General features: G+C 38.7%; 1 protein-coding gene and 1 long non-coding RNA gene across 3 annotated transcripts; both read right to left on the bottom strand.

Annotated features, from left to right (window-relative positions):
- Nucleotides 1–15,005: 15,005 nt before the first annotated feature.
- On the bottom strand, nucleotides 15,006–26,057 carry LOC122548045. Its single transcript, XR_006311156.1, has 3 exons — nucleotides 25,322–26,057; nucleotides 19,773–19,863; nucleotides 15,006–15,293 (listed from the first exon to the last, which is right to left on the bottom strand). It is a non-coding gene; the product is annotated as an uncharacterized LOC122548045 (long non-coding RNA).
- A 639-nt stretch (nucleotides 26,058–26,696) lies between these two features.
- cdkn1bb (cyclin-dependent kinase inhibitor 1Bb) lies at nucleotides 26,697–30,404 on the bottom strand. Of its 2 annotated transcripts, none has more exons than XM_043686610.1 (3): nucleotides 29,507–30,404; nucleotides 28,991–29,122; nucleotides 26,697–27,427 (listed from the first exon to the last, which is right to left on the bottom strand). In XM_043686610.1, exons 1-2 carry the CDS (start codon nucleotides 29,985–29,987, stop codon nucleotides 28,998–29,000), a joined length of 606 nt encoding a protein of 201 aa, XP_043542545.1. In that variant the 5' UTR covers nucleotides 29,988–30,404; the 3' UTR covers nucleotides 26,697–27,427; nucleotides 28,991–28,997. The 2 variants fall into 2 exon arrangements, with proteins under 2 accessions (XP_043542545.1, XP_043542544.1); XM_043686609.1 differs by having other exon boundaries at nucleotides 28,983–29,122; nucleotides 29,507–30,398.
- Nucleotides 30,405–52,688: the final 22,284 nt, after the last annotated feature.

Raw genomic sequence — 52,688 nt, 5'->3', positions numbered from 1 at the left:
GACACCTGAGAAGATCATCAGGGTTTTGCTTCCCTCCATTACAGATATTTTTACTGTATCAGTTGTATATGGTAGAAATAACAAATAAAAGCTACTCTACTCTCTCTACTCTCTAACTGGTTTAACCTGAACATCACCATGCCTCAGATGAGGGATGTAGATTAAGAAAAGTCCTCCATGGATACCCCAGCAGGTTTGGGAAATAAACCTATGCTATTGGCATCACTCTGCATCCAGCCAACTGAGCTAACCAGCCTTCCTCTGCATAATGAGGGGAAGATCAGAAGATTGCATGAAAAGAATTGATCCATGATAAGCCAGACTGGGCAGCATGAATCTCATTCAACAAAATACTAACAGAAAAGTGAATCATCCATCTATACTGATTCTGGGTAATCCAAGATGGAGGACGGGAAAAATTTCTGGCTGTAACAGCTGCTGCTTTTTTGGGGTACTTTAGGTGTTGGAGATGATTTCCTTGAATTCCAGGAGCAGGAGTTACTGTTTTATATGCTGTTGCATTGTTTTGGAACTTTGGAGAAAAAAAAAGTCAAAACAAAAGCACTTTTAAAAGGGAGAAGAACAGTCAAAGTAAGCACATGGTGAGGTCAGTGCAGGGGAGAGAGAGAAAAAGCAAGAAACCCACATTGCTAACTGACAGAGTTAGCAGTTACTGCCTTTGCTATTAAATTCATGTATCGCTGGACATCGGAGTGCATCTGGGAAAATTAAAAACAGTGAAATTCACTACTGATCTTGGAGGAACCTGCTTGGGAGAGGTCACAGCACAGAAACAAGTAAGTGGATTTTAAGCATGGCCTTAAGATAAGTCTGCAGTAGTGAGTAGAGTGGGTTCTTTCTTGATTATATGTTTTATTGACCTATGTCTCTTGATTAAACTTGAAATCTAAGCCCTAAGTATTAATGTAACCTGGAGCAGTGTTTTGTAGAGGAATAAGACAATGCTATTTTCTGCGTCTGAAGAAGCAAAAATGGCTCTAGTAGAGTGATATGCTCTTCTTGTCACACATGACAGTTTAGGGAGAGTTTACGGGTTACCGAGGATTATATCTTAAGGCACGGTGGCACAGTGGTTAGCACTGCTGCCTCGCAGCGCCAGAGACCCGGGTTCAATTCCCGACTCAGGCGACTGACTGTGTGGAGTTTGCACGTTCTCCCCGTGTCTGCGTGGGTTTCCTCCGGGGGCTCCGGTTTCCTCCCACAGTCCAAAGATGTGCAAGTCAGGTGAATTGGCCATGCTAAATTGCCCGTAGTGTTAGGTAAAGGGGTAAATGTAGGGGTATGGGTGGGTTACGCTTCGGCGGGTCGGTGTGGACTTGTTGGGCCGAAGGGCCTGTTTCCATACTGTAAGTAATCTAATCTAAATGCCATTGGTTGCAAATCCTATCAGTTGGAATAGATCGGTTGGAGAGGCAGTTAGAGGCAATGAGGAATTTACAAGAGCAAGGGAATGTGATGGATGGAAAACATAGGAAGGGGGGAAAGTCTCAGATACAGTCACATAGATGGGTTAACTCCAGGAAAGGGAAAAGAGGTAGGCAGGTCGTGCAGGACTTCTGTGGCTATCTCCATTTCAAACAAGTATGCTATTTTGGAAAATGTAGGGGGTGATGGATTCTCAAGGGAACGTAGCATGAGCAGCCAAGTTTCTGGTATTGAGACTGGCTCTATTGTAATGAAAGGTACATCGGGTTCCAAGCGATCGATTGTCTTAGGGAACTCTCTAGTGCAAGGTACAGACAAACATTTCTGTGGCCAGCAGCAAAAAATCAATGGTGTGTTGCTTCCCTGGTGCCAGGATCAAGGGTGTCTCAGAGAGGGTGCAGAATGTTCTAAAGAGAGAGAGGGGCTAGCAGAAGGTAATTGTATACATTGGAACCAATGACATAGGAGGGGAAAAGGATGAGATTCTGAAGGGAGATTACAGAGAGTTAGGCGGGAATTTTAAAAGGAGGTCCTTGAGAGTACTAACATCTGGATTACACCCAGTGCTATGGGCTAGTGAGGGTAGAAATAGGAGGATAGAGCAAATGAATGCATGGCTGAGGAGTTGGTGTATGGGATCCACATTTTTGGATCATTGAAAGCTCTTTTGGGGTAGAAGTGACCTGTACAAGAAGGACGATTGCACCTAAATTGGAAGGGGACTAATATACTGGCAGGGGGATATGCTAGAGCTGTTCGGGAGGATTTAAACTAGTAAGGGGTGGAGGGGGTGGGATCCAGGGAGATAGTAAGGTAAGATTTCAATCTGAGACTGGTACAGTTGAGAACAAAGGCGAGTAAAACAGTCAGGGCAGGCAGAGACAAAGCAGAGAACAAGGTAGGACTGATAAATTAAACTGCATTTATTTCAATCCAAGATGCCTAACAGGAAAGGCAGATGAACTCAGGGCATGAGACTGGGATATTATAGCAATTACAAAAACATGGCTCAGGGATGGACAGGATTGGCAACTTAATGTTCCAGGATACAAATGCCACAGGAAAGATTGAAAGGGAGGCAAGAGAGGAGGGGGAGTGTCGTTTCTGATAAGGGATAGCATTATAGCTGTACTGAGGGCAGACATTCCCGGAAATACATCCAGGGAGTTATTTGGGTGGAACTGAGAAATAAGAAAGGAATGATCACCTTACTAGGATTGTATTATGGACCCCTAATAGTCAGAGGGAAATTGAGAAACAAATTTGTAAGGAGATCTCAGTTATCTGTAAGAATGATAGAGTGGTTATGGTAGGCGGTGTTAACTTTCCAAACATAGACTTGGATTGCCATATTGTTAAGGGTTTAGATGGAGAGGAATTTGTAAGAAATTTGCTGAGAAATAAGAAGGGTGCAGTTGCATTGATGGGGCTGTATTACAGGCTCCCAACAGTAAGCGTGAGGTAGAAGAACAAAAACATAGGCAGATTATGGAAAGATGTAGATGCACAGGGTAGTGGTGATGGGAGATTTTAATTTTCCCAACATTGACTGGGATACACTTAGTGTCAGAGGTCTGGATGGGGCACAATTTGTAAGAAGCGTCCAGGAGAGTTTTCTGGAGCAGTATGTCAATAGTCCGATGAGAAAAGGGGCCATATTGGACTTGGAGTTGGGGAATGAGCCAGGCCAGGTGGTAGAAGTTGCAGTGGGGGATTTCTTTGGGAATAGTGACCACAATTCTGTAAGTATTAGAATATCCGTAGACAAAGATGAGAGTGGTCCTAACCGAAGAGTACTAAACTGGGCCAAGGCCAATTATATCAAAATTAGGCACGAGCTGGGAAATATGGATTGAACACAGTTATTTGAAGGGAAGTAAACATTTGACATGTAGGAGGCTTTCAAAGATAGGTTAAAGATAGTGCAGAATAGACATGTCCCGTTGAAAGCAAAGGGTAGGAAAGGCAAGATTCGTGAACCGTGGATGGCAGGAGAAATCATACAACTAGCCAAGAGGAAGCGTACATAAGGTCCAGGCAGCTAAGGACAAAATGGGCCCTGGAGGAATATTGGAAGAGTAGCACCAGTCTTAAATGAGGAATCAAGTGGGCTAAAAGGGGTCATGAAATAGCTTTAGTGAGCAGAGTTAAGGAGAATCCCAAAGCCTTTTATTCTTATATAAGAAGCAATTGGGTAACTAGAGAAAAGGTTGGTCCACAAAAAGATAAGGAAGGAAGGTTATGTGGCGAACCTGAGAAAATGGGTGAAATTCTGAATGATTACTTTGCATCAGTGTTCACTGAGGAGAGGGACATGATGAATGTTGATTACTCTGGATCACATTGACATAAGTAGGGAAGATGTGTTGGGTAGGCTAGAGGTTATTAAGGTGTACAAATCCCCAGGACCAGATGGGATCTATCCCAGGTTGTTGAGGGAGGTGAGAGAGGAAATTGCTGGGGCCCTGACAGATGTTTTTGTACCATCCTTAAACATAAGTGAGATTTCGGAGGACTGGAGGGTTGCTCATGTTGTTCCTCTGTACAAGAAGGATAGTAGGATAACTACAGACCATTGAGCCTGATGTCAGTGGTGGGAAAGTTGCTGGAGAAGGTACTGAGGAATAAAATCTATTTATATTTGGAAAAGAATGGACTTATCAGTGATAGGCATGGTTTTGTGCAGGGGAGATCATGCCTTACCAACTTAATAGAGTTCTTTGAGGTAGTGACCAGATTGATTGATGAAGGAAGGGCTGTAGATGTCATATACATGGACTTTAGTAAGGTTCCCCATGGTAAACTAACAGAGAAAGTGAAGTCATATGGTATGGAGGGTGTTCCAGCTAGGTGGATAAAGTACTCGTTGAGCAACAGGAGACAGAGATTTGAAGGGAGTATCTTGAAATGGAGAAAGGTGACCAGTGGTTTTCCACAGGGATCAGTACTGGGGCCACTGTTGTTTGCGATATCCATAAATGATCTGGAAGAGGGCACTGTTGGGTATGATCAGCAAGTTTGCAGATGACGCAAAGATTGGTGCAATAGCAGAAAGCATAGGGCACTGTCAAAGAATACAGGCGAATATAGATAGACTGGAGAGTTGGGCGGAAAAGTGGCTGATGGGGTTCAATCCAGGCAAATGTGAGGTGATGCATTTTGGGAAATCTAATTCTAGAGTGAATTATACAGTAAACGGAAGATTGGGAAACGTTGATGAGCAGAGAGATCTGGGAGTTCAGGTCCATTGTCCATGAAGGTTGCTGCAAAGGTGGATAGAGTGATCAAGAAGGCATATGGTATACTTGCCTTCATCGGACAGCGTATTGAGTATAAGAGCTGGCAGGTTATGTTAAAATTGTACACGACATTGGTTCGACCACATTTAGAATACTGTGCACAGTTCTGCTCACCACATTACGAAAAGGATGTGGACGCTTTGGAGAGGGTGCAGAGAAGGTTTACGAGGATGTTGCCTGGTATGGAAGGTGCTAGCTATGAAGAGAGATTGAGTAGGTTAAGTCTGTTTTCATTAGAAAAAAGGAGATTTAGAGGGGATCTGATTGAGGTCTACAAAATCATGAAGGGTATAGACAGAGTAGATAGAGAAAAACTTTTTCCCAGGGTGAAGGATCCAATAACGAGAGGTCACGCTTTCAAGGCTAAACGTTTAAGGGGGATACACGCAGCAAGTACTTTACACAAAGGGTGGTAGGTGCCTGGAACGCGTTGCCAACAGAGGTAGTAGAGGCATGCACGGTAGATTCATTTAAGATGCTTCTGGACAGATGCATGAGTAGGTGGGGAGCAGAGAGATACAGATGCTTAGGAATTGGGTGACAGGTTTAGACAGTGGATTTGGATCAGCTCAGGCTTAGAGGCCGAAGGGCCTGTTCCTGAGCTGTAAATTCTTTTTCTTCTTTGTTACTTAAGTGTGTACAAGAAAGTTTTCTGATTCAGTATGTGGATGTACCTACTAGGGAAGGTGCAAAGCTTTTACCTACTCTTGGGAAATAAGGCAGAGCAGGTGACCGAGGTGTTAGTGGAGGAGCACTTTGGGGCCAGCAACCATAATTCTATTATTTTTTAAATAGTGATGGAAAAGGATAGACCAGATCTAAAAGTTGAAGTTCTAAATTGGAGGAAGGCCAATTTTGACAGTATTAGGCAAGAACGTTCGAAAGCTGATTGTGCACAGATGTTCGCAGGTAAAGTGACAGCTGGAAAATGGGAAGCCTTCAGAAATTAGATAACTAGTCCAGAGAAAGTACATTTCTGTTACGGTGAAAGGAAAGGCTGGTAGGTATAGGGAATGCTGGATGACTAAAGAAATTGAGGGCTTTGTTAAGAAAAAGAAGGAAGCATCTGTCAGGTGTAGACAGGATAGATCGAGTGAATCCTTAGAAGAGTATAAAGGCAGTAGGAGTATACTTAAGAGAGAAATCAGGAGGGCAAAAAGGGACATGAGACAGCTTTGGCAAATACAGTTAAGGAGAATTCAAAGGGTTTTTACAAATACATTAAGGACAAAAGGTCCCTCAAAGATCAGCAAGGTGGCCTTTGTGTGGAGCCGCAGGAGATGAGGAAGATACTAAACAAGTATTTTGCATCAGTATTTACTGTGGAAAAGGACATGGAAGATATAGAATGCATGGAAATAGATAGCGACATCTTGAAAATTGTCCATATTACAGAGGAGGAAGTGCAGGATTTCTTGAAACACATAAAAATGGATAAATCAGGACCTCATCCAGTGTACCCTAGAACTCTGTGGGAAGCTAGAGAAGTGATTGCTGAGTCTCTTGCTGAGATATTTGTATCATCAATAGTCATAGATGAGATGCCAGAAGACTGGAGGTTGGCTAACGTGGTGCCACTGTTTAAGAAAGGTGGTAAGGACAAGTCAGGGAACTATAGACCAGTGAGCCTGACGTCGGTGGTGGGCAAGTTGTTGGAGGGAATCCTGAGGGACAGGATGTACATGTATTTGGAAAGGCAAGGACTAAAGAAGTAACAAAAAGGATTGATGAGGGCAGAGCGATGGATGCGATCTATATGACCTTCAGTAAGGCATTTAACAAGGTTCCCCATGGGAGACTGGATGGCAAGGTTAGATCTCCTGGAATACAAAGAGAACTCCCCATTTGGACACAGAACTGGCTCAAAAGTAGAAGACAGAGGGTGATGGTGCAGTGTTGTTTTTCAGATTGGAGGCCTGTGGCCAATGGAGTGCCACAAAGATCAGTACTGAGTCCATTACTTTTCATCATTTATATAAATGATTTGGATGTGAGCATAAGAGGTATCGTTAGTAAGTTTGCAGATGACACCAAAATTGGGGCTGCAGTGGACAGCAATGAAGGTTACCTCAGATTACAATGGGATCTTGATCAGATGGGCCAATGGGCTGAGAAGTGGCAGATGGAGTTTAACTTAGATAAATGTGAAATGCTGCATTTTGGAAAAGCAAATCTTAGCAGGACTTAAACACAATGAATGGTAAGGTCCTTGGGAGTGTTGCCGAATAAAGAGAACTTGGAGTGCAGGTTCATAGCTCCTTGAAAGTGGAGTCGTAAGTAGATAGGATAGTGAAGGCGGTATTTGGTAAGATTTCCTTTATTGGTCAGAGTATTGAGTACAGGAGTTGGGAGGTCATGTTGCGGCTGTACAGGACATTGGTTAGGCCACTGTTGGAATATTGCATGCAATTCTGGTCTCCTTCCTATCAGAAAGATATTGTGAAACTTGAAAGGGTTCAGAAAAAAATTACAGGGATGTTGCCAGGGTTGGAGGATTTGAGCTATAGGAAGAGGTTGAATAGGCTTGGGCTGTTTTCCCTGGACCGCAGAGGCTGAGGGATGACCTTATCGAGGTTTATAAAATCTTGAGGTGCATGGAAAGGATAAATAGATAAAGTCCTTTACCTGGGATGTGGGAGTCCAGAGCTAGAGGGTATAGGTTTAGGGTGAGAGGGGAAAGATATAAAAGAAGCCTACGGGGCAACTTTTTCACACAGAGTGTGGTACATGTATGGAATGAGCTGCCAGAGGAAGTGGTGGAGGCTAGTACAATTGCAACATTTAAAAGGCATCTGGATGGATATATAAATAGGAAGGGTTTGGAGGGATATGGGCCGTGTGCTGGCAGGTGGGACTAGATTGGGTTGGGATATCTGGTCGGCGTGGACGGGTTGGACCGAAGGGTCTGTTTCTGTGCTGTACATCTCTATGACTCCTCTGATGTCCTGTCAAGCCCCTTCAGAATCTTCTAAGTATCAATTAGACCACTTCTCAGTCTTTTAAACTCCAGAGAACGTAGGCCAAATTAAGTCAATTGCTCAAAGGTCAACTCTCTCATCTCAGAAACAAATTTAGTGAATTGTCACTATACTGCCCCCCAAGGGCTCTTGTGGCAGAGTGATCGTGCCCCCTACCTGAGCCAGGAGGCTTTGGTTCGAGTCCTATCTCCTCCAGGCGTGTATTATAACATCTTTGAACAGGCTGATTGGGAAGTAAAAGAAAGTACTGTGTCTAATGCAAGCATATCCTTCCTTAAATATGGAGGTTGAACAGTATTCCAGGCATGGTTTAAACCAATACCCTCTACAGTTGTTGCAAGACTTTCATATTTTTGTACACCAAGCCTCTTGCAATAAAAAGGTAACATAATACTTGTCTTCCTAATTACTTGCTGCACCTGTCTGATCATTTTCAATATTTCCCATACAAGTGCATACAAATCCCTCTGATCATCAACATTTACAAGTTTCATAACTTTTAAAATAGTAATTTGCTTTTTAACCTTATTCCCAAATTGACACCTCCCAACATTAAACTCCATCTGTCCACTCCCTCAGCCTGTCCATATCACTTTGCACCCTTTTTTGTTTCCTCCTCACTGTTTGCATTCCCATTTAGAGTAATTTAGTTTTGTACCCTCAATAAACCTGGATGCATTACTCTTTATCTCTTCACTTTATCAGTATAGATTGTAAATAGCTAAGATCCAGTCCTGATTCTTCTGACACTCCACAACTGACAGCCTGCCAACTTGAAAATGACCTATAAATGCATCTTTTTTCCTGTCTAATAACCAACTGCTGACAATGTTAACATATTATTCACATCTCCCTGAAGTCTTAACTTTCACATGAATCTTTTATGGCACCTTATCAAATGCTTTTCAGAAATGCAAATAGATCATATCCATTGTTTTTCTTTATCTCCCTTATACACTACTTAAATCTTCAAAAAGTGCTAATACATTTGTCAAATAAGATTTTCATTTTGTAAAACCATATTGATTTTGTCTGATCAGACTATTCTGTTCTAAGTGCTTTAAGATTTCATTAATAAAAGATTCCAATATTTATTTTTGCTTTATAACTTGTGTCCTCTCCTGTGCAGAGACAAAATTATATTTTCCATGTCTCTGACACGGTATTTTCAAAGAACAAGAGGTAAAGAGGACAAACAAGACTTGCAATGTTAATTTGCTCTGAAGAAGCCCGTTCAGGATATATTCAGGAGAACCCAGTTTGAAATAAAGCCTTTTTTGGTACCACTGCTGTATGGCTTCCAAATACAAATATAAAAACCCAAAGAACTGTGGATGCTGCAAATCAGAAACAAGAACAGAAATTGCTAGATAAACTCAACAGGTCTGGCAGAGAAATCAGAGTTAACATTTCAGGTCCAGTGATTCTTCCTCAAAACTGATGGTAGCTAGGAAAGTGTTGTTTTCTATGCAGAATATAGGGTGGGGGGGGGGGGTAAAGAGGGTAAGGAGTACGCCTTACTCCCTTTCCCCTGCCTGCTTGCCTGCCACATCAACACACCACCCTGCTTTCTGGTCAAAATCTCTGTCTCAGGCTTGCTGCAGTGCTCCAGTGAAGATCAACGTAAGCTGGAAGAACACCTTGTTTTCACTTGGAACCCTACAGCCTTCAGGACTCAATATTGAGTTCAATAACTTTAGAGCTTGAACTCTCCTATGTTCCAGCTTCCACCCTCACACACCAGGTCTTGTGATCGCATAGTCTACTATTACATACAACCCATTGTCAGCCACTAACTATCTCCATGAACAGCTATGTCTCCTCCTAGCCAGATCATTGTCCACTCCTATGTCTAACCAACTGTTCTCTCTTGCTAGGCTCTATCCCTGCCTATTGTTTACTCTTTAGCCCCTCCCCACTATTCTATCCTCTGCATAAAAACTGACATTTTCCTAGCTACCATCAGTTCTGAGGAAGGGTCACCAGACCAGAAACGTTAATTCTGATTTCTTTTCACAGATGCTGCCAGACCTGCTGAGCTTTTCCAGCAATTTCTGTTTTTGTTTCCAAAATATAATGTTTTCTTCAAAATATTTGTCTAAATAAGAGGTAGGAAGGTCGATAGTATTCCTAATAGTAAAACCTCAACTTAAAATAAGAACACAAAACCTCAGCACGTCTGGAAGCATCTGTGAAGAGAAATCAGAATGAATGATTCGGCTCCAATAACCCTTCTTCAGGATACTTCCAAACTTCAATTTAATGTTGGCCCATTATTTGTACCTCTTTCCAAGAATGACCTTAATTACCATCCTCTATCCATGCCCCTATTTCCCTCTCCCAATTTGCTATTCTTCTCAACAGGCCTTTCCTGGTCACACTCTGTTCTGAATAAACCTTCATAGTCACCTCTTCCTTAAGGACTTACCAGAGAACCTCTGGCTGAAGCTAAGAGGAAAATCATTAAGGGTCCGCAGCTTGTCCATTTGATAATGAGGCCATAGGTTCAATTTTCCACCAATGCTTGTCACTGCTAAACTGTCTCAACAGTGCTTCAATATAATATTTAGCATCTCAATAAATGTATTCTTTACATATAATTTTCATTTCTGCTCTTCATTAGTTATTTGTCATTTTTTTGACAATTCACCATTATATTTTACTGCAAGTCTAATTCATGTGCCTATTATTCTGTTAAGAGTGGGGAAGTTGGGATAATTTCAAGCTTTATTTTATACTTCAAATTAAATGGTGTTTACAAGACAATATATAAATAACCAAATTTATGGGCCTCAATAGGTAAATGTACTTCCACTGAGTTCTATGGAAGAGCTATATTGAACTTGAAACTTTAGTGTTGTTTCTAACAGTCACTATCAAACTTGCTGAGTTTCTACATCAATTTCTGTTGTTATTTCAGATCACCAACATCTACAGCATTTTGCTTTAAGCAAAAGGTTATTAAATTAGAATTATGATAGTTATGACACTAGTAAAAATGAACTACCAATCTCTATTTTCTAATTTTAACACCCAAGACCTTTCATGGAATAAATTGGTTGAAACAAAAAAGGGGAAAAAGTTGAATACTTAATATGTCTGCAGTAATCACATGATCAGCTTGAGTCAAGCTCATGAAAATCTCAATAAGCAAAAATCAGTCAGAGCCAAAATCTGGAAGTTTCATATATTAGAGCAAAGTTGTCTGCAGGTTATTCAACCAGATGTCAGACAGAGGAATATACAATTGAAATGCATTGCAGGAAGACAGTTTTTGAATAGAGCAGGAAAATCAATTTAAGTAGTAGAATGGGAAGACTCACGCTCTCTCTCCTTGCAATTTCTTTGTAATTTGAAGATGTAGGTGTGTACTGTACCTTTAAGAAAGAGAAGAAGCTAGCAAGGACTGACTGAAAGCACAGAGTGTGCTGAACAATGTCAAAATGCAACATTTGGTTGAAACAAATAGATGGAATTGTATTGCCATGGAACTAAAACAAATTCAAATTCAGCCAATTAGTTTAAATTATGCCGTAGATACCAAAATCCAATCAAATTGAACGTTACTGTTTGGGATGACATCTAACCAATGAAATGATCTGATGTTTTGGGGTATAAAACCAGACATTTTGAACAGTTAGTGGGAGAATTGGAATACTATCAAATATAGGCTGCTAGCCAAATAGCTCTCTGAAATGTACCTACCCGTAAGAAAAGTTGTGCAGCAGAAGACTGAAGAAGAGATGACCCAGGAAAATGCAGAGCAAAATGGACAGATGAGGCTGGTTTTGAATTGCGTTTTTTAGATAAATCTTAACTGGGGTTTACTTTTTTAATTGGATTAGTATTGTAGAGTGGTGGGAGGTAACATAAGTTTAAGAGAAAGGAGTTGTAAATAGCTGTTTTAATGCTCTTTGTTGGACTTAAAGACTAAAACTTTTAATTTTTATTTTAAATGGTGACCTCTAGAATAGTTCTGTGCTTCTCAAAATTTGACACATTACTGCTTGTGAGCTTCTCTGTGTTTAAATTAGCAGAGGGGTTTACCCTTTGTCCTAACATCTGCCCTTCAAAAACTAGTGACCAGTATCAAAGCAATTAGCAATATTTTGTTGGTATCTTTACATAGCTATAATCTCTACTAATGCTTAGATCCTTGGTGCCACTAAACTCCAAATACACGCTTTTTGTTTGTACATCTGCCAGTATCTATGACAGGTACTCCCGTTCACTTATTCCACGCCCAAGTACTTTCCGTGGGGTCTTCTAACTTGAAGATTGATGGGAAGTCTATGGACCGAATGAAACTATTTATTTGTCATACCTTATTTAGGTATACTTAACCCAGGAGTGACAGTTGGTCACACAACCAACCCACTCGGTCGTAGTTTTTTTTGTGTAATGCTAATTTATTTTAAAACTCCAACTTTTCAAGGAATTTTTCATTCACATTTTCGAGAAATCTTGTCCATTTGGGTGGACTGCAATGGATTTATGTTGCCAGTCACTATTGGTCCGCTAGATACAGCAGTTTCTGGCGGGAATTATGGGACAATAGAGGATTCTGCAATGACGGTAAAGGAAGTAGCAGGAGAACCTTCGGGGTACTCTATGAATTTCAACAACTCACTAATTACTGGAAATGAGCCCGCAATTATTACGGAAGAGGATATTTTAAGATATTCCATGAAAGAAGAGCAAACCAAGAACATTCTGTAACGTCTTTCCATTTATTCCACAGTATACATGTTACAAAACGAAACCAACTGGATTTCATTGACATAAAGAATCTATGGCTGAATCAAACCATAAACCTGAAGCACAACGGCCAAAAGATCGTTCATGGTAAGGCATAGAAATAATGCAAATTATGCATTTTAAAAATGTGATATTTACGAAATGTGGCATTTTTTATGGGTTAACGTAAAACGTACAGTGTCCCGTCAAGGATATTGAAAATTTCAAATTGTCACACATTCGAAATGATACTTCACGGTTTCACTACATTTTGTAGTTGAAATAATCAGGTTAAGTAAACAGGGCACCATTTTTAAAATTCTACAAAACTGCTTAATATATACCAGACATTACCTGATTTTGTTTAATCTATGCAAAATAGATCCGACAGAACGAATTCCCGTCTCATTATTTGAAATAAAATTATGCAAAATGTAAACAAATCTGGAAAAGCCGTCACCAGTTCGCCGCATTTGTGTAGTTTTTAAATATTCGCAAGAATAACTATTTAATAAAACTGGATAAACTAATTGTTCGACTCGAAAAATCGCAGGAACCGTAAGATATTGCTACCACCAACATCGACACGATCTCGTGTATTAAAACACGAAGTCAGACCCTGGACATTAGCACATTCCAACAACGGTTTTTGTAACAAGGTCGTTCCGTTAATCGGTGATTTGAATGGAACCAACAAATGCTGAAGATCACGGCGGGTCAGACAGTATCCATGGAGAGAGAGCAAAACTAATGTTTCGAGTCGAGATAGCTCTCTGAATGTTGTCTGATCCGCTTTGATCTCCAGCATTTGTTTTCAATACAGGTTCCAGCATCTGCAGTAATTTGTTCCTACATGGTGATCTGAATGGGTTCAGGGAGAGGTTTAACTCGACAAATGCTTTACTTCATCTTTCCATTTCATGTACTGAGTGTCAGTATTGAGTAGTTCAAAGGTCAGCTTAACCATTGACACAAAGATGCAATGCAAACCTGCCCAGACCCTATCCAAAAATGTGCTTCAGATCAGATATAAAAAGAGTCAATTTCGATCTTCATCATAAATTGTAAGTGAGCAGTATAAATTAATTTCCCAATCCATGCTTAATGCAAATAATTTGCATTTATAGAACTTATTTCAAGACATCCCAAAATGCTCCTCAAACATTGTCAAAAAAACTTGCCAGAGTCTCTCAGATTTAATACGTGATCAAAAGCTTGATCAAAGAGAGGTTTTTAAGGAGCACCTGAGGGGAAAATAAAGAGATGTAAAGATTTCTGAAGGGAATTCAACAGCTGATGACCTAGAATCTAAAGACATGGTCGCTCTTGGTTCAATGGATTAACAAAAAAAAATCAGGGGATGAGTTGAGGCTTGAGGACCTTTAATGATCATAAAGACCTTAATTATGAGATTGTGCTATCTGGTCCTAGACACAAGGAGAAACAACTTTTCCACATCTAAACTTAAGCAAATCTTAAGCAAACAAAATGCTGGAGAAACTCAGCCGATTTGGCAGCACATGTGAAAAAAGAAAATTAACTTTGAGTCCAGAATGACTCTTGTTCAGAGCTGCTTTTCTTAAAAACTGAAAAATGTGTTGGAAAGTAGGTTCATTTTTATACTTATGGAAGCAGAGGAGGAACAAGAGGTCAACTGGTATAGAAGCCCAGCACAAAACAAACTATTGTCAAGAATCGTGTAAACTTCAATGAGGTCAACTTTCTTCCTTCTCCACCTCTTTCTCCTCTCTCTCTCTCCCTTCCCCCCCCCCCCCCCCCCCAGCCAATGCAATTAATACAGGCTCAACTTCTCTTATTACAGTCCCTCCATATCCAGGATCAGCCTAATCAACTTTCTCTGGATTGCCTTTCATGCCAATATATCTTTTCCTTGATTAAAAGGTGCCCAAAACTATTCACAATATGTGGTCAGATAATTGCCTTTTATTGATTTAGCAAGACTTTCCTATTTTAAACTCTAATTTCTTCTAAATAAAGACCAACATTCCATTTGTCTTTGCTTTAACCTTGTGGTGTATGCTGGTGGATGTGAAGGCTGTCTTGCCATTCTTGTTCAAGAAGCACAACTTCATTCTGCCTCATAATCAGCATTGCTTCAATCCAGTTGACAAATGAGTCAAACATCTGGCAGAATAGAAGTGTTGGATGGATGAATGCTGTCTTAGAACACAAGAAACCAGAGCAGGAGTCATATACACAAATGACCACAAGTGAGATCACAATATCCACCATCTGAATATAAATAACACAATTGATATATATTTATTAACAAGGGATTCTTATGGTGCAAAGATAATGTCCCAAAGTGCACGAGTCCTAGGCAAAAGAATATGCCCTTAGGGCGTCTGGCACCTGCAATATCCTTAGGTGAAAGTTAGTACTGCAGATGCTGGAGATTAGAATCGAGAGTGCAGTGGTGGAAAAGCACAGCAGGACAGGCAGCATCCAAGGAGCAGGAAAATCGACATTTCAGGCAAAAGCCCTTCATCAGGAATGTCTTTTGCCTGAAACAGATTTTCCTGCTCCTCGGACGCTGCCTGATTTGCTGTGCTTTTCCAGCATCATACACTCAACCTGCAATATCTTTGTCCCCTGATCTGGCTACCAACCAGTTATGCACAGTGCCTCAACATGTACATATCTCACTTATAAGCTATCTAAATTATGTGCAGTATCAGTGTATGAGCTGATAGCTAAGAGACCGTGAGAGATCAAGTGTGATAAGTGATGGGGTTTATTCATCATCACTGTCATCTTGCTCTTCCACCTATTGCTCTCTGCCTTGTCTGGGCAGACTGCAGTTCTTGGCCATCTGAAAGGAAAAAGCAAAATAAGAGTTGTGGTGAGAGATGTTCGCATAAATATGCAAACATAAGCAAGGAAATCTCATACTGATTGCCAACCACTCATAACAGCTGAATTAGTAATCTGCTAAACTGACTATCATTAGATGGCAATGAACATTTCCAAAAAGAGAGGGCATAACCATATACTTGGACATTCAATGGCATTATCATTGCTGAATCCCTTGATAGCAACATCTTGCAGGTTACCATTGACCAGAAAGTCAACTGGACTAAACTTAAATTAATGTGACAGACTAGGGATCTTGTAGCAGGTAACTCACCTCTTAAATCTCCAAAACCTGTGCACCAAAAGAAATTTGTGCAACAAAACAATGTGCAATCTCCGATTAGAAAGAATCTTACCACATTCCCTTGATAGTCAAAAGCATCGAAACATTGTCAATTGCTCCATTTTCAGCATCTTAGGATCACTATTGACCACAAATTTAACTGGTCTAGCCACAAATATTGTGGATACATAAGCTGGTCAGAAGCTGGATATTCTGCAATACATGGCTTACTCTGTCTTTCCACCAACTTTAAGGCCCATGTAAGGACAGTAATGGAATACACTCCATGCTGGCATGAGTCCACATCCAACAACATTCAAGAAGTTTAACATCTAGAATAAAGTACCTTGCTTGATTGGCACTTATATCTACCATCTTAAACATTTACTGCCTATATTATCCATGCCTCTGTTACATTTGAAGCACTCAGAATAAATCATTGAGTAATTAATCTCTATAATAAGTGACCCCAGGCTGTGGGGACATAGAATGGTCACCAATAACAAACATAAAATGGCTGTCTGATGTTTGTGATTGTTTCCAGGTGGTTTGTGTGTGAGACATGGAGACAGAAAGAGAAACAAATAGAAAGACTCAGGCTACATGTGAATGAGGGAAGGATGAGTTACAGGAAGAGGAGGCAGCAGCCATTCATACCAAATACCCTGCTCTACATGTAATCGCATCATAGCTGATGAGCTAAATTTCGCACCTCAGTAAGACAGTGACTTATGATCAGAAAGCACCAGAAGAATATTTTAAATATTAAATGCCTTCAGATAGGTAAGGTCAGCCTCAAATTAATAACTAGTAGAATTGATGCAGGAAAACAAGCAGAGCTAGAAAATATTTGTATTTTCAGAAAGATTTTGATGAAATCACATTTACTGTGCAAAATGAAAGCACATGGAATTAAAGGTCAATATACCATCATGGAATGAGAATTGGTTGGTAGACAAGAAACAGGATTAAATAGGCATTTTTCAGAGTAGAATGTGGTCACTAGTCAGGTATTGCAGGGATCAGTGTTTGGACTGCTAGCTATTCACAATATACATAAATTAATAGGATGAAAGAATGAAATGCACTATTTCCACATTTCCTGATGACACAAAACTACATAGAATGGTAAGTGGTGAAGAAGGTGTAAAGATCCTGTTTGTTCAGATAAGTTCAGTGAGTGGGCAAATGCATGGCAGATGCAGTAGAGTATAGATAAATATGAAGTTGGTTAGTTTTGATAGGAAAAACATAATGACAAAGTATTGTTTAAATGATAGATTAGGAAATGTTGATGCACAAAAGGGACCTAGATAGCTCACTGAAAGCAAGCATGCAGTTGCAGCAAGCAGTTGGGTATGTAAATTGCATTAAAGCGTTTGAGTACAGAAGCAAGGAAATCTTACTGTAGCTTACTGTGCCTTGAGACTACAAGTGGAGCATTGTATACAGCTTTCGTTTCCTCATCCAAGATATACTTTCTGAAGTGGGATGCAGCAAAGGCTCACCAGACAGATCCATGGGTTGGTGGCGTTGTTGATTAGGAGAGATTGGGTCAACTGGAGCTATTCACTGAAGTTTAAAAGCATGAATCACATTCTCATTCTTGAGCATGCAAAACGGATGTTTTCCTTTCCACAAGGTGGGGCAGGATTGGTGGTGCCAGCCCAGGACAAGCGGTCATGCTCAGGATACAATATAGGTTGTTCTCGACTGAGAAAGAGAAATTTCATCCTTCAGAGTATAGTGAACTGGTGGAAATGGACCTCTCCCGAAGACTGTAGAGGACAGTTCACAACATATTTTTTTTGACCAGAATGAATCACCACATACAATACAAGTGGATTTATTGAATCTCCATTCTCCGATGATCCACAGTACACTAGTAAAGCCAGACATAGAAAATTGAACTGAAGTATTACCTTCACCCACACAGATTGCAGCAGTTCAAAAAAAGCAGTTTGCTATTACCTTCTCTTAGACAATTAGGGATGGACAATGAATGTTTGCCAGTGATGTCATATTCCAATGAGTGTATAAACAAAGACTGGTTTGAGTCATAATTATATGCAGATAATTAACTTATGCATTAATAATGGAAGTATAATATTGTAAGTTATGCGGAAGATGTTTCTTCAAATTGTGTACGTACCAGAAAAAAACCTTCATACAAAATCATAGGAAAATATAGCACAGAAGGAAACCATTATGATTGTGCCAGCTTTCTGAAAGCGCTATTTAATTAGCCACAATGCTGAGCTGTTTAGCCTGCAATTCTTTTCACTTCAAGTATTTAAAGCACTTGAAGTTTGTTAACATTACAATAAGTGAAACGTTTGGTTTCAATAGAGTCTTAATGATAAATCACGAAGGTCTGTATTATTCCATGAAAAACACGTACTAATCAGCTAGTTTTTTGTAAATAAGTCTTTCCTTTCTGGGAGCAGTTCGACCATCTGCAATTATTACACTCATTAGAACACAAAATATAATCATAGGATGCTAATACAAAACAATCACCTGTTAATCAAAGGAAAATACAATGTAAATATTTTATATCAATTATAGAAAGTTTAATGCATTTACTCTTTAGCTATTGGTCGGCATAACAGCATTTTGGGTTCCAGCCAAACAATCCTGTTTACATTGCTTGGTTCCCGACTGATTTGAAACTTTAACCATTCTGTTTAGGAGAGATCTCGGTTACTTGCTTGAATATACATATGCAAAGAGCTGCCTCTCAAACATTGGAAACAATAACTTGCATTTACAATAACATGAAATGCGATTTGCATAAAAAGGACGGGGGGGGGGGAGAAAACTTTCACATTTTAAGATCGTTTACATTTAGAATGATTGACATTTTCTGCAATGAATAAAGAACCGAATCTAGGTTGCAGTGCGTTGTGTATTATTTGTTCCCGTCCTTGTTCCTGATACGTAGCTTCTCCGCGCCCTCCAATTAGGGAAGGGTAGCACTTCACAATTGAATATCCAATTATCCAGCTCCAAGAGGGCCAACTTTCTAATCTTTTTTTTGCTTAAATATTTGAAATTAGTTTTTAATTAATTGCTTTGGGATTGTTCGCTCTATTTTGGATAAGAGGCTCATGACATACAGAGACTCTCCAGCTCTCATTATAATAGGACTGGGAGAGCTCAACAGCCTTCCAAGGAAGAGAAGTAAAAGATAAGAGCACTATTAGCATCGCAGAAGTCTTCAGGTAAATTCGTTTTGGGTTTAAGACTCGGTTCACATTAGGGTTAGGAATTCCAGCATTAGCGCTAGGGGTCAAGGGATGTGATCTGGACTGGATCCGATAATTGATTAAATGGGAAGTTATGCTTTAAAGTGAGTATTGTAAAACGTTTTATGGGCTCCCCAGTAATCCTAAAACCTGATTCACCCCAATGTAGCTAACTCTGCCTCGCAGTAAATTAACTTTGAAATAAATGCCTGCAAGAGTGGTTAGCCCTTTTTTACAAGTGAAATGTGTTATGCCTGTACTTTTTTCCTGTAATCAAGATGACGATTTGCTGGCCACCATTTGGGGGTGCTCAATAAGCCAGTTAGCACCCGTAGAATGGGCACTTCAACTTAAAAGAAACGTTTTCTCATCAACTTTGAAACAGGTGGGACTTGAAGCAGTGATTTTTAACACCAGTTGTCCTGCATAAGTCAAATATTCCACTGATGGGTCAGTCAACTTCTCCACTTTGTCACTGCAGGAGGGCATATCCTCTTATTAACCATGAGTGTAACTAATGATAACAAATCTATGCAATTTCAGAATGTTAGTAATTGCCTGCTCTCCAAATAAGATCCAGTTAACTTGGTCGCTGGGCCGTAACGTCTGGCTGGCATTAGCAGTTAGCATATTCGTGAACGCCGCGTCAGAGCAACTACTATTACTGCATTACACACTACTATTACTGCATAATTCCGTTCCTGAAATATGGTAGTGTAGAGGGCGCGTCACTCCATAATGCAAAATATCAAATCTTGGACTTCTGTCGACTTGAAAGTCCATAAAGGTTAGCATCACCTACATCTCAATGGATACTCAACATACTGGACCCCTATCTAACCTATTCCGAGATTGCTTCTCGTTGAAACTCTCACCACTACTTCCTCTGATGTGTAACTCGCCTCACCTTCGCTTAAATATCATTGCTTTTTCCCTTGGGCACGTTTAGGTTTTTGCTTCAAAGATCATCAGTTGTATCTGGTTGACCAGCGTTCTTCCTACGTGAAAAGGACAGATGGATGTAAACTATTCGTATATTGTCACTATGTACTACTGCACATGTGTATAAAAATTTAAAAGATAACGGCGCTTCAAAGCTTTGCCTTCAAAGTGCAAATTTCAGCCAGATTGAAAAGTGCATTTGGCCCAAATTAACTGACCAGGAAAGTTTGTAATTAGCTGGATGGATCGACAGCGGAAATTGTTCAAATGTCTTAGTTGCTAAGTAGAGCCTTAATCGAAAATTTCAAAAGAATCCTTATTACATGTTTATCTTGATTGGCTACTGTGTATTGTTAACATTAACAATCATTCTCGAAAGTCTGCATTTAAAGTTGTGTTTCCCTTAGCATTTCGTTAGATTCACATTAAATAGATTTAAAATAAACTTCTCGGTTGTTTTTCTCAAATAAGGAAATAACAAAATTTTGCAGTAGTTTTTTTTTCCTTGAATTACAAATAACTAGAAACAAGAAACGGAACCTAAGAAATTACTTGCAGTTCTGGGAATATGGTTACTGATGTCTGTTCCCTGGTCGAGTGTCCTCCAGCAGGGAATTTACGCAGACGAGTGATGCCATAATCGCATAACTGCTGTACAGTAGCTTCATTGGTGTTTTCCCGAGCATTGCAGCCAATGAAAGAGCTACAATTACCCGAGAATGTTCTCTTCTATTAATTTCTCTGAACAGGTCGATTTGAAACTATTACAAACCTCTGGAACGGGTAGGATTTGAACCGGGCCTCCTGGCTCAGAGATAGACACACCACTACTGTGCCATAAAAGCCCCAGTCATCAACAGTAGTTACATGCTCATCATTAGGCCAGTTTTTTTTTCCATATTTTATTATCGTCTACCATTGTGAGATTTGAACTTGTGTCCCAAAGTATTTTGAAGTTGGAATACTTGCCCAATAATTACCATTACACCATCACCCTCCTCAATGTTTCTTTTTATACCGTTAAAAATCACAACACCAGTTATAGTCCAACAGGTTTATTTAGAAGCACGGCTGCTCCTTCATCAGGTGGTTGTAATTTTTCTAGGGAAATGTTTCTGATGTTTGTGTCGTTTAAGAGGTTGAAAATGACGCAGAGCATGTGGAAATATGTGCGGTAAATAGTTGAGTGTTGTACATTCACTCTAGAACTGTAAGTTGTTTAATGTTATAGAAGTGCACGAAAGAAGAGTTGAAGAATGTGCATTCTTCAGAGGTTAAATCCGGAAGGAGCAGCGCTTAGAAAGCTAGTGCTTCCAAATAAACCTGTTGGACTATAACCCGGCAGTGTGTGGTTTTCAAATTTGTCCACAGCAGTCCAATACCGGTACCTCCAAGTCATGGCTACCATCTTTTTATACCCCTAGAGTGACAATGTTATCTTCAGTTAAAACTCAAATTTCTTTGTGTCTAAACCATCCAATTGTTCGGGAATGCAAATTGATTGCGCAAAGATTTCCTAAGTAAAATGGAAGTGGAGTAAATTTCTGTATAAGAGAGCGGAAAAACCTTGGCGGAAATTCATCCCCACACACATTGTGAGAAACGGGAAGGCAAGTTTTTCGTCTTTATTGTAGAAACGTTAGACATAGTAATTGATGTTTCGTGAATGGAGCAAATATTTAAAACGGAAACTGATTCTCTACTACGCATTTGTTGATTGTATGTTTAGGAGAGACTGGATAATATTTGTGTGGGGAGGGATTTTTTTCTGATGTCTATGTGTCGGTTTAAGAGGTGGAAATAGGCGCAGAGCACGTGCAAATATGTGCGGTAAACAGTAGAGTGTTATGCATTCACTCTGGAATTGTAAGTTGTTTAATGTTATAGAAATGCACGGAAGAGCAGTTGTAGAATATGCATTCTTCAGAGGTTAAATAAGTGATGTGATTCTACTTTCGAGCTTAGTCAACTTTGTTTCTTTGGATTCAATTGCCGCTTTTAATGTGGTTTTCAACTGAGTTATATCAAACCTGTATGGTGTACAGTCATCGAAATCCTAATCTACTAAAAACCAACAGTAACTAGATTATAGTTCATTCACTTTGTGCTGGATGGCTTCATCCACGTTGTTGTATTTCGTTACATAATCTGCAACAGTGAAACAGGATGAGGTCTGATGGATTCTTGACTGTCTTTCGACAGTAAGAAATTGACTCGAACTGTTTCCTATAATAAGTAGCATTTAGCCGGAGTATCATTTCAGTTGCAATGAGATTTACACTTTAGGAACAGGCTTTCAGATTTGTAAAAGTAGTCTACCTACATAGAATCAGTTAACTGGCACCGTTCTTATGAAGTTTCACATTTATAATTTACTAACCATGGCGGATCAAAGCATATTAAAGGTTTTCATACAAATTTTGCATAATCAATTCTTAAATTATGTTTAAACTAGGTATAGAATCTAGTTTGGAAATATGATTCATTCATAGATGGACAATATTCCATTGCATCGATTTTGGAATTTCAAAGGCACCCCCCCCCCCCCCCACCCCACATAATAAACTATCAATACGAAATATCATTAAGATCTATCTCAACCTTATCTGACACAGCTTTCATCGCTTCAGATATTTTCCTTCACAACTTAAAAAAAGTTGGAGATTGAAATGGGTAAAGCCGGTGTAGTTATAATTCATAATTTCTTGGGTAGCTATTTTATTTCCAAACGATGATTTTACTCCCACAGTTAGATTATATGATCTTTGCCCCTGCCTGGGAGCTTAATGCATCTTTAATTTGCTTTGTATTGTATGAATTTATATGTATGCCATTAGGTAACCAGAGATAGACTAGCCTGGCCTAAATGATATTTAAGAAATGTCTTTAGAGCATTGACTAAGTTCTCCAACAAGAAAAAATGATCAATGTAACGTTGTTGTCTGGGGGGGAAAGATCCTCCCTTTCTTTTTCTCTTAATTAATGATTTAACAGCAATTTTCATCTCTGTCCCATACCGATTAGATAGCAAATGTCAGAAAAATTGTTTCTGTACTTTATTTCCATATGTGATGGCGTTGAATTGAGTGCATATGACTGACCTCTGACTTGATACGTTAATCCATCGAAAATAAGACATAATATCTCTCCTTCCTTTAAATTTAGAAATAATGGTATAGAAATAAGGTTTTTATTTTAGAATTAACGTGTATGAGTCATTACCGATAACCGATCGGGATACATAAGGAACAACGAAACGCGTTAATAGAAATCTAATTCTATTCTCGAACCAAACAACGCTCTGTGTTAAATCTCTCATTGTAGCTGAAAGAGTCCATGTTTGTATTTATTCTTCTGCGTCTTCCTACATAATCTTCCTGTTCAATAATCTTGGCCGTGGATGGTATTGGGAGACCGGTCTGGTTTTATCACCCAAAGCATCGCAGCGGCTCACTTTTTTTTCTGCTCCACCTGAAAATAAACCATCAGTTCATCCCAGCCTTGGTTCTCTGTGGTTTTTGTCCATCCAGACCCCTGAAGTCATCCATTTCTGTATTATCTTATTATTTCAATCGATCCTCCAATCAAACTATCATTCTTGTAATAATCACTCTTGATTGTTTTGCGTTACATATATCTGCCACTTTTCTCCTGTGTCCCTGATGTAGACTCCAGCCTTTTATCAGTCTGTCTTTGTACCTGTTCACTTTTCACAATATACGATTCTCCAATTTAACCCATTTACCGCCATTTACCCATTCCATTGTAAATGTAATGCAAATACTTGCTTCATTTTCCAAATAATTTCATTTTTTTAAGAATGACAATTGATGGTGAAGTATATGCAAAATATGTGTAATCTGTAAAAATACATGGAGTCACAGGTGTATGCATGAATACCAAAACATTTTTAACACTGCCAGGGTCGTAAACAATGTGTGGTTATGTGGTGAGAGACTATAATTGTATTATGAAAACAGAATTGAATTGGATGTCCTAATATCGATTCAACAAAAAGGTTAATATTCGGCAGGGCCTTTAATTCGGGTAAAATTAGTGATACTTGGTTCAAGTACGCATAACCTGTAGTGTTTTTTTTCTGCATGAAGATTATAGTTAAGTGGTGCCAGATTTGGACAGCCGACGTTTAATGTTTTAATATCGATCTAAAACTTCCATATTTTTAATCAACTTGATCAAATCTATAGGTGGGACTTGAGCCAGGCGCTTTTAGCCCAAAGGTAGAGATACATGTCAAGCCGGACTTAAGTATACTTAGATATTTTCTAGATCAATGGTGCTGGAAGAGCACAGCAGTTCAGGCAGCATCCTCGGATGCTGCCTGAACTGCTGTGCTCTTCCAGCACCATTGATCCAGAATCTGGTTTCCAGCATCTGCAGTCATTGTTTTTACCTTAGATATTTTCTAGTCAACCTGTTCACTGCTGTTATTATACTACTCTGCGTCAGGTGGGACTTGAACCCGAGCCTCTTGGTCCAGAGGTAGGGATATTACCTCTACGAAATAAGAGCTCATAGTCCAACTGATTTTTTGTGTGCAAGTTTATAATCATAAACCAATTGATTAGCTAATCAATAACATTACAGGCAGACATTAAGTATCCCATAACTTACTAACGCTCCACCCCACCCACCACTATTTTTATTCCTAGTGAGCAGATAAATAAACCCCACAAAAGTCGTTATTGATTGAGTGAAGGCTTCAATTGATTTAGAATTCTGTACGAGTTCTGCTCGATTGATACTTCGCGAAATGATTTACAAATTACCAGGCCTTCTGTTTGAGATGTCTTGCAGCATGGTGTTATATATGATCGCTTCAATTGTGTTTGTGTTAAACTCATGAAAGGCGAATGGCGTTGTTTTCACATTAATAAATAGATTACACCTGGAGAAAGCAGACGAGGTCTCCAAACGAGAGTTCTTCCTCTTATCTATTGGCAAGTTTATATGAAACAGATACTTTGTATATTTCACGCATAGGCTTGTCTTTCTACAAATGGGGCTACACAATTTTACTTGTTGCTTTTTTAAGAAAAAAAAACGTCAAGAGCACATTTTAGTGAGTATCTATGCCACTATAATCTTGTTAGACTGATGAGGACTGCGCAAAAGTAGGTGAAAATTAAATTTAAATTTGCTGTGGAACATACCACGAAAGCCAGTCATCAATCACGTACATGTACCTTTTTTAAAAAACAGGTATTATTTAGGATGTAGGTACTGGGTGTACCAGTATACCACTAAAAAGGCAGACCTACTGCAAACGTTGTGGTTGCCTTGCTGAGGTCTACACTGAGAATTGTTGAAGATGAAATACAGTTTAGTTTCCATTTCGCTGCCTAATATTTACTGCAGGCTGAAGCAAGTTGTCTCGTTAAGTAAGACGTGTTTATTATAACTAATTACAACATAATTACTGCAAGAGTAAAATGGCTTTTTAATAGCGGCCTTTTCTTTTCCTTTCTTCTAAAATGAGAACAAGCTACTTACCAACTTCCCCGCTCCTATGTGACAGCGTGGAGTGATCGTTCCAATGATTTTTTTTTAAATTGGCAATTCACTTAGTCACTGGGCAGCAGCTGTGAAACATGTGAAGGAACGTAAAGGGTGGATGGAGGCCATCTAAACCTGTCCGCACTGTAACATCACTTTTTTAAAAAAAGGTCCGCTCCATACTGCACTCTGTAGAAAATTACATTTTATTCACACTTCGCTGTCTTAAACGCACTTAAGGCTTTTTCTTAAAAATATAAAGAACGCATTCCACTCCGCCTACATTGACAGACCTATTTTGTATGATCGTCATTTTGTTTTCTAAATTCGAGCGGCCGTGCCGTTGTAAATGTATCATTTCGGTCTAACCGTTGCAGGAGACAGACCAATAAAAAAGGCAAGTGAAGGTTTCTATTTTTTTGGCGCAGCTTTAAATAGACTTTGGGAAACGGTTATTGTCGTTTTAAATATGAATTCAAAAAGTTGGACGGCCTCTCTCCGAACTGCGTGCGCGCTCGCGACAAGGACGCCTCCTCTCGCTGATTGACGTTCTTGTCCTCCAATAGAATCGTGTCGTTCCCAACCGTTTGTTTCGTCTCCTCGAGCGTGGGCCAACGCGACTGTGGCTAGTGGGCGGGGCAACAGTTTTGAAAGACAAACACGGCCAGGCGCGCGCTGACGTTGGAGTAGCTCGCGCCCTCATTGGCCGCCACACCGTGGCGTGCTTTTTTTAGTACGCGAGCTGTCAATCATCCACAGAGCGCTAGCCGCTCCAGAGCTCGAGCTCCCCCTCTCCCACACACACTGTAGCTGCTCCTGGGAGTGTCTGGCTCCTACTTAGCGGGCGATAATGTTTTACAAAGCTATTGTTTCTGCAGCTACTGTTATTTTTTTAAAATAAGGCTTTCAAATGCATGTCGGTTCGCTTTTCCTTTGAGGGGGGAAGATAGGTGGTGAAGATAAGGTACAGGACCTAAGCACTCTGGCATTCTGTTGTCAACTCCCCCGCCACGCTAAATCCCCTCTTCAAAAATCACACCCAAGAAGATGCGTTTATCATTTAAAAATAATGTCTTAAGCATCAGAGGCAACTGTTTCAGGGTGCGGATAAAACCCTTGGAATTATAACGGTTTTCTGAAAATATGGAACATTAAACATTTTTACTTATTTCTTTGACTAGGTGTAGCTCGCATCGACACTTAAAAATGCCTCATCTCAAAATAAGCCTTACATTTACAATCACAGAAACCCCGAGATCATTTTCAAATCATTATGCAAACCAAAACATCCCTCAACTTAACTAAGGTAGTAGCACTAGCTACTTTAACGCTTTCTTGGACATTTGCAATGTGAATTAGCTATACACACGTATATTGTACGTTTTTCTTTATTTGAAATCAGGATGCGGGACAAAGTCAGCATCTCTTCACACGTTACAAAACAAAAATGAGGAATATATTCAATATTAAGGCAGAAAATGGCTCAGGACGCTTTCTCTTTCAAGCATAGCCTTATATTATGACAGGCAAAAACGGAAGGGAAAATCTACAATAAAGCATTTACAAATGCACATGAAGAATGCCACTTTGGCTTAACGGAAAATTATCTTCTAGATTTCAAAAAAACAATTCTTTTCAACATAAATAAGTTAGTATAATTTCTCAGTGTCTTTACAAAGTTATGTACACAGGTACATTTTAGATTTTTTTTTATTCTTTTAAACATACAATACACAGGTATTGTAACTTTGCAGTTTCTAAACTGCATTGGAAAACTATACTGCTACTATTCAAGTCATACATTGTCTAACTCTGCGTTTTAATATTTTCCCGTCTCATCCCTCCCTCCCCTCCCCCACCAAAAATGGTTTATGTGCTACAAAAAAAAAACTATATACACAGGTAGTAAAATCAGCCAAGTGATAAAGGAAGAACCTAATTGCACAGCGCTATATCCACTCTAAAATAGGCGGTTTAGTGTTCACAAGTTCAGTGCCTGGGCTCTCCTCACTTGGAGAGATAACGATATGTCTGTCTCTGAGGAGATCGTCCTCGCTTCATCAAGCACTGCCATGGATGAACAAGGAAAAAAGATCTTCATATCTAACAAGGAAAAATACGAAGTAAAAAAGATTAATACAATGTTTGGTAATTATGTATGATTGGAATTACTTAAAATGCTATTTGGCATAGCCACACTGATAATTTCAACTCAGCTGCTGATTACAGGGTACAGTTGGCAAAAGGGTTAAGCAATTGCAATTGGTTATTCAACTGGACGCTGAGCCAACCAATACCATAAGTAGTGTTAAGACTTGTGCACAGATACAATCAAGTTATTATTGTGATATTGCCATATCTCATTTAAAATCTAGCAGCTGGATAAGTTGTATCTTCTGCCTGGAAGTAATCAAAAAATCCATTTCAGTCAGCATGGTGGGACTTTATCCCATTGGACACACAACCACATTTAACTAGCAGCCATAATTTTCAAATGCATAAACATGTATTATTTGGTAATCCAAATATAATTAGGACTGATGCTCCTAGGCTTTTCTTTAAAAAAAGAAACAGATTTGTTTTCTGATGCAGTGAGAGGGGCAAATTGATAAAGTTTGGCAGCATTAACTGAACAGAAAGTCACCGAAATGAGTATGTTAGAGGTTTTGGATCTGACTAGTTAGATCTATCAATTTAAAGAAAAGTCATAACTGCAAAAAAAAAAGTATTTTGACAAAGGATATTTAAAATGTCAGCACAAAAGGTGCATGAGGTATCACATCTTGTGCTATGTGAAACTGACACAAAAGACAAAGTTATTTAGCATATGCAGTATTTCACACAAAGTGGGCAATATTTTCAATGCATTACTTTTACTATGGCTACCAATGTGGACAAGGCCAAGAAATAAGAATAATCTCCATTAAGTTTTACTTTGTTGAGACTAGCCATTTAAAATGTAGCTTCCCCACCCTACCCCTCATTTTGTGCATTGTGTATATATTCCCTCCTCTCATATCTTACTACAGCGCAAAATCATAGGGGAAATTAGAGTCCCAAAATGAGAAACGTTAAACATGTTTGTAAAGCAGCTATTCTACAAATTTGTATTCCATCCCAAGTGTTACTTTGAATGCTGCTTGGATATTTTAGCTGGGGAGATAAAGTACAACTTGCTCTAGTGATCCATTTTTATCGTGATTATTTCTCCTTTTATTATATTTATGATGGACGTTGGCGTAAAGAAAAAAAAATGTTCATTGTATAAAGCCTACAAAGGCACACCACTGTTGTGGTTGCGCACTCCCCCGCGTAATGTACTACATTTTCAGTCAGTCCTGTGACTTACTTTATTGACAAGACTTGGGCAAAGCAATCTACTATATTGGGCAGGGAAAGAAAGGTCACCGAAGACGTTAGGATTCTTGTGCAGAACGCAATAGTGTATCTAGTTATTTGAAAGCAGCTGGAAATAATCACCTGTGCATACGTGTCGTTCAGGAAAATATAGCAAAGAAACAGCAGTGACATTACAACCCTGTATACACTTTCAAACCTGGGCTAGTGAGGCCGATTGATCAATGCAGTCTTGTTGCTAGCTACGTTATAGGATATTTTGGGAGGACACAATCAATTGAAAAAGGTACATCGTAACTACCTTGTCACCTTTGTTTTATGTTTGATGCCCGCTCGAAATCGATTTCTTCGGCGTTTTCTCTAATGCATTTATATTGGGAGAATTTGCTGACCAGTCTGTCTCCGTCGCTGTGTTGACTCTTTTTGCTTCTGGAAATCCATCTATAATCAAGAAAAGCTAGTTAAAAATTGAAATAAGGATGATGGTATATTATGAGGGTCATTCCTACTCCTATTGAAGACTTGTGCTGGTGGGTATTAGTCAACCACATCTCAAGCTTGTTGAACGAGGAAAAAGCCGTTTGCTTCATCTTTCTAAAAGGCCTTTGAAGTTGCAGTAGCCTTTTTCAAACGTAGGGGAACTCATGCTTAACCCCAAACAGACCAAGAACTGCACGATTTTAAAAGCAGGTCCACTGGAAATAAAGGAGTAAACCACTGGTTGGTGGTGAAAGCTTCTTTTTGCGGGAAAAGAAAAAGGTCATAAAGGTCCGTTTGAAAATGGATCCTGCAGCTCCCAAAAGAGAGTGCATCTTTGTCACTTACCGACTGACGCAGCTCGTTTTCGGGGACTACAGCACTGCTCTTTTGAGTCCGTGAAATGTTCAGTTGTCTCTTTAACCACGTCCTTTTGCTCTGAATTCGTTAAGTGCGTGTCCCCTGAATTTCCCAGAGCCAAAGTTCCTACGCAAACAATCGCATGGTTCCCGTTCACATCCACACTGCAATCCGCTGATGACACTTGCTCCCTCGAAGAACCCCAGTAAAAATTAGGCACATCCTTGCAATCCACCGCTTCCCATTTGTAATTCCCATCCAACGGCTTGTCCCTCTCGAAGTCGTAATTCCACCTTCGCCTGTCCTGCTCGCGGATCTCCTTCTGTTTCTTTTGTAAGTCTCGGTTCAACTCATCGTGGTTTACGGGACCGAAAAGGTTCCTGCAGGCTGAGGGTTTCGGGTGCCCTCCTTGCTGAGCTGCCATTCTCTCCAGCGAAGGGCTACCATTAGAAATGCGTACGTTTGACATTTTTTTTCCCCTTCGTACCCCCTCTCACTGCAAATCGTCCGAAGCCTCACAGACAGCAGAACTGCAAGGTTACACGATGTAACAATATCGTGCAATTCTTCAGAAAGCTGCAAAGCACCGAACCACAACAAAAATGCTAACAACAACAGCAGTTTACAACCTATCGCTCGTCAAAACTGATTCTAGTAAAGGCGGAAAAAAAAACTGGCTTTTTTTTTCAGTTACCCAATATGGCGAAGGAGGCTGACGAAGAGGAAACTGAGTGACGGACAGGGAATTTTAAAAAGAGAGCACTCTGCGATTGGCCGAAGTCAAGCTGCCCCGCCTTTGTCCCGCCTTCATGTGTAGGGCTGGGACTCGGGAACGAGCTTGCTCAAGGCTGGGAGCGACCTTGTAATAATCTAAAAACGTTTTGTTTATTGACAAGCAATCTCTCTCTTCCCTCCCCCCACCCCCCCCTTCCCCCCCCTCCTCGAAGGGAGAGTGAGAGGTAGGCGCCTGTGGAGTAGTATTAGCGAAGCGTGAAACCTACTAAAGAGGAGTCAGCTCATAGCGCCATCAACCCGACAGCCGTAGCAAACACAGCCCTCCCGCAGCAAACCTGATTACTCCCACATATTGCATCACTTAGATTCATTGAAGTGACTTTATACCGACTATTAGGAATATAGAAAAAAAACACATGACATCGTAGGAGTGCATTTGGTCCATCGTTTCCCTACCCAATGGATAAGCGCCCTCCAACCTCTATCCCAGCTTTCAAACTCCTGGTCCGCAGCCCTGGACGGTAGGGCAGCTCAAGAGCATATCCGAGTGTTTAGTTTACAAACAAGCTAACCTACAACTCAAAATGAACATTACTAGTTGTCAAAAATCTTACAAATGCAGCAAACACCTCGCAATAAATGATCGAGAGTAATCAGACTAATTAGGAAAGTTGTTCTTACTGTCTGCTCAGACATTCCAAAACTGGAAAATTTTCAGTGAGTTGGATGATTTCGCTGCTGATTGAGCACAGCCGCAGCACGCATGACCAGCCGAGTAACTTTACTGAAAAGTGCTCAAGGGGTTAACAGTGTGTCGGTTATATTTTAAAATCTTAACTGGTTTCCTTTTATGCGACGTAAACATGTTTCTTGGCGGATTTTTTTTTGCTGTGATCTTGGACTTTCTGCCAATAACCGCTTTCAATTGTGCAGTCTATCATTTTTGTGGATTAATCATCTGAAAGTGGACGGGTGAGTGTGCAGAATAAAGATTATTAAACAATAGCGATGTAGTCGAATTCACGAAGTACGGGATTCTCTTTCTATTTTTTAAAACATTAACGTGGGTCAGGTTTTTTTAAGCAGATTTTCATTGTAGACACTGTAGTTTAACTGCCAATTCGTGTCTCCCTTCAGCAATATAGCAGGTGACTGCACACTGAAAGAGTACTAAAAGGGCGCGTCAGAAGTTATATCGTTTTTAAGAATTAAACATAATGTTAAAACACGTCCTGTAGTTGATTTCTCAGCAGTCGTTTGAGAACCTTCTCGGCGTATTAATAGCTCTAACAAGGTATTACGTTTAGGATCTAGACAAGAGAACCAGGGAATGATTTTCGAGATTCAGTAAGTTAAGGGCGACTGTTTCTTTACCTCCAATGCAGTACTTGGGAAACGAAATGAAGACTCGGATCTCACCGTAAAACATGTGTAATTGTATTCCAAGAGAACAGTCAATTTCAGTAAACATTAGGACGTCAACAGAACTGAAATGCAGAGGTCGATCTCAGTGTTTGCACATTAATTGCGCTGTGTTTACTTATGAATTGCTGGGCGCAGCAAAGAAAAATATGAAGAGTCTTCACTACAATAAGTTCGGCAAGGCAAAAGCTGGAAAGTAATTGGTTCAGTGAATATTTTCAGTGTAATGTATCATTGCTTAGAATTGTTTTATTGTGCTTCACAATGTAGTATATTTTAGAATCACTCTTTTGGGGGACACTGCGATCAAAGGGAAAATACCGTATATATCTTTTTCTCACATAAACATGACTCTTTTGGTAAAACTATGGAGTAATTTCTAATGTGTTCCAAGATATACCGGCCAAACAAGACTGACACAAAATAAATAGATGTCTGATTTACCGAAAGCATATTTCCAAGTGTAGTTGCAATCAGTCTAAGTACACAAGCTTTATATCCGCCCCATCTTCAGAGAGCAAAAAAAAAGCCTCGCAGTAAATGCGGAATCACCCATTCTTATCTCAGACAAATTTCAGAGAGGTTATGTTACTCGTAATCAATGAGTTATTCTTAAATGTTAAAGTACAGCATTAACCCCTGTCACTCAATCATCTGAATTGCATAATATTCTGTTAAGTCCTTGACAGCGAAACGGGAACGGAACAGTGGAATGAGGAAGGATATCAAGGGAGTGTCCAATATTTAGCGAGGACTTTGCATACTAAATGCTATGGGCCCACATCGCAGTGTTCTCATATTTGATCTAGCCATTCAAGGGTTGTTTCTCTCTGAAAAGCCATTCAGACAAGGCATTTGGATCGTTGCATTTTGTTGTATCTCAATAGCTATGCTAAATTTTGCAATCATGTACATGACAATTTGTTGCAAACACTTAATGATTGCAATATAGGGAGAATAGAATATGAACGCAACCGAAAAACAAAAAAAGGACAGTAAGAGCTTATATAGGTATATAAATAGGAAAAGGTTAGGAAAGCCAAATGAAGGTCCATGACAGACAGATAGAAGAATTTATAATGGGAATAAGAACATAAAAGAATTTCCCTGAAATAATAGAGTTACAAGGAACTAATGAGAACGTAGAACTGAAAAAAAAGTGTTGGTTGAAAAAAAATGTAGTCCTGGAGAATTACTGGGATTCAGTAATCTACAACCTAGAGTATTGAAGAGGTGACTGTAGAGAGATAAAACGCATTGGTGATTATCTTTCGCGATTCTATCAATTCTGTATAATACCCCCCAAGTTGTAACACCATGACTTAAGAAAAACCGTAGAGAGAAAATAAGTCACCATAGATGTGTTAGCCTGAATCGGTGGTAGGAAAAATAATGAATGCTATAAAACAGCTGATAATCACCCAATTGGTCAGAGTGAACATGGATATATGAAATGAAAATCACATTTGACAAACTTGGAGTTTTTGAGCTTTTTTTGAGTTGGTAGGGGAGAACTAGTGAACTAGTGAATGTTATGTCCTTGGATTCTGAGAAGCTGTTTGATAATGTTCCATGTAGGATGTTAGTAAAGAAAATTAGAACAAGTGGGATAAGGGCAATATACTAGCATGGATTGAATCTGGTCAACAGAAAGAAAACAGAGTAGGAATAAATAGTTCATTCTCAGATTGGCAGGCTGTGACTAGTGGGTTACTATAAGATGTTTGCAATCTATGTCAATGATTTGAATGTGAGGACCAAACATAATATTTCTAAGTTTGCCGATAGCACATATCTAAGTTGGAATCTAAATTATGAGAAGGATACAAAGGCTTCCACAGGATTTAGATAGGCAGAAAGATTGGGGAAAATGTGGCAGATGGAATTCAATATGAATAAATGAGAAATTATTCACTTTTGGTGGCAGTAATGAGGTGCATAGTATTTCTTCAGAGATTGAGTAGTGTTCCCTTTCCAAAGGGAAAATGGGTCCTTGTTCATATCACTGAAAGCTGACATATAAATGCAGCAAGCAATCTGGAAGGTGAATGGTATATTGGTTTTTTATCATAAGAGGATTTGAGTAAATAGTAAAAATGTTTTGGTATAATTGTATTGAATCTTGGTGAGACCATAGCTGAAGTATTATGTGTAATTTGGTCACCTTATGTAAAGAAGGATATACTTGCTGTAGAGGGAACTCCACAGAGGTTCACCAGATTAGTTCCTGTGATGGAGGATTGCTTGAGGAGGCTGGGCCTATGTTCACTAAAGTTTAGAAATATAAAAAGGTGAGTGTGGAACAATGTTTCCCCTAGCTGGAAAAGTGGAAGTGTTAGTCTAAAACAATTACTGCCACACAGAGTAGTGTGCATTACGTTCAAGGCATAGGTTAATAGATTTCATGATACTACTAACATCAAGTGTTATGGGGATAGAGCAAAAAAATTGTATTGATACAGATGACCAGCTATGATCTAATTTAGTGGAACAGGCCTGGGTGAATGGCCTACTCCTGCTCCAATGTTGCCATACACTAATATTTTGGAACATTAGTGCAGCCTTCAAAAATGTCTCAGATTGAAATATAAGAATGAACTAGAGTCAGTCCTAAGCAGAGAAGAAAATAAAACAAGAGAAAGAAAGGCAGGAAGGGGAAACACAGAAGTGTGAGAAATGAAAAATAGGACAACAATCAATTGAGGACATGAGACTGTATTCAAGGGTGTAGAGCTGATGGAGATCATGCAATATGTGGCCAAGATGGGGAGTACAGTGGGTTATTTGATGAGTAGGAGAGTCATTGGAGGGATTTGAAAGAGAATCCAGTTCTTTGCGGCAGTGGGAAGCTACCTGAATTTGATGGGGTAATGGTAACTAGGATTTAGAGTCATAAAGTCATAGAGATGTACAGCACAAACCGATCCTTTGGTCCAAATCATCCATGCAGATCAGGTATCCTAACCTAATCTAGTCCATTTGCCAGCACTTGGCCCATATTCCTCCAAACCATTCCTATTCAAACACCCATCCAGATGCCTTTTAAATGTTGCAGTTGTACCAGCCTCCACCACTTCCTCTGGCAGCTCATTCCATACACACACCACCCTGTGTGTGAAAGAGTTGCCCCTTAGGTCTCTTTTATATCTTTCCACTCTCACCCTAAACCCATGCCTTCTAGTTCTGGACTGCCTCACCCCAGGGAAAAGACTTTGTCTATTTATCCTATCCAGGCCCCTCATGATGTTATAAGCCTCTATAAGATCACCCCTCAGCCTCCAATGCTACAGGGAAAACAGCTGCATCCTATTCAGCCTCTTCCTATAGCCCAAATCCTCCAAGCCTGGCAACATCCTTGTAAATCTTTTCTGTACCTCAGTGCAGGTGATGGAATCACTGTAACATCCTGTGTAATTGTGATTTTTAAATGATAACCTTACTAATTCTATCATTGGAGGAGTGTAGCCATGAATCTATAAACATATGGATTTGGACTTTTATAGGAAAGAAAGGCAGATGGGGAAAAGGCAGACAATATTGTAGAAGTGAAACAAAGGTGCCCTGGTGGGTGACAAATTAGCTATAGGGGAGGAAGCAAAGGTAAAGCTTGAACAATAGAGCATGAGGTAGCAGCCAAGGATAAGATACTATAAAGTGATTGCAGCAGCCATAAAGGATGATTTGGTTCTGCAGGCATTAACTTGGAGAAGATATGTGATCATCCAGGTTTTTATGTTGAATACACAATGGAAAATGTGTATAACCATCATGCTGAAATAATATGATATAATTTATAAAATGGCATGGGTAATTATGTAACCCAGGTTGCACTCGTGATGTTTAGGTATGGAAGGACAAATTTGTTGGATGTTATTATTTACGATGTGACAAGATGGAAATAGAATAAAACAGTGCTACAGACATGAACTGTGCATAGAGGTTTTAGAAGAATATTGTGCCTAACAGTGTTGAATACGTTAGAAAGATTAAAAGGGGTAAATTTTAAAAAAAATAATTGGATTCCAACAGTGTAGACGCAAGCTATTCCTCGAAAGAGATTTTCACATAACCTATTTTCCATCAACACAGTGCTGTTTTATCTCTTAACCTTGTAATTTTTCCCTTTCCAGGTATACTCTATTTCCACTTCTGGTTGCAAGTTACTATTTAATCTACTTCCATCACTCTGAGAAGGAACAATTAGCCACGGTCCTAATTAAATAAAATATCTTTGGTGATTTTGAGTACTATGTATGAAACAGAAGCCTGATTGGATGATTTTTAACATAGAGGCAGCAGCAAAGGCTGGCAAGACCAGCATTGTTCTGACAAAGGGTCACCAAATGCAAGGCATTAGCTCTGTTTTTGTGCATCCCAGTTGCCCTAAAAGGTAATAGTGGACTGTTTTCATGAACTACTGCAGTTCTTATAATTAAGGAACTTTTACAATGTAGCTTGGCAGTGAATTCCAAGATTTTGAATAAGCTATAATTAAGGGGCAGTGATAAATATCAAAGACAAGATGTTATTTGACTTTAAGGGGAAGTTAAAGATGTTAGTATTCAAAAAAAATCTGCTCTTGCCCACCCAGACTTTGCAGGTCGTGAGTTTGGAAGGTAATGCTGAAGAAGCCTTGGCAGTAGTTAATTGGTGTTGAGAGTGGTGCTGGAAAAGCACAGCAGGTTAGGCAGCATCTGAGGAACAGGAGAATCGATGTTCCGGCAAAAGTCCTTCATCAGGAATAAGGCTGTGAGCTGAGAATAAAGAACAATACAGCACAGAAACAGGCCCTTTGGCCCCTCCACATTTCGCCCTCCCGTACTAAAACTGTCTTCACTTACAGAATCCATATCTCTCTATTCCCTTCCTATTCATGTATTCGTCCAGGTACTTCTTTAATGCTGCTATTGTGTCTGCTTCCACCATCTCCTTTGCCAGCATATTCCAAGCACTCACCACCCTTTGCATGAAAAACTTGCCCCTCACATCTCTTTTAAACTTCCCTCCCTGCACCTTGAACCTGTGTCCCCAAGTAATTGACCCCTCCATCCTGAGGAAAAGCCCTCATACTTTCCACTCTATCCATGCCATTCACAATCTTATAAACTTCTATCAGGTCACCTCTCAACCTTCTGTGTTCCAGTGAAAACAAACCCTTTCTATCCAACCCTTCTTCTTAGCTAAAATCCCCCATACCAGGCAACATCCTGTTAAGTCTCTCCAAAGCATCCACCCGTAGTATGGTGATCAGAACTGTATGCAATACTTCAAGTGTCGCCTAACTAAAGTTACATAAAGATGTAGTATAACTTGACTATCCTTATACTCAATGCCTCTTCCAATGAAGGCAAGCATGGCATTGGCCTTTTTTTACAACCTGATCTACATGTGCTGTCATCTTCAGTAATCTGTGGATCTGCATATCGATACTCCTAAGGGTTCTGCCGTTCACTGTATAATTTCCACCTGTACTTGACCTTCCAAAATGCATCCCCTTACTTTGTCTGTATTAAACTTCATCTACCAGTTTTTTTGCCCACGCCTCCTGCTGTATCCTCTGACAATCCTCCTTACTATCCAAAATTCCACTAATCTTTGTTTCATTCACAAACTTACTAATTAGACCAGCTATATTTTCCTCCAAATCAATTATGTAGATCACAAATAGCTGAAGTCCCAGCACTGATCCATGTGGAACACTACCAGTCACAAACCTCCATTCCAAAAACATCCTTCCACTGCTACCCTCTGTCTCCTATGACTAAGTCAGTTCTGTATCCATCTTGCCAACTCATCCCGATACCTTTTGGACATCAAGTTCTTTATGAAAAGCAGGGCAAAAAAAAAGTTTTCTCCACAGAGATTGGTTTTCTGGAAAATAAACACCTTTGAGCAGTGGGTTATTCTTGAAGGCAAAAGGATAATGCGTAGGAGTCTGTTGCTCTGATGTTCTGACATACATAGTCAAATCACTAATCACAGTCAGATCTAAGCCTTACAGCTGCAGTTTGTTGACAGAATACAATTTTGCAATGTTCTTTTAACCATGGTTTCAAAAGAACAAATAGGTTTCACCCTGAAGTGATTTTCTTTTCAGAAATGAAAGTGATCAGCCCTGCATTTTGTTCAAAGTACACTTCCCTCCAAATTAACAAGAATCTCTCCAAGCCAGCCACTGTGCAAAAACAGTCCAGGCAGGGTCTACAGCAAAACAATTATCATTGGTCATATGAGTTCTAGAAGCCTTTTTAAAAGTGCAATTTCACCATGCAAGTTTAATTACCTCTTTTAAAGAAACTACTCCAGGTATGTCCAGAAAAATTGAAAACAATTCCTTTTTCTACAATCCTTCAAAATATAAGTTCTCAAAGAAACATAAAGCATTTATAATAATAGCGAGTAGTTGGGATATGGAATGTATGGCACGTCCATGTGGTGGATGCAGGTTCAGTTGAGGCATTCAATGTGCACGATTGAGGGAAGAAGGCAAGCAAACAGCACTAAGTAATAGTGTTCATTCAGAGAGCCAGTGCAAACATGATGGGCTGAACTGCCTCTTTCTGCCTTGTAACAATCGGGTGTGTGTCTGCAATTTAAGTTTTCTTTCTAAGTCTCTTCTTCATCTAAATTTCTGTCTACCTGTTCAAAATAAAACCTTCTTAAAATTTTTGACTATTTTCCTTCATCCTCCCAACTCTTTCTACTATCACTAATTTTCTACATCTACCTGTCCAGAAATGTTATTACACCCCTCTGGAGCAGGTAGGACTTGAACCCAAGTCTTCTGGCCCAGAGGCAGGGACTGTACCACTGCATTACAAAAAAAGGCCCTCCATTAATCTTTACTCCTTCCCCTAAATTACCTTCACATGTTTTGTTAAATGAAAACTATAAGATGTAAGTGTTGTACTTGCTTGTAAGGGTTTTAATTTTGAAGATGTTACTGCTGATTACATCAATGACCGCTTATGGCTCTGTAGCATGTGGAAAGTTTAGAACTGCAGCCAAGCATGTGTAATAAAGTCAGTTCGTGCAACACTAGTACCTTTTTCTCTGACTCGTATGTGTGGTTGTGTTACTATTATCCAGGTCCAATTATCCAGCTTGCTTCACGTCCTGCTTATGTATGCAGGTAATACAAATCCATATTGTTCAAAGACAAAGGAAATGTCCATCCTATGTTGATAATTCTGCCCTTTTGAATCCAATGAGGACAGTTTCCGTTTCGTTCCTTATATTGTACCTTGCACTAATAACAATAAATTTATCAACCTATTTAATTGAATTGTGGTCTTACATCTTAAACAGAAAAGTAACTAATTAATTTCAGTGAGAATATAGTGTAAAACTACCCATTCCGAAAACAAAAAAAACTATAAAATACTTAGTTGAAACGTAGTTAACTTTAACTAGTGATGTAAACATATGAAACGTAAATAATATTCAGAATACTTTTGCGTAAAGGTTTTAATGAGTTTGTGCCTTGCCAAGTGGTTTTTTCAAAATGAAAATGTTTTGTTTATATTACTTTTCAGCAGATTTGTTATTTAAAGTAGAGGTTTATGGGGTAAAAATTGTCTAATCCCCCAAACCAGACACCAGGATCGCGGTATAAATAACCCGCACCCGTACATGTTGCTGCCTGCTTCTTTGTCATAGATACGTGCAACAGGCAACGCCGACCATGTTTAATTGGCTGCAGCTATCACCATCCGAATATTGCTATCAACTTGTGCCACTAAAAAGCAGCCCGTATTTCTTAAAGGTGAGACGCGTTTTGGCTGCAAGACACGGGGATTGGAGTGATGGTTGGCACCTCTGAAAAGCTGCTAGGAAGGATGATTGAGAGTGTGCACAAACATTTTCAGATACTGCACTGGAGTCCTCATTATCGAAGTGTAGAGATGTTCAGTATCCAGTAGGGGGCAGGAAGACTTCCAAATCAATGTTCAGGAGACAGCGGGAACAGGGACAGGAGTAAATGCCCGGAATTTTGTTACATGAATATGGATGCAATGCAGGGAGGAAAATAAATGATATTGCAAAAATTGTCATGTTGAATAATTCATCTTCAACTTACATATCCTTCCTACTGCAAACTTAGCCTCATCTAGAGCCCAGTTAACTATCCGTCACCCATTAGCTACTTACAAACAATCCTTATCAATCAAACTCAATCCTAAAATATTTTATCTCACCCTCACAAACTTAGTAAAGTTGCAAGCCTAGTGCCAACAACTCTCAGCTGCCATACGTACAGTTAAATCTTGATCATCACATCGCCCAAAAAATTACAGGGCATTTACTGACATATTTTACTCTTTCTTGAAAGAGAAGGTGATGCAAACTGGGAGCTAGCAGGAAACACACATTTTCAAGTGTTTTGAGGACAAATATTGCGTAAGCGTACTCACTACAGTATTTTTTGCTTTTAGTTTCTAATAAAAGGTTTGTTGCAAATTTGATTTCAAAGTCTCTTTCCTTACTCTATCTTATTTTCCTCTCTTTTCCTTCTAGTGTGACTTCTGTCTATTCATTTTTACTTTGGATCACCTTTATAAGACGTCAATATCATTACTTTCCATTATTGTTGCTTATTAAATAGTTGCTAAACTGCTATAAAGTTGCATGATACAAAACCAAACATTGTATTTAACACTATGTAAAACTATTCATTGTCATTTCACTGTATGAAAAATCCCAAAATATGAAGTTTTGTAAAGGCTGTTGAACTTTTTTCCTACTGTGCACAGCTAGTGATTACTTTTTCAATACTCTTGTTAAGTGCAAATTACCATTCCATGTAAATGCTCCATAATTCGCAAATGAAAAAATAATCCAGTTAACATAAACTGGATGTGAACTAATTCCCCATTAATCATAATAATAAAAAATGCTACCAAAAACATTAAGACAAAAACTTATTTCTGATTTTCAAATTATTATTCAGCAAACCTATACACTGGTGGATAAAAACTAATCTTAACCAGTTGAAACTCCTTTGGCCTAGTGGCATCCCCTGCACGCACACAAACTATTGTTTTCTTACTTAAGAAAATTTGTGCCAGTGTATTTAAATATTATGTTATGATAACCTACTGCAGAATTAATTGAATGATTAAATATCGACTGCAAAGCATTGTCTATCACTAGGGACAGATTTAAATTCTTTTGTATTTTCGTTTGAACTTTTTCAATACATTTGTTAGAATCCAATCAACATCGTAACCTTCTCAAGGATAAGTAGAGGAGAGCATCAAATGCTGATCTTGCCAGCAATGCTCAAGTTCCATGAAATAATTTTTTTTTAAATAAAGGATAACAGAATCTGTTAATTGGCTACTGTCAGGCACATTATTTTCCATTATTGTTGGTGATTAAATAGTTGCTAAACTATTCTAAAGTTGCATGATACAAACCAAACTTTCCTGTATTTAATGCTATGTAAAACTATTCATTGTTATTTCACTGTATGAAAAATTCCAAAATATGAAGTTTTGTAAAGGCTGTGCACAGGCAGTGATTATTTTTTCTGTTTACTGCGAATAACCATTCCATGTAAATGCTCTATAATTCACAACTGAAAAATCTTTTTAACATAAATGAGATGCTAATTGTTTAGCCTTCCATCATATTAATAGGTAATTGCTACCATAAAACATTAAGACAAAAAAATTCTGGTTTTCAATTTATTATTCAGAAAACCTAAATATCACTGGATGAAAACTAATCTTAACCAGCTGAAACTCCTTTGGCCTAGTGGCAGAACTTTACTGTGCATCCCCAGCATGCACACAAATTATTGTTTTCTTGCTTAAGAAAATTTGTTCCAGTATATTTAAATTGTTCCACAAGTAGGCAGGTTTCAGTATGTACAATGGGTAAAACTCAAAGCAACAAATTGATCAAACTTTCCTCAACAGTAGTGGATGAAAATGTTACTGTTATAATATTAGGCTAGATTTTATGGAATCCCTCCCAGCATGTTTGACAAAAAACTTTGATCACATTTACTGGATCTTTAATTCAACTCAGTAGAATTTTGTGTCTCCAGGAAGAAATATGATGCATTGTCTTGAAACATTTGAACATAACTTTTATCATGATTTCATGTGTAAAGAACATAATGTTTAATCATGCAGTGACTTCTGTGAAATTCAGGTATCGTTTTCACAACAAAAACAATACCATTGCATGATTTGTTTACATAAATATTTTCTTAAATTTCTAAATCTTTGACACTTATTATGATAAGTACCTGAAGTGGTTTCTCATTGGCCTCTTCATAGTTTTAATCTTCACAATACCTTACCTAGTTTGGCTTCAACTGAGGAAATCTACTTTACGTTATGATAGGGAGGGGAAAGCAGGTCCATACGTTCTGTGCAAAATTCTGTACCATTCAAACTCCAGAGCTGTTTATCTACATCTTACTAGCACACTATCACACTCTCCAGCTTTAATATGCTCTTTATAACCCATGTCTTTGTTCTTTCGGCCAATTATCAAGATAAATGTGGTTCAATTTCTGATGACATTTCTGTGAAGCACCTTAGAACATTTCTAAGGCATTTTATAAATGTAAATTTTTGCTATTCTTTCCATTACACACCTTTTCAAGATATTTCATTCACTACATATTTTCAATCCTTGCCTTCTTTCTTAAATTGTATCTTTCACCTGTCCCATTTAGAGTCATAGAGTCATAGAGATGTACAGCACCAAAACAGACCCTTCAGTCCAACTCATCCATACCAACCAGATATCCTAAATTAATCTCAACCCATTTGCCAGCACTTGGCCCATATCCCTCTACACCCTTCCTATTTATATACCCATCTAGATGCCCTTTAAATGTTGTAATTGCACCAGCCTCTGACACTTCCTCTGACAGTTCATTCCAAACACACACCACTTTCTGCATGAAAAAGTTGCCCCTTAGGTTATTCTTAAATCTTTCCCCTCTCACCTCCATAACATGATTATTATTTCTGAAGTACTTTGCAGTTTTTCTCAGTTTTCCAAACTTGCTGTTTCATATCATCAGAAAATTTCAACATTGTTCTTTCTATAACCATGTCCAAAACATTTTTATATGAAGAATTGTAGTGTACTCAACATTGATCCTGAGAAACCCTGCTTCCAATCTTTATCCAATTCAATTTCAAACAAGATTCACTAAATTCTTTTTAACTACCCAATAAGACATTTCTTCAAAAATTTCACTTAAATTTTACACTGGATGTCCTCAATTAGCCTGAACATTTCTAAATTCCTATTAATTTGATCACATGTTATGGATTCTAAAAGCTTTCCATGATATCATAGCATTTCTGTAAGTACCTACTTAACCTTCTTTCCATTCTTGAGCAATGATGCTGAATTAGCCACCTGCCTGTTCACAATAATAATACGCGTATTTAAGATGAATTAAAAGAGGTGGCCAGAGCCTCAGCTGTCCTTTCTGATTTCCTTCTCAGTCTACTGGACATGTCGTCAAACTTCACTGACATATCCATCATGAATTCTGCCAATTTTCTCCTTTTCTATAGGTTAATTACTTCATATTGTTCTCTAGTATCCTTTCATTCCCACTTCCAACTTAAATGTAAACCAAAAGTAAAATATTTCATTTCTTTTATCATTTCATCACACTCCATTAGTAGATTCTCTCCTTTATCCTTGTGTGGTCCTACCCTCTCATTGGATAATCTTTTGTTTTTAATATGTTTATTATAAATCCTACTTCTTTTCGTATTGTTAATCAGCCATTGTCTATTTTCCCCTCTAGTCCATCAAATGTGTCTTTTACGTCTCTACAATATTACCAAAATTCCTCATAGGTACTTATTAGTGTTAACCTTCCCTTTTAAGCTTAAAGTTAATCGATTTATTCAAAAAACCCTAACCCATTCTATGTCTCTTCCACCATTTCACTTGAAAGGAATAGATTAATTTTGTAAGCTGTGCTCTTTACTTTTAAAGACTTTTTCCAATATTTATCCAAACAATTCAATATAGTCACTTGGAGTGCTTTCACTGAGAAGTTTATATTTGGAGCAGTTGCTCCCCCTTGTGTAAGTACATGACATCTAATGAAATATGCTCTACGACTACATTAATTCTTGTTCCCTGTTGGCAGCCTGCATCTCATTTTAGGCCATCTAAATTTTAAGAGTGTGTAATTGACATTTTAGAAAAGAATGACTGATAGTCCTAGATTGTTATGCACAAAATAGTGGATTTTTTAAAAATGCACAGTTATTTAAAATATGGTCAGGTAAAATCACAAGTTACCTTATTGGATTCAACAATATGGTCTCATAAATCCACTTAGTTTTTAGAATGAGACAATGGGTTTTCAATGTCCGCTGTTGGTGACCCAGATCTCACTGTGATAAAACAATGTACTTGATGTCCATTTTGTAAACATATGTCTTGTTGTTCTATTTAAATAATGCATTCTGTTATCTCACACATGCTTAAATCGATTGCCAAATACGCTTGCTGCATTTCTGATATGAGGTTTATGCAAATTATATAGAGATGGTTCTAAAATAGCAGAACATGTTATACCTGTCTGATGTCAGGCATTGAAACTTTTGGTCTATCAACATACCCTGTGCAATGATCAGTGTTTTCTTTAAACAGATGGTAATGCAAATTCATCACAAACTAATGCAAAGCTACTGCAAATTGAGAAATGTCCTTTCATTTTGTGCAACCAGCATTGTATCATCAGGTAAGAGAAGTTCTCTTACCAACAGACATTGATTTTATTATTTAAGTCGAACCATGCAATATTGAAGCTTTTTTTGTGATCTTGTAGTGAAGATTACATTTTCAAAATGAAAATGCATAATGAGTCAATAGAGGGAATAATATACAAAGGACTGTTGTGCTAACACAGATTACAAACTGTTAGATTGATAACCATAGCACTGGATTAGAACATTTGTGCAATAAATGAAGGATTTGAATCAGACTGAGCAGAACTGAGGTTCAATCAACTCTCTCCAACAATTGTTGACCACATGAAAAAACTTTGTAAGATGTCATGTTGTGGTTGCACAGAATGTTGGTGAGGCCTCTTCTGGAGTACAGTGTCCAGTTCTGGTCACCCTGTTATAGGAAGGATATTATTAAGCTGGAGGCATTTCAGAAAATGCTTACCAGAATGTGGCTGTGAATGGAGGGCTTGAGTTATAAGCAGAGGCTGGATAGGCTAGGACATCTTTCACTGGAGTGTAGGAGGTAGCGGGGTGACCTTGTAGACCTTTGTACAATAATGAGGGGTATAGATATGATGAATGGCAAGTTTCTTTTCCTTAAGGTGGGGCAATTCAACACTTGGGGGCGTATTTTTAAAGTGAGGGGTAAAGGATATTAGAAAGGCATGAGAGGCAATTTTCTTTTACAGAGAATAGTTCATCTGTGGAATGAATCTCCAGAGGAAGTGGTGGATGTGGGTACTGCTACAACATTTAAAAAACATTTGGATAAGTACATGAATAAGAAATGTTTGGAGGTATATGGGCCAAGCACATGAGCAAGTGGGACTAGTTTATTTTGAGATTATAGTCAGCATGAACTGGTTGGACCGAAGGATCTATTTACGTGCTGTATGACTCAATGATTCGACCTCACATTGTAAGGAGTAATGTACACAAGAGTTCCGATAATGTCAGGATAAAGTTATTTGAATTGTATATCTGGCTAAGTGTCAGGTATCACATTACTTCATTTGTATCACTGCAATTAGAATTTGTCTTGTTTCTTTATAGGGGACTATGCATGCACAAATTTCAAGCAAAGCCACAACAGCCAGATCCACATGGACAAAAATAATAAAATATAGTTATTGGAAGAATTTAGTAATACCTCTTGCCTCTGGTGCTTCTGACTGGATTAGTATTACTTTATTTACAGAGTAACCAGTGGACCAGGGTTTTGCCATCAAAGCTGATATTTAAAGAGAGTAAAACTTAAGGCGTTGCAATAAAGGAGTTTTTTTAAAGCTTTCCTAAAAACAGAAACACTGAAGTAGTTCCACTGAGGTTGCACTGCATAGTGATTCTAAGCAAGGCAAAGGAGGCCCATAAGATAGGCATTATAAAATGCATTAAATGCAATAGTTTAGTTTTGTATGTATTATTTGAAGTGTTGTTGAATGTAGTTGTGATAGGAAGGTAAATTTTTGTAATGTCTTTAATTTGGTCAAGAGAATATTCTGATGTTATGTAGCAACAATATGGAAATATGGAGAGGCATGGAGCAGAAGTAATGAGATTTTAGGGGAACTGCAGTTTGAGTAGTCAGTCATGGACAGACCATCCAAAGTGAAGCGTCTAAGATAGCTTTTCCACCCTCCTCTTTGTTCCTCTGAGGTGCTTCCCAAGGCCCCATTAGCATAGCTAAGCCCACAAAATGTGAGATTACGGAGGAGACCCTCACATATCTAGATATACTGGTACTTTACAACAAGTATTGGAGACCTCAGCCAGAGCTGTTCAGGCAGCAGAACCTTAGTTTCAGAATAGTGATGGTTTCCTTCAAGCATACTGAACAGTGTGGCTCTTTGTAGATGCTCTGCTCAAAAGTAGCAGAGGGAAATTGTGAGTACCCACTGTCAGCAAGCAACCAAACTCAGTTCATCACAGAGGATGAAGTATTGTTGGTACAGCTGTCTGTGTATGAATGCTTAGTGACAATTGCCAAGATAGTGAAGCATTCAATGACAGGATGTTCTGTGCATGGTTGCACATCAAGTGCTACATTCAGAAAGTGGTAGCCCTTGTGATGACAGTTCTTTTCTCCATCAATATCAGGGGCCCACAGACCCATGTGAATAACATTCATGGCTTCCTGTGCCATTAAGAATCTGACCACCTTAAAGCCCTGGGAAGCAGGGACACAATGACACATGGGGCTTTGGTCACCTTTCTAATGCAGCAATTAGATACGATAGCACTAACAGTCAGCATACCTGTAAGATCTAAAAGCATAAACATTGAGGGCTATGGCTTTTGTATGATGGATCCTTTTGTATGATGAAATGCCCCAACCAGAGTACATTTGATGCCCTTGCCTACCTCAGGGCTTCCTCCAAGTTTGTTCAACATGGAGAAGTACCAATTCATTAGCCGAGCGAGGATGGTATGTGGTAATGGGCAAAGAAACCTCCTGCTGATTATCATGTACTCTGGATGGGGGATTTCAAAGTCCAGCACGAAGAGTGGCTCAGCAGCAGCACTACTGATCAAACTGGTTGGGTGCTGAAGCACATACTGCTAGATTGGGTCTTCAGCAGGTGGTGAGGGAACCAGCCAAAAACATACTTTATCTCATGCCAGCTGGAGATTCATCTGTCCATATCAATATCAGTAAGAGTGACCATCCCACAGTCCTTGTGAAGATGAAGTCACACCTTTACATCAAATAACTTTCATCATATTGTGTGGCGCTATCACTATGCTAAATGGGACAGATTTCCAACAGGTCTAGCAACTCAAGACTGGGCATTCATGTGGGTCATCAACAGCAGCGGAATTGTACTTTAACACAATCTGCAAACTCATGGCCTGGCATATCCCCACTCAACCATTACCATTAAGCTAGGTGATCAACTTGGGTTCAATGTAGAGTATAGGAAGGCATGTCGGGAGCAGCACCAAGTACACCTGAACATGGAGTGTCAACCTGGTGAAGCTACCAAACAGAACCACTTGCATGTCAAAAAGCATAAGCTGCAAATGATAGATAGAGCTAAGCAATCTCACAACCAGATTGTGGGGGAGACCTTGAAGTCAGATTTTACTCCTCTGGTGTCTAAAGTTGTTCTTCTGACTGAGTCCCTATTACATCAACATATTGGACAATGAACCCTTTCAGACATTTACACGATTTGCAATAATGGTGACCTCGCCATCCTCACTGTGCTGTCTGGCTATATGCGTAGTTAGAGGAGGCGGACCAATTTTCTTTTGAAGCTTAGCACCACTGCCTTCTGACACCAAACATTTTTCAAGCTTTTCAAGTTCATCCAATGACACTGAACATAGTATATTCATTCATTATGCAAGAGTAGAAGAATGTCAACACACCTTGCCCAGAAGTCCCAATGATGATAGCACTAGTGGGAAGGGAGAGTGATCCTTCATTGAACTGAAGTTATGTTTAGCTTAGGGTGTTTAAGAGAGGATATTCACAGGACCTGCAAGTAAAATGGCACTGCACCAAATCAACATTAGATGATGTTTGGCATTGCAATCTGCCAATTTTGCGCACATCACAGCACACCAATGACAATGCCCTTACAATCCCAATAATTTACTGGAAACTATACATTTGTCATTTTACAAGCTCCATTCTTTTGTAGTGCTATACAGCTGGATTTTGAAACCAGTGTTGATTCATAACAGTGAGCCCAGGAGGTTCTAACTTATTGTATAAAACAGTATCTATTAACAATATACAGGTTTATGTGCAACTAAATTTTGGTGAACATACAAATTTTGTATCATGCAATAAAACATTATAAAATACATTATTTCATTTAATAAGGAAGGAATTGAAGACTGGAATTGTTTTCTGCACCTAGAATAGAGAAGAAGAATCTGTCATTGACAATAATTCTGACAGGAATGTACATATATATGATGGTTCTATTTTAAACAAATCCTCTCGTGATGACTTACCTAGTCAAATAGTATCATAAATCATATACTCAAGGCTCATATGAAGGATGGTCCATTAGATAAAGCTGCTGGTGAATGTGGAACAACACCACAGTAGAAAGCGCTTCAAGAGAGGAAATAAGAAAATTGGCAAGGGAAATTATGAAAATAAAAAGTAAGCATTTGTTATACTCTTGCTTTGGACCCAACCCAACCTTTTTTTTGTTTGTCTAATATTTGTGGTTTGGTTTTCATTGCAAAGTACATTCTTTGGACTAACTGATTCACACTGTTTGAAAGAAGGTAATTATTGTTTTGAACTTGAAGGACTATCTCCCCTAAATCCAGTAATTCAACTCTTTGTTGTCATATATTTTCAGCTCATTAAATTGAGGCATTAAAATAATTGATAGTTTTTGGCCAAATTTAAAATTAACTTTAATTTTTTTTTCCCCCAAGAGGCTGAGAAGAATAGGTTTATATCCTCCAGAATTTTAAACAATAAAAGGTGATCTCATTGAAACCTACAAAATTCTTAGAGAGCTAATAACAGTTGAAAAGCTGTTTTCTCTGGAGCTGGGCATTCTGGTCTGAGGATATTGGGTTGATTTAAGGATGATAATCAGAATGAGGAACCAAGCAAACAGACTGCTTTGATCTGGTTGGTATTGAGTTTTTTGAGTATTGTAAGAGCAACCAAACAAGTGGAGAGAACTCCTGGCTTGTGCTTTGTAGATGTTGGATGGGTTCTGGGAATTCAGGGGTTGAGTTATTTGCCAAAAGATCTCAGTTTTTGATCTGCTCAGGTAGGCATAGTATTTATATGGCTAGACCAATTCATTTCTGCTCAATGATATCACCCAGAATATTGGTAGTGGGGGTTCAAGGTCGATAATGCTATTGAATGTCGAGGGAGCAATGGTTGCACTCTCTCTGATTGTCTAACCCTCACATGGCATGAATGTTACTTGGTTCATCAGCTCATGCCTGAATGTTGTCAGGTCTTCTTACATGTCAATGTAAATAATTGCTGCACTGTCTGTAGAATTGCAAATGCTGCAAATGTGCAAACATCATCAAACATGCTTGTTGATTCTTTTTAAATTCACATTACATTTTTTTCTGTCTCTTTTAATTCATTCTTTACTTTCTGTATGATGCACATTATTTGACATTGAATTAAATTTTCTGACACTTTCTGGCAGACTATGGTTTAGCAATTTGTCAACATGATTAGCTAAGGTGCTAAAGTGCTTCTTATCCTATTCACACACAATTTTTCAATCATTGTATCATAGAATTCCTGCAGTGCAGAAACAAACCATTCTGCATCGACCCACTAAAGAGCATCCCAAGCATCCCACCCAGATCCCTTAACCCTGTATTTCCCATGGCTAATCCACCTAACCTACACATCCATGAACACTATGGGCAATTTAGTCTGGCCAATCTACCTAACTTGCACATCATTGGACTGTGGGAGGAAACCAGGGCACCCAGTGGGAACCTACAGACACAGGGAGATTGTGCAAACTCCCCACAGACAGTCACCCTCGAGGCTGGAATCAAACCTGATTCTTTGGCACTGTGAGTCAGTAGTGCTAATCACTGAGCCACCATGTCACCCCATAACTGGCTGTAAAGAATATTATGTGTAAAAGCTATTTTAATTTTTAAAAAATCTATGAGCAAGTGTAACAAACTTCACTACTAATAATTGCAAAACTTACCCAATATTAGTAAATAATTACACTGAAAATATTTGCTTGACATGCTCTTAAAGTGGTGCAAATGGATCTCGATGAAATTATTGTTAGACTCTCATTGAACTTTTGTTAGTGTAGGATCAAAACAATTAAGATGTTAACTCTGTTACAGCTGGACACCTAAAGGAAGTCCAGCAGATCACCTCAGCCCTTTTAAATGGCGTTTTACATTTAACCTGTGTGAATCCAAGCCAATTGATTCTACACCACTTCAACTAAATTCATTCAATCTCAAAATTGCCTAGCATTTTATACAAAATAGTCTGTTAATGCAACATGAAAATTAAGTTGAATTGAGATAAAATCTGCAGTATAACTGTCTCAGTAAATATTAACTTTGAATTGTTAACTTTAAGCCTTAAATATCTGTACTTGTGAATTAAAATTCAGACTAACAAACACTTCAAAACATCAAGAGCAGTGTTCAGTCAGCTCCTGCCAGAGATTAACCACAGTTTAAAACAGTATATGCAGAATATTAATGAGTTAAAAATCCATCTGTAGCTTACTAATAAAATATTTTCAATACCATTTCCCCATTATTTCAGAGATAGTTGTACAATTTACTGGCAACTAATTTATGAGCAGCCCTGGTTCATGACAATAAATAGGTGGTGCTTTAACCTGCTACTGAATACAGCTGCCTGTGACTATATAAAATGTGGTGTGATGAAGCTCATGAAAGTTTTCACCAATCAAATGACAGCTTATTGCTTAGTTAGGGACCCACACTTTCCCCGAAGCAAACACACTTGAATGGCATATCACATTTAAGGTTTTTTTTATTGGGCATGGAATGTTCTTGGCACAATTATTTAAAGAAACCATGCCTAATGTGAACTGCAAATAATTTCTGATGAGATTCTTGACAATTTTTTTTCATTCATTTGATCTGAATATTGCTGTAAAATCTAGTGTTCATTGCCCATCCCTAATTGCCTTTGAGAACGTAGTGGTGAGCCAACTTCTTGAACTGCTCCCATGCATGTGGGGTAGGAGATCTAGGATTTTGACGCAGTTACAGAAATATTTATTTCAAACTATTAAAGAGTCTGGGTAAATCTATGTATATTGTGTCTTAGAAAGAAAATTGTAGAATTTTTAAAGCAAATTTTATTCCATGCTATCCAATCAACTTGAAATAAATGCCCGTCCATCTATAATGTTGATCTCAGCTTAGAATTCCAGCACACCAATTCACTTCCAACTCACTCTCATTGTAAGAATTGTCGGTCCAGAAATAACACTTAATTGACTAATCTTGATTCAAAAATAACATTTTCCTAACTTATTCATGCTCGGCACTTGAAATGGCATGAGTCCATTGGCTCATTTTTGCAAAAGACAACAACACCTGCTGGAGTTGCATTTATATATTTATATGTCTTTCAACTTCTCTAAATTTAAATTTGGTTTAGGTTTAGATTGAAAGATGAGATAATTATTTATTTGGATTCCTGTAAATGTATGGTAAGTAACAAAAATTATAGGATGCACTCAAACATAAACAGATGACTATTATCTTCACTTAATGGCTATGGATCAGTTTAAACTGGTAAAGTCACGGTTCTAATGAAACTTCAGTATGAAGTTTGCTCTGTCGCCTCAACCAATTCCATTCCAGCAATACTGAAGAAGCTTAACAACATCCAGAACAAACTAGATTACTTAAATGGCACTCTATTCACCACCTTAAACGTTTGATCCCTGCACCGCCAATGCACAATAATTGCAGTGCCATCTATAAGGTGCACCGCAACAACCTGCCAAGGCACCTTCAACAGCATCTTCAAAACTCATTACCTCAAGCACCCAAAAGATCAAAGGTGATAAATACATGGGAATGCCACGGCCTGCTGGCTCCCCTCCAAGCCGCACAAAATCTTGTCTTGGGACTATATCGGTATTATTTCAGTGTCCTGGATTTTGCTCCTTTGGCAGCACTGTGGATTTACCCATATCTAATGGTCTGTGGCTGTTCAAGAAGATGACTTCTTGAACCTCTAGGGCAATTACTAATGGACAATAATGCTAGCCTTTCCAAAGGTTAAAAGTGCAAGCTGCAGCAACATTTAGTCATTCAGGTCAGTTCTCATAATAACGTTTTGACTACACCATAGCAGTAACTATAATATTCTCCTTGCAGTTCAGGCAGGTTATTACTTGAAGGTACTTTGACTGAATTGCTGAGGCAGTCTTCATATAGTAACGATGTACCATTATATTCAGGAAATGAACCAATAATGGATTTTTGTAACTGAACACGGAGCTTTGAATTCAGTACAATACATCCATCTTTTAAAATAACATTTTTTGAAATTTATACAAAGTTTTGTAGTGCAACACTTATGTCTGTCTTTTGTTTTGATGCCAACAGCAGGTGTCAGGCAATAACTCAAAGATAAGGAGGAAAGTGAGTTGTGAAGAGCACATAAGGAGGCTACAGAAGAATGTAGGTAAGTTAAATGAGTGGGCAAAGATCTGGAAATGGAGTATATTGTGGGAAAATATGAATATGCCCATTTTGGCAGGAAGAGTAAAAAGAGTAAAGAGTAAATCGTGAGAGATTGC

Source organism: Chiloscyllium plagiosum, unplaced genomic scaffold (genome assembly GCF_004010195.1).
Source record: "Chiloscyllium plagiosum isolate BGI_BamShark_2017 unplaced genomic scaffold, ASM401019v2 scaf_10957, whole genome shotgun sequence".
NCBI classification, from domain to species: Eukaryota; Metazoa; Chordata; class Chondrichthyes; order Orectolobiformes; family Hemiscylliidae; genus Chiloscyllium; species Chiloscyllium plagiosum.
Note: the sequence above shows the minus strand (reverse complement) of the source record. Positions and strands in the feature narration are given on the sequence as shown.

Coding starts and splice junctions, on each gene's coding strand:
- cdkn1bb (XM_043686610.1), bottom strand. CDS start 29,987: ATGTCAAACGTACGCATTTCTAATGGTAGCCCTTCGCTGGAGAGAATG. Junction 29,123..29,506: donor AAAACGAGCTGCGTCAGTCG/GTAAGTGACAAA, acceptor TCTTGATTATAG/ATGGATTTCCAGAAGCAAAA.